The 72089-nt window shown below is 37.4% G+C and overlaps 6 protein-coding genes across 6 annotated transcripts; all 6 read left to right on the top strand.

Annotated features, from left to right (window-relative positions):
* Window positions 1–9959: 9959 nt before the first annotated feature.
* On the top strand, window positions 9960–11150 carry LOC133815500 (zinc finger BED domain-containing protein RICESLEEPER 2-like). Its single transcript, XM_062248336.1, has 2 exons — window positions 9960–10490; window positions 10632–11150. Exons 1-2 carry the CDS (start codon window positions 9960–9962, stop codon window positions 11148–11150), a joined length of 1050 nt encoding a protein of 349 aa, XP_062104320.1.
* A 5315-nt stretch (window positions 11151–16465) lies between these two features.
* LOC133815499 (major allergen Pru av 1-like) lies at window positions 16466–17118 on the top strand. Its single transcript, XM_062248335.1, has 2 exons — window positions 16466–16704; window positions 16817–17118. The coding sequence occupies exons 1-2, from the start codon at window positions 16521–16523 to the stop codon at window positions 17116–17118; spliced, it is 486 nt and encodes a 161-aa protein (XP_062104319.1). The 5' UTR covers window positions 16466–16520.
* A 25228-nt stretch (window positions 17119–42346) lies between these two features.
* On the top strand, window positions 42347–43163 carry LOC133819437 (major allergen Pru av 1-like). Its single transcript, XM_062252698.1, has 2 exons — window positions 42347–42604; window positions 42701–43163. Exons 1-2 carry the CDS (start codon window positions 42421–42423, stop codon window positions 43000–43002), a joined length of 486 nt encoding a protein of 161 aa, XP_062108682.1. The 5' UTR covers window positions 42347–42420; the 3' UTR covers window positions 43003–43163.
* Window positions 43164–44811: 1648 nt separating this feature from the next.
* On the top strand, window positions 44812–45731 carry LOC133819435 (major allergen Pru av 1-like). The gene is made up of 2 exons (XM_062252697.1): window positions 44812–45103; window positions 45232–45731. The coding sequence occupies exons 1-2, from the start codon at window positions 44920–44922 to the stop codon at window positions 45531–45533; spliced, it is 486 nt and encodes a 161-aa protein (XP_062108681.1). The 5' UTR covers window positions 44812–44919; the 3' UTR covers window positions 45534–45731.
* Window positions 45732–49392: 3661 nt separating this feature from the next.
* On the top strand, window positions 49393–50428 carry LOC133819434 (major allergen Pru av 1-like). Its single transcript, XM_062252696.1, has 2 exons — window positions 49393–49706; window positions 49834–50428. The coding sequence occupies exons 1-2, from the start codon at window positions 49424–49426 to the stop codon at window positions 50133–50135; spliced, it is 585 nt and encodes a 194-aa protein (XP_062108680.1). The 5' UTR covers window positions 49393–49423; the 3' UTR covers window positions 50136–50428.
* Window positions 50429–60946: 10518 nt separating this feature from the next.
* LOC133816685 (uncharacterized) lies at window positions 60947–62258 on the top strand. Its single transcript, XM_062249048.1, has 5 exons — window positions 60947–61263; window positions 61348–61518; window positions 61596–61700; window positions 61785–61953; window positions 62041–62258. Exons 1-5 carry the CDS (start codon window positions 60977–60979, stop codon window positions 62131–62133), a joined length of 825 nt encoding a protein of 274 aa, XP_062105032.1. The 5' UTR covers window positions 60947–60976; the 3' UTR covers window positions 62134–62258.
* The last annotated feature ends 9831 nt before the right edge of the window (window positions 62259–72089 follow it).

Here is a 72089-nt window from a genome sequence, read left to right as displayed (position 1 = left end):
GAATAAAGAATACTGAGTTAGGATTTGACTAGAGAAAAACTATAAGAACTAATGAAACAATACAGAAAAGGAACTAAGAATAGGAATACCTTTGAAATTGCTATGACTGAACTACACCTCGAAACCAAAATACACACTATGAACCTTACTTCCCAAGTGTCTAATAAGCTTAGAATAATAAAGCTTATAACCCCAACCCAAGTGTTTAACACTCTAAAGAAACCCTAGCAGCTTGTAAGCTTTAAACTCAGCTTGATGAATGAATAAATGGCTGGGTACTAGGTCCTATTTATAGAGTTCAAGAATGAAAAGATCTTCATTTAGCTTGAATAAAATAATGGATTTTTAATTGAAAAACATTTGAATAATCGTTTAGCAGAGACTGAAGACTCGGTCAAAAAGATTCTGGACTTATCAAGAGGTTAAGGATTAAAATGAGCTTGGTTTCAAAATTGTTCAAAAATCATGCACCATAGCCGATATATCACCCATGCTAGGCAATATATCGCCTGGGATGATATACCCAAGGCTCGTCGAAGTTGTCGTGCGAAGTTGCGTGTTTTCCGTATCCCCGTATGGCGATTTATCGCCCCTAAAGCTGCGATATATCGGCATACACTGAAATATTATACACGTAATTACACTTTTTCAGCCTAATTTGATTTGAGTAAACAATTTTGACTAAGTCTAATAACGATTTCAAAGCTGCTGGCAGACTCTGGGATTTTCAAATATTACTCTTAATAAACTATTCCTCAAAAATACTTAATTATTCATTAAACATACACATGACAAGTGTCATTATCTTATTGGGTCTATATAAACCATATAGTATACTAAATATCATCTTCATAATCAATCATATTAATCAAACCTTGTGTTATAATTAATATTCTTAAACTATAGGTTAAACTTATAAAATCTACAAGTGTTGCTATGAGTTTCCAACTAAGTCCCAGCTTGAACCAAAATCCACAGTCATAAATATACTATAACTATTACTAGCTATTACTATTACTACTACTATCTATCTTGCTAAGTAAAGTTCTTGGGCTCTACACGTCAAGATCGATAAACCTTTATGGCAGGTACTACAGAAACCTGAGGCATCATGACTTCTTTTGAAATGGGCCATTGAGCTCAGCCAATTTGAAATACTAAACGTACCCCAGACTTCAATCAAAAGCCAAGCCCTGGCTGATTTCATGGCTGAATGCACTGGATTCCAAGAGGAACCTGGGGAAGAACCAGTGCAGGCATTGTGGAGAGTCTTTGTGGATGGTTCATCTAACGAGAACGGGTCCAGAGTTGGAATCATTTTGATATCCCCAGAGGAACATCATTTCCACTCTGCGTTACGGTTCGGATTCGAGGCGTCCAACAATGAGGCTGAGTGCGAAGCTCTATTGGCTGGGCTTAGAGTAGCCAAGGAGCTGAAGGCCAGGGCCATCCAGTGCTACAACGATTCCCAGCTTGTGGTAAACCAAGTATTAAGGGAATACTAAGCGCAGGGAACCAAGATGGCGGCCTACCTGGCCAAGGTGAAGAAGGACGAATTTGAATACAGCATAATCGGGCAGATCCCATGTGAACAAAACGCCAATGCTGAAGCTCTAGAAAAACTCGCCACCTCCAGGGAAGGTGAGACCTTGAGCCTGATACCGGTGGAATTCTTGAAAAGACAAAGCATGGTAGAAGATACAAAGGAGATCGAGATGATCAATGCCAGCCCAACCTGGATGACTCCCATAGTCGAGTACCTTACAACAGGGAAGTTACCCAACAAGTGAAATAACGCAAGGAATATAATCTATCAAGCTCCAAGGTATACAGTCATAGACGGAACGTTGTACCTGTGTGGCCTCTCTCTGCCTCTTCTGCGATGTGTTCTGCCAGAGGAGGCTAAAACTATTTTGCAGGAGGTGCATGAAGGATTTTGTGGAGATCACGCTGGTGAGCAAAACCTGTCCTTGAAGATATTGAGGCAAGGATATTATTGGCCCACTATGTCAAAGGACTTAATTTCCTACGTCTGAAAATGTGGCAAGTGCCAATAGTTTGCCATGATCTCCCGAGCTCCACCAGTCGAGTGGAAGATGATCTCGTCCCCATGGCCATTCGTGGTCTAGGGAATCGACTTAATTAGAACCCTGCCCACTAAAAAAGAGGAGTTTGATATGCAGTAGTGGCCATTGACTCTTTCATAAAGTGGGCAGATGCAGAGCCCCTGACAACGATAACGTCAAAGAGAGTCCTCGATTTTGTGGTTAAGAATATCGTCTGCCGGTTTGGACTGCCAAGGAAGATCATGTTAGACATTGGAACCAAGTTCGATAGCGACCTCTTCACCAAATTTTGTGGAAGACATGGCATAATTAAGAGTTTTTCCTCAGTGTCCTACCCCCAGGCTAATAGGTAGGTCAAAGCTGTGAACAAGACGCTCAAGGCAAGCCTTAAGAAGAGACTGGATGAGGCCAAGGGAGTTTGGCCCGAGCAGCTCCCGCAGGTGCTATGGGCGTACCGGACCTCACACCAAACTTCGACGGGGCACACCCCTTTTTCCCTGACTTTCGGAAGTGAGGTCGTCCTTCCTGTCGAAACAAAGATAGCCACGCACAGGATCCAGACCTTCAGCCAGGAACAGAATGACAAATTACACAACGTGTCACTCGACCTGGTTGATGAAAAGCAAGAAGATTCACAGCTACGGCTTGCGCATTATCAATAGAAAATCACTCGTTACTTCAATTAAAAGGTTAAGAAACGTGTCATTGGATTAGGAGACCTGGTACTCTGAAGGGTGTTTCTAGCGGCCAAGGACCCCAAAGATGGTGCCTTAGGCCCAAGCTTGGAAGGGCCCTATCAGATCATCGAAATCGTACAGGAAGGTACTTTAAAATTGGCTCAGATTAATGGAGAAATGGTACCACGGACCTGGAATGCTATACATTTGAGAAAGTATTATCAGTAATCAAACCTCTTGTCTATGTAAGGCTTGCATTTAAAAGCCAATTAATTATAAAAAATGAGGATGTGTATCGTTTCGTTTGTGTCTGTGTACAATTTTGTTTGTATGTTAGTTCAAAGTAACCCAGCAAGTCTACTTAGGGGGCAGATCATCCGACGACCAAGTCTGAAAACTTAGAAGTTGGTTAAATTGATGATTCGGTGTTTTTTCTAAAAAACACGAGGTGTGGATATAACTAACGCAAACTAAGTTTTTAAAAATTAAATATCCTAGACACAACGAGGTTCCAAAACTCAGAAGTTGGTTAAATTGATTATCTAGTGTTTTTTCTAAAAAAAATCACACGCTGTCGATAAAACTAACGCGAACTAAGTTTCTAAAATTAAATATCCTGCTCGCCCGCAGCGTAGGTCTCCCTAGTCTCAGTCGGCGCCTGCAGTTTCTGTTGTAGCTGAACCTTGAACTTCTCGAGCTAGTGCACCCACGCGTCGGCCATAAAGGAGAAGTTGTCGTCCTGATTGAAGGCCCAGCAGTGGTAAAGCATACTCTCCATGGAGGATGTCGATGCCTTTTTCTCCTCGAGAAGGGCTGCCTCGACCTCCTGTTGTTTTGCTTTGGCCCCCTCGATCTTGGCCTGAAGGGCTACCGAGATTGCCTTTGCCGCCTGCTCGCCTTCCTGAGCAGTGGTTAAGGCAGCCTTCGCCGCCTGGTCACTCGCCTGGGTTGCCACCAAGGCAGCCTTGACACTCTGCTCGCTCTGTTGAGAAGCGGCGAGAGAAGCTTGGGCCGCAGTCAGCTCGACCTGAAGTTCAGAAATCCTAGCCCTTGCCCGAGGTATGCTACGATGTTGAGCCAGGATCGCGTGCAAAGAAGCAAAGAAAAAGTTAGGCGCATACCAAGAAGAATAATAAAAGTCTGTTAGGAAAAGTGTTTACCGTGAGGTTCATTCCCAGGGCTGACTCCATGACGTTCTTCGGGCTCCTCTCCTCGATCACCCTCAGGTCGGTGGGCTTGGCCTTGTAAAAATGATCCATTGCGTAGTTCGTTGTCCCATAGACCATCCCCCAAAAAGTGTGTGCGATTAGCTCCAAGTCTTAGGGGTTGACGGCAATGCGAACGGAGGTGGAAGGGATAGTTGGAGCTGGGGGACCAGTTGGTGCTACCTGGTCCAGAGTAGGAGCTGGGGGAAGGTGAGGAAGGGGTGCGGCCGATCCCCTCTTCTCCGCAGGGGCGACAGGTGCAGCTCTCATGCCCATGCCTGTCCCTTTGGCCAGGGATTTGGAAGAGTCGCGGCCGGAGGAGTTTTCTTCGACGTGGGTTGAAGTTTCTTGGCCAAGGGGCCGCCACTGGATCTTCCCTCCTGGAACATCAATCGGATGTCGGGTTCCCCTCGTTGTACCATCTCCTCAACTGAAAAAGAAAGGAAAATTTGTTAGATATACGTTCATACTCATCAATTTGCAAGGAAAGTACATACAAAGTATAAAAAAATCCTACCCTCTGAGCTAGAGGAGTCTATTTCCACGACCTCTAGTCTCGGGGATGCTATGGGGGAAGGAGAGTCTAAGTCAAACACTTCTTGGATTAAGGGAGGTTCTGGGTTAGACTCTACCTCAGGGCTGGACTCCTCTACGTATTGCCTAAGTCCTAGGGCTACAACACCTTGGAGAAGGGATGACCACGACCTAAGATTGGTTCCATACTATTCAAAGAAGGCTGACCTAAAGCACAAGGTATTTTCCACCACTACGGTCCCCCTAGGATGGCCCATATCATACCGAAGAACCAAGTGGTCCACACACTGGAGCAAGGTGATATTACGATCTGGGTCATCAGGGTTACGGTGTACGAGCTGGTTGGGGTTGAACCTAATTACACTAAGGTTGGCCACAACCCTATCTAAATCCCTAAAAGGATATGGGTTACCTTGGCTGGAGGGGCCGGCTGCTACCCCGGACGTGGCTCGCTCAGCAAGGGGATCCCCGGCAGCCTCAAGAGCTCGCCTCTTTCGCATGAGGGGTACCTCTTCCTCCTCCGATTCCTCGTCATCGGCCTCAGCATTCCCTTCTAGAATGGGAGGGAGCTCACGGATTACGAGAGCAGCGGCCCGCGTCCTTCTCAAGGCCAAGGTCTGACCTTCGGCAATCAGTTTGCACGCCAGCATCGTGTCATCAGACATGAGCTGGTAGTAGTCCTTCTCGTTGGACGGAAGCACCGCCAAAGTCTCGTACTAACCCCCAAGGGTCGCTGATCTGGTCGTCCTCATAAAAATGGCTGCGCGAATACATTCCAATCAATATACGCACAAGACTAAGTATGAAAAGAATTTTATGTGATCTGAGAAAAGAAAACTTACGAGGGCTGTTGAAGTATCGGTGTTCACAGTTGTGGAACCCGTTTGACATGAAGAATTGATCTTTGAAGTCATTGGGGTGGCTGGGAAGCTCAATGACGACAGGCGAGTTAGGGAATCGGGTCAAATAATAGAACTCGTCCCCTCTAGTCAGGGCTGGCTTTGAGGCAGAAGAAGTAGAGGACGTCTGCCGGAGTGGGGACCTCCCACTCATGCTTCAGGAACAAGTATTTCAACCCCGCCAGCAACCGGTACGAGTTGGGGGGGGGGGGGGAGCTGGAATGGCGCCAACCTCACATAATTGAGGAAGTCCAAAAAATATTGGTCGAGAGGGAGAAAGGCCCCGGCCTTCAAATGTTCGTCACTCCAGGCCGCGAAGTCGTCCTGGAGTGGTGAACAACTCCGCTCCCCTTGTAGGGAGGTCGAGCGATTAAGGTCCATTTCCTAGCCTCAATGTTGTGGGACAGGAGGATTTTGTTGACCCTTCCTTGGGTCGTTATCTTGGAAATGATCCTCTTAGCCTTGAAGAAGGCGTCAGGAGCAATCGCAACCTCCGCCTCCACCACAGGACCAAACTCAGGAAGGGGGGAGTTAGGGACGACCTCCTTCCCTTTGTGGAGTTGCTGAGACAACGAGCCAGCCGCGTTCTTCTTAGATGCTCCTTTCTTTGGTGCCATCAGATCGCCTATCGAATAAAAACGACGGAGTTTTTAGAAGGCGACGTAGAACTTTTGAACAGAAGAAAAAACAAAGGCGGGGTGTTCTAATACACGAGTTGGCGCCAGTATCAGCTTGTGTGATGCCACGCGTTGCCTGTGCCACGCGCCTAAGTTTTTTGACAGACCCTTAATATTCATGGATCCGTGTGTCAGGTGAGTCAGGCCACTATTTTCCTTGGGAAGAGGGTTTTAAAGAAAAACCGCCCAAGAAACGTGACCCTTAAGCTACCCGATTTTATACCCTAAAAACCTCTCGCCTTCCATGCCCTGAGTGGGCATTTCCTAAATTTACCCAGAATTTTACCCATAAATCTCTCAATCCTATACATGTTTTAGGATCTACTCAATACGCCTAAAATCGAAACCTATGTACCAAGGTTATTAAGAAACAACCTACTGTTTATGACTATGGAGTGTAAATTTGCATGGCAAAGAAAAAGGAAATTGAAACACACGAAAAACAGGAAACTAACAATATATTTTCCAAGCGAAGGTTGCAAGCAGCGTAGAGGTAGAAGTCCTGGAGAAATCCTCAAGACTGGACTTCCGAAGGGTTTTTATGACAAGAATATAGGGATTTATGGGATTTTAAGCAGAAGAAGAAGAAGAAGAGTTTTTGAGACTCCGAAGAGAGGAAATGAAGAAAAATTTCAAATAAAATGCGATGAGTACTGAAAATGGCCAGCCCTATTTAAACGTAAAAGACATTAGGAAATTAGGATCGTCCGATTAAACAAATACGAGATACGAGGGTCATGATTCAGAAGATGAGATGGCGGCTAAAAGGTGGCCAGGCCATTTAATGCAATCCTCGAAGCCCAAGCAGACGCCAATCACGGCATTCCACGTGTCCAGTACTCAAATGGTGGGCAGGGGATGGATAATCGAAAAGGGAGTTTAAAAGCCCCCACCGTGAAAGTCAAAGATGACGTCATAGATCATGAGGAGGGACTTGGGGGGCAAATGTACACCCTGAATATCAGCACGTACTTTGTTGAGGCAGCCCGGGCAAAGCGAACTAATAAAAAGCCATAACCAATGTGCCACGTGTTCACCATTCATCCGGGGAAATTTGGTACGATCCCCTAAATAAATAGCTCGAGCTGATGAATCATTTAGCAACTTATCGCCTGGAGCCATTAATGTATAAGCATGACAGCAAAAGACGCGAGCTAGCTTTAAATTAAGCTTGTGGTACATCAGAGGCCTGACATACCCCAGGATCTTTGTAAAGTTGACCACAGAATATAAACGTGCCTATAACAGACATCACATGTCTATTTAATTCCCAAATTCCCAGATACGCAATTTAAACGTGCGTGATCAGACATCACACGCTTGATTAAGGCCATGCGGCCCATTACCTTTTGTATCTGATTGATTAGACCACTGTAAAATTTAGATGTTAATCATCAATGTCGCAGAAATGATGTGAAGGATCAAGAGATCACGGGATGACCCCAATACCTACCCAGAGATCATTCTCCTACAAATACTAGGATCTTGGGTAGTGCAAAGGGTTGGATTCTTTCTGTAATGCAAATACTCTGTAAAAATAGCAAGAGAGAGAAACAGTATTAATATTAACTCGTGGACTAGGGGGATTTTAACCTCCGAACCACGTAAAAAGGAGTGATCATTTTTCTCTTCATAGTTGGCTTCCAACATCGTTGAATATTATCATTTTCTTATTACGGTTTATCATTAAGCACTAATCCATCCTAGTTATTCAGATAATTCACTGTTGGTGAAAAACCGCGTCAACAGTTAAATTATTAATTATTACAGCTAGTCAGCTACTAATTTGTTTCAAAGGTTTTGATTTTGTAACAAGCTAGGCTAAAATGGTTTATATATACAGAGTATTTTAAGTGTGAAATTGATAGTGAATAGATCTTTTGTGTAGGGGTGCACATTTTGACCCGAAAACTCAAAAACCCGACCACCCGACCTGACCTGCACCCGAGACACCCGAGAGAAAGTTAAAACCCACACATTCGGGTCGGGTTCGAGCTCAACCCGAGCTTCATCGAGTCGGGTTCGGGTTAAACCCGAACTCGCCCGTCCCCATCATTTTCCTTTTTTTAATTTTTTTAATTTAATAGGTTAAATAATAAAACCTAAACTAAAAAGCCCAAACCAAACCCACATACACCCAGCAGCAGCAAGCAATCCCCCCCCCCCCCCCCCCCCTCGACCCCCCTCCTTCTCATCCCCTTCCCTTCAGCGGCGCCTCATCACCAGTAAGCCAGACCAGACACCGACTCCAGTGCCCACCCAGACCAAACACCGGCGCCGCTCCCTCCTCCCCCTCTCATCTCCTCTGTGGGTTCAGTCAGCATGCGGCAGCTAGGAGGATTGACCTCCTTCCTCCTTCGGCAGCTAGGTAAGGTATATTTATATCCTATATATATATATTTAAATTTAATTATATATATTTATATTATATTTTATCTGATATATATATTATATTATATTAGAATCAATTAGATATATATTTAAATTTAATTATATATATATTTATTTTGTTTGTGATATGATTATATAATATAATTATATATATATATTATGTATATGTGATGATTAATTGATTTAGATGAATATAATATAATGTTAATGTTTGTTTGGTTTACATTTGGCGAATTTATATTTTTGATATAGGATTTTGAGTTTTGATTTAATATAAAGTTCTAAACTTAAAATTGTTGTAAGAGAAAATTGAAAATATTATTTTGAATTGGATATTTAGAATTTTCAATTGCTTGATTGTATATGTAAAACTAAAATCATTATAATTATTAGTTTAATGTATATTTGATATTTTGAATGTTGGATTATTTTGCTTGATTGTATTTATTATTTTGTATATGTGGTTTACTTTGGTGTTTGTAATGTTGGATTTTAGTTGTAGTGGATTGGACGGGATTAGTGGATTTTAGGTATGCTTGGCTGTTAATCATTATATTATATATGTCTTTGTGCTCTATAGATTATGGATATTGATCAAGATCAAGTAGATGAAACTCCACCACCACCTACACCTACCAATGATGAAACTCCTACAGATCAAGCACAGGGTATACCTAAAAGAAGGGGTAAAAATATAGAGAAACCTCCTTTGGCTCCAAAAAAAAACAAAAGGGTCAAATATTTGGGAGCATTTTGAAAAATTGCCCCTAGTTGATCCTAACGACAAAGAAGAGATAACCAAATATATTTGTTGTTATTGTGGGAGTGAGTTCTTCTGTGATAATAGAAAGTATGGGACTAGTCATCTGTGGAATCACTTTAGGAATGTTTGTGAGTTTAGTCCATATAAGATTGATGGGAAAATGCAAAAGATTTTAAGTTTTGAGCTAGTGATAGGAGGGAAGGAGAGGGAAACAACTTTAGTTCCGGTGGCTTATAACAAAGAGGCATGCGAGCTTGCATTATCAAAGTACATTGTGTTGGATGAGTTACCTCTTAGACATGTTGAGGGGGAGGGTTTCCGACAATTTGTTAGAACAATACAGCCTAGATTTGATATCCCTTCCAGGATGACTGTTGCTCAGGATGTGTTGAAATTGTATGCTGAAGAGAAAAAGAAATTGAAAAATATTTTAAAGCATGAGAGGGTATCCATCACCACTGATACATGGACTTCTAATCAGAATTTGAACTATATGGTCATCACGGCACATTGGGTTGACTCTGATTTCAACTATCAGAAAAGAATCATAAATTTTTGTCAAGTGGTAGATCACAAGGGGGAGACTATTGGCAAAGAGATTGAGATTTGTTTAGATAATTGGAGCATTACAAAATTGTTTGCCATTACGGTGGACAATTCTTCTTCAAATGGTGTTGCTATTTGGTTTTTGAAGAGACGGTTTAGAGAAAAGGAAAATGGTCTCATTTTAGATGGGAAGTTTTACATATGAGATGTTGTGCTCATATTGTAAACTTGATTGTCACTGACGGATTAAAAGAGAAGCATGATTCGATTGCTAGCATTAGACATGCTGTCAGATATGTTAGGTATTCTCCCGCTAGCCTCAAAAGGTTTAAAGAAGTTGTTGTAGAAGAAAAAATTGCATGCCAAGGACTCCTCTCTTTAGATGTCCAAACGAGGTGGAACTCTACATATCTCATGCTTAATTGTGCATTAAGAATCCAAAAGGCTTTTGAAAGTTTATTATCAGATGAAAATTTTGTGAAGTATTTTGAGGAGGTTGACAAAGATGGAAAGAAAAAGGAGGGGCCGCCTACTGAAACGAACTGGGAGAATGCAACGGTATTTGTGAAGTTTTTGGAGACTTTCTATGAGATTACATTAAGGTTTAGTAGATCAACCTATTTTTCAATAGACAAGTACTTTGTTGAAATATGTAATATGCAGCGCACTTTGTATAGAATGGCAGTTGAGGAGGATGACCCGTTGTTAGCGAGTATGGCACAGAGCTTGAAGGTGAATTATGACAAATATTAGGGAAATATTGAGGAATGTAACGAGGCCCTTATAATTGCCTTGGTTCTTGACCCAAGATACAAGCTCAAGTATCTCAACCATTGCTTCAAAGCTTTTTATGGTCCACTGACATGCGCTCAGATGGTTAATGAGGTAGAACAAACATTACGATCACTGTTTGATTTGTATGGTGGGGGCTCTACATTACTTCAACCATCTATGACCCAGTCTCAGTCACTATCTCACTATCTGCCTCAGCCTAGTGGATCTTCCTCTTCCGCATTCACTACTACTTCTAGTTTGAATAAGTATGCTTCGTTGCATGATGAATTTGGACAACAAAGGAAAGAGGACGATGGTGGTAAGACAAAGAATGAGGTTGATAGGTATCTAACTGAGGATGCTGAAGCTACGATTAAGGATGTCAACTTCGACATTTTGAAATGGTGGGCCGGAAATGCATCCAAGTACAAGATCTTGTCAACCATTGCTCATGATGTGTTAGCTATACCAGTTACAACTATTGCTTCTGATGCTACCTTTTCGACTGATGGTAGAATTTTAGATCCCTTTAGGAGCTCACTAAGTCCTAAAATGGTTGAATGTTTAATATGTCTCAAAACTGGTGGAGCAGTTCACATCAACCAATCATTATTCTAGAGTACATGGATGAAAATGAAGTTCTAGAGACATCAGAGATTCTGGAGTCTGGTAAGTTATTAAACAAACGTGTATTTAGAATTTTATTTATGGAATTAAATATTGTTTGAAATTAAATAATATTTATGGAAATGTATAATATTGTAGAGATCACAGGTGATAGTGATACAACTGCTGGAGCTAGTGGTAGTGAAAATGTTTCTGCTTCGCCTTCTGGTTCTATTAATACTCCATCTACAGCCTCATCAGCTACACAAGGAATTGATTGAATGAAGAGGGAACCTCATCTTTAGACTTTGGTTATTTTGTGGACTTTTTAAGTTTTAGTAGTTTAGTAACTTTTTTTTAAGGACTTTGAAATTTGAATTTGGAATTTTGGATTTGGACTATGGCATTGGTAATTTGGTATGGACATTTAAATTTTAATTCTGGACTTTTGAATTTATGGCTAATTATGGTTAGAACTTGGATGTTTCATATAAGTTACTTATTATTATTTTGGGTGTGAGATTGGAAGTGATTGGAAGTTGGACCTCATATTTGGGGTTGGTTGAAAGGGAGGCTTCAAAGGATAAGAGTTTCTCATATAGTTCATCGGAGGTGATAGAGTCATTGGCTTAGCCTTGAACAACACAGATAAGATCTTTACAGTCATCACCTACTCCATCAAGGATCTTCGCCACCATAAGGTATTCTTTATTCCACCGGGGCACCTAGTATGGCCAATTCATCTACATGAGTTTGATTGAATAAAGAAAATTAATGACAGTCATGATGCCTTTGGTGAGATTTTTTTAGTAGGAATTTAACTTATCTGATGCAACCACTAAATGACTTGGTATATATATATATTTATTAGAACTAGAGTCGATCCTGACATTATTGAAGCCCTAGTAAAAATTAGATTTAAAGGCCTATAATTTACTTCTAATAAAACTATACATATATATATATATATTATTTTATTAAAAAAAAAAAACAAATTGGAGGCCTTTAAGCTAAGAGGTCCTTAGGCGTGGGCTAACAGAGTCGACCCTGGTGAGAACAACCGATAATTCATTATAAGTAATGGCACGAGCGATAAATGAAATAAGTGTGAGTGACAGAGAGCTGATGAGAGCATTGAGGATCAATTGATCTTGATGAACCCAAAGGTTGTGGGTAGGATTTGGTGCGGCTACATTGTTTGTAGTGACAATTTTTGGTAGACATAGTTTGTATCTATTATGAGATCGCTTTATCATATAACCATTATTTTATGCTTAAGGATTTAAAACCCCTTTAGTCCATGATTCTACACAAACCACCAAAAATTCTAAATTTTGGATTCAATGAAACATAATTGAGAAAAAAAGGCATAATAATGTTATTACTACTTGTACTAAGTTTTAAAGTAAGACAATGCAATGCAATTGAATAATAATATTTCATTGCCAATTGCAAAAGTAGTTGCTCTTATTGATATTCTAATTTTGAATAAACTTGTTGAACAACATCAAATCTAAAATATGGGTTTTTAGTATGGTAGTCTCTTGAGTAACCTGAACCCGACCTGAACCCGACCAACTCGATCCCCCTTTCGGGCGGGGTCGGTTGCACTTTTCGCCCACCCGAACCCGACACATCCCCACCCGACCGAATCTGAAACCGACTAACTCGACACCCCTTTCGGGCGGGTTCGGTATTAGTTGCTTCCACCCAAAACTCGACAAACCTGCCCGATATACACCCCCTACTTGTGTGGTCCAACAACAAACATACTTTGATTTGAATATAATCAAAGTTGATCAAAATCTTGATCAATCAATGTTTTCATTTTCCATTGCTTTGCTGTGATATTCTTAATTTGATCAAACTAGGCTTAACAGTTGTGCATTAATATGTTATGTAATTGATTAATAATGTTACACCGATAGCCAAACATTTGACCAGTTTGGCTGGCATTCTTAGAAGTATAAGCCACCCGTGTTCTTTCCCACCTCAACAACCTTTTCCATCATAAAATAACTAAGGAACCATATAGAAATCAAATTTACAAAATTAAAGGATAAAAAAGGAAATGGATCCTTAGCCATATGAACTAATTTTTTATAAATTGATAATTTATTTGGGCATTTATCTGTTTTCAACTAAAGGAACTATCATATCAAAGCTCTTCTGTATTTGATAGTGTGGATCAATTAGTTTATTAATATAACGAGTATTTAAAGCTTGGGTAGTGATTATCTATAATGAAACTTCTTCTAGAAAGGCTGATAGAACATGCAACTTTCTTAGGAAATCTTAGCAAAGAAAAGGTCGTAAAATTCTTCATGACTTCATAACCCTGCTTTTTCCTGAATCAGAGAAAATCCACTTTTGTTATTGCTATATTCTTTAGTCCATAAATTATGAGTACTATCTTTTAAAAAACACTTATGAGTACTAGAAAGAAACTTCAGAATTTTTTATATAATGTTTATATAATAATCAAATATAAATATTTATATATTATATAAAGAGGTAGTGATGGACAATGTTGACCCTGGCATTCTTAGAAGTCTGCTGTTTCAATCAAGTCTTTAGCCACCCTATGACATCCTAATATATATATATATATATATATAGTAGGTAATCAAATTAAAGGTTCCATTGAAATTAAATTTTTTAAAATAGATTATCAAATGGCTTGACATAGGAATTAATTTTTTTTAAGAATATTTTAGCAGGAATACAAATTATAATAAGTCCACAAATTATATGCCTTAAACCGCAACTAAGAAGAAAGAGCTATATGATTTGATTGATCATAAGGTCACAAATTACGTGCACATGGAAAAATTAATTTTTTTTTATTATTATGGACAATGATAATATTCACAGTCGGTTCCTGTTAAAAATTAGATACCAAGCAAGAAGGACTACTTTAACTTTGTTTTCCACAAATAACAGGAATATAAAAAATGAAAAAATTGGCAAATTATTTGTAATGCCCCAAAATTCCTAATGCGGTTTAATAGTTGAATTAGTAGGCCGGGAGGGTCATAATTGATTTATTATGCCATTAAATGACTATTTTCATGTTTATGTGAATTATATTATTATATGATGTTAAATACATGCATGTGGGTCCACATTTCATCATAGAGGCATTTTGGTAATTTGGCCCGTTGAGGGCGTAATTGTATATTTGTGTGCATGTTGATGAATCATTGTAAATGTCACATTATAATGTGGAACTTAAGCCATTGAAGGTTGTGGAACTTAGGCCAAAACAGAGCATAAACATTTCCTCCCGTACATCCTTTTCTTCTCCTTTTTCTTTTGGATTTTTGAGCTTCATTTGAGGATTCAAGCTAGGGAAGTGGATCTTGAGGGCTTAGGATTGTGTTCCACCATTGAAGAGGATCCTAAACTGAGCTTGAGGTAAGTTTCTAGCCATTAAAACTCTAGCTTTGCTCTGTTTTTGGTTTGGAATTCAGCTTGGATTTCTAGGTTGGTTAAAGGGAATTGATGGGAGTTTTTGGCTAGGGTTACTTGGGTTGTGATGCCTAGGACATGTGTAGATGGTTTTTGAGTTCATTTGGGACTTAAAATGAGGTTTGGAAGCTTTTGGTTCAGGTTGGAAATGGTGGAATCGAAGGGGGAAAATTTCAGGGCAATTCTGGCTGAGTGTAGCGCTACAGCGCCCACAAGAGGGCGCTACAGCGCTACTCAGGAGGGTTTCAATCTGTCTTGGGCGCTGGGGCGCTAGGGGGGCAGCACTACAGTGCTACCCTGCTCCTTCATATTCTTGTTTTGGGTGTTTTTAAGGGTTTTTGGCTCGGGGTTTCAATTCCTAAGGCTCGGGATCGAATCTACTCACTGTTTGGGTACAATTCGGGGTCCCGGGAGTGAGGTCTAGGTCGAGACCCTTTTATTGTTGATTTTCATTAATAGAAATTATAATTGGTTATGAATAGGTAACCGCTAAGGAATAAAAAGGTTGATCGTTCTCAAGGGTCTTTCTTTTACTATTTCTCGCTCGAACCGGAGGTATGAAAATTGCACCCCATACGTGAAATGCATGGTTGCTCATGAGGCATGTTGAGTGTCTAAATGTGGACATTGATTGCATATCAAATGCTTAGCGAATCTTGCTTACTTGTGAATGGCACTGACTTATTAGTCAGAATCGGCAATGGATTCAGAACTAGCTGTGAAGCTGTGACTTACTAGTCAAGTTCGACAATAGTATTGAGCACTGGTCGTATGTTATTGACCTATGAGTTAGGAGCGACATAAGCATCACGAATGCAGAGCCGAAAAGATTAGATCTAATCGACATCAGCATTGAATGACTCATCATGAGCATTAGTGTCAGACCGACCCCAAGTTTGATGAAAACTAAAAGCGCTTGCCTAGTTCCATGACTAGTTACTCAAAGCCAGGGCCAGAAGGCTCAAGTGACTCCATCGTCACATGGCTAAGGGTACGGAACCCACACTAGTAACTCCATGGTCACTCATTTGGTTTACATTGGTGACTCGCTCATCAGTAACTTATCATGTTTAAGCTAGTGACTCGATCACTCATTTGTAAAGGGTGTGGAACCCACATTAGTGACTTACACAACTGTCACTGATCTATTTAGGGCTATAAGGCTTGGATGATTATCATGATCATCATTTGATATTATATACATGCAGTATTGAGTTTTCTTGCTGGGCTTTGGCTCATGGGTGCTATGTGGTGCAGGTAAAGGGAAAGAAAAGCTCACCCAGCCTTGAGTGGAAAGCTTAGGTGGTGATGTGTTCATATGCGGTTGCTTGACCACCACGGCCAAGGAATTTCTCAGAGGAACTAGGGGTTAACCCTATATTTTGCCGCTTAGGTCGGCGAGTTGTAAATTTTATACTGTAATGACCATTTTGGATTGTAAATAACTTGGAAACGTTTTTATGGGCCCATGAACAGTTTTATGTTTTAAATAAAATATATCATTTACTTTTGATTGGTTTTTCACCTTAACCTATTAATAACACCTAGATGCACGTTTATAACCAAAGAACTCGATTAGCGAGTTAAGCACGGATCAAAGTTTACAGTAACTGTCTTGGAGTAACCAGGGCGTTACATCATTTGTCTTATTATTTTTTTTTGTGGGCTTTCTTTGACTAAAACACTAATTATTGAAAAAATTAATAATATTCCCACACATTTAGAGATATCTAATACAAAGTAGCAACATGTGTTTTAAAAATTGAATTGTTTATGCAAAGTAGTATGGAGCCTTAGCCTATAAATACCACTCCACATGCCCTAATATCTTCATCTTCAACACAAGAACCACTCCAAGTTCAAAACACATCCTCATTCTCATTTCCTCTTTGATCCCTTTTTGGTCATATCATGGGTGTTTTCACTTATGAAACCAAGTTCACCTCCACCATCCCTCCTGCTAGGCTGTTCAAGGCCTTTGTCCTTGATGGAGACAACCTCATCCCAAAGATCGCTTCTCAAGCCATTAAACAAGTAGAGATCCATGAAGGAGATGGAGGAGCTGGAACCATCAAGAAGATCACTTTTTGTGAAGGTACATTTTATGCTTCTATCTTTTAATCTGCATAGTTAAGTTAGTCAAATTTGATTAGCATGGTATGCAAGCATTAATGAGCTTAATGTATCATACTTGATGAAATTTACAAGGAGTAGCTTTAACTATGTGAAGCACAGAGTCGAATCCGTAGACCAAGACAACTTGTCTCACTCCTACACTTTGATTGAAGGTGATGCGTTGATAGACAAACTTGAGAAAATTTGCTATGAGAACAAGTTGGTGGCATCCCTTGATGGAGGCTGTATCGTTAGGACTATCAGTAAGTACTACACTAATGGTGATGCTGAAATCAAGGAAGATAATGTTAAGGAAGGAAAAGAGAAGGCATCTCAGTTGTTCAAGCTCTTTGAGAAATACCTCAATGACCACCCTGATGCATACAACAACTAATACACATGTTGAAACTATTTATGTGTTGGTCAATTTTCCTTAAAGTAAAAGTCTTCAATATTGTTTTCTGAGTTCTGAATTTCCTCATGAACTTGCCAATAAAAGTTGCTTCTTATTAATGTTTTTAGTTGGAAAGATTACAACTAAAAGATTCTATGTTTTTTCTCTTAATAATAATGAGCCTCTCTATTACTTGCATATGATTGCTGCTTTGAAATATTTTAAGAAATTCTTTGTTGTTCTAATATATTAATTAATAAATTCTCAGAAATGTTGGAATATCCCAACAACAAGGCTTGAGACTAATATAAGACATTCACAAATGCAACACAGATTACCCTTGTTCAGCCCCAATATGGAACCTACATCCAGCTAGAGCTCGTCCACACACAAGTTCTTGAATCCACTATGAACAACAATAATACAAACTCAGTCAAGACAATTTGTTCTTGACAACTCTCACAAATATCTCAAACACTCTATGAACAATCACTCTTAGAAAAGACAATCAAGTACATGGTACAATCTCATACTCTGTTTTCTCTCCAAGAATCAACTCGCTCTATGTTAGATTCTTTTTTTTTCAAAAAAGTATTACAACTCTATATATACTGACCTAAGTGGATACAAGAAATAAAGGAATAAGAAAGTGACATGTGGTTGTCAATGTTGTTACTATGAGAACTAAACACCACAAATTCCACATTCATTCTCATGAGTAACAACTTGTCTTTAAATCTTGTGTGTGGAGTCCTAACTCAAATCCTGTGTTGCCCTTAGCCAACACCAATATGCAGCAAACTTAAACAATGCAGAAGTTTGCTAACAGTTAAAACTTTTGTACCCAAATTAGCTGGGTTATCATCTATAGAAACCTTCTCTAATTGAACGACTTTCTCCTCAATCTTTTCCCTTACCCAATAGAGCCTAACATCAATATGTTTATTCTTTTCATGGTAAACTAGTTTCCTACACAAATGGATTGCGGATTGTCTATCCGAGTAAACTATAGCTTAAGTTTTCAACACCTTTATCTCTTTCAATAACCCTTGTAGCCATATGACTTCTTTGAAAGCTTTAGTGCCTGCTATGAACTCTGCTTCTGTGGTTGATAAAGCAACCACGGACTGAAGTTGATACTTCCAGCTCACACATCCCTTGCACACAGTAAACACATAGGAAGTTAAAGATTTTCTAGTATCTCTATTGCTACATAATTCGAGTCCGCAAACCCATCTAGACTTTTTCCTAAAGATGAGACCATAATCCATTGTCCCCTTCACATATCTCAATAGCCACTTAACTTTTTCCCAATGTGGTACACCTGGATCAGCCATGTAAATACTCAAAACACTTAAAGAGTGAGCTAAATCAGGTCTTCAACTCACCATTAGATACATCAAACATCCTACTGCCATTGCATATGGAATCTTGGCCATTTTATCATTCTCTTCTTGTGTCTTTGGTGAATGCTCATTTGAAAGTATGAAATGACCTGCTATAAGATGTTTGACTGGTTGTGCATCAAACATATTTGTAACGTCCTAAACTCCAGGGACCGTTACGGTGTGCCTTTTAAACGGTGCTAAACTCGCTAATCGAGTCATTTGGCCATAATCGTGTAACTAAGTATGATTAGCGGTTTAGGGTTAAAAAATTTATATAAGATATAACGTTTCACTAAAATGTTTACTGTATACATTGGGATCCCAAAAATATAATTTAATGTTTCATCCCAAGAAAATATTTACAACCATCTGATCTAAGCGGCAAAACAGGGTTTAACCATAGTTCCTCTTTTAACTCTCAGTTGTGGCGGACGAGCAGCCACATATGTACACATCATCACCTAAGCTCTCTAACTCAAGGATGGTCTAGCATTCTTTTGCCTTTACTTGCACCACGTAGCACATGTGAGCCGAAGCCCAGCAAGAAAACTCAATATGCTGATGATCAGTAATATCATGTCATCAAATCATAAAGTGCATGCCTAACAATAACTGTAACAACTCGAAATTACTAATAAGGCTTAAGGGCCTTGATTAGTGTGCCGGGAGGGCATAATTGGAGGTTATGAGAATTAAAGGTAAGAAAGCATGTTTATGGGTACTGGATAAGCATGAGGGCCCTGTTTGGATGGTAAGGGCATAATTGTAATTTTGGCCCGTTAGGGCATAAACGTGACTATTTGTGAGAAATTGTTGAGACCACATTATTATGTGGATATATATGTACATATGTGTGTTTGCAGCTCTCAGCACGAGACGATCCTAGGGAGCAGGTAGCGGGAATGTCACAACGGGACCCGATAATCGACTTAGGGTGAGTCAAGGTGTATTTGGGATATTTGGTGGTCATCTGGGTTATTGGGTTATGAAAATAAATAATTGGAGATATATTTGAGGTTATGAAGCCTAGGTGAGAATACTGGGGAAATTTACCATTTTGCCGTCGGGGACGTTTTCGGTACCCCGAGCCTTGGGATTGATTTAACTAGTTAATGATAGATTAAGTAAAGTGTAGAACTGGGTGGAACAAAAGTTACAACCGACCTTCTTCTTTCTCTCTCTCTTTCTCTCTCAAAGGAACCACAAAAGCAAGAGGAGATTGACTGGGAAATTCAGAGAAATTGAGCTGAGACTTTGGGGATTAGCTCAGGGTTAGCTAAAGAATCTAATCAAGAGCTAAGGTAAGTTATGAGTTTTATTTTCGGTGGTTAAATTCTGTGTATATAGCTGAGTTTTAAGTGTTTATGGGTTTTGGCATTAAAGGTTGAATTTGGGTAGAAAGCTTGGGAGTCAGCTCAGTGAGTGTTTGGAGGATAGACTCTTCAATGAAGGTAAGCTCTAATTTGTGATATAGTGTTTGAGTTCTAGGTTTTTCTGACTGGTTTTGGAGTTCTTGAGTTGTTGGGTTTCAAAGATGGAGATGTTGTTTTGGTGAGTTTCTAGACTAGGTTTCTGTTGGGTTATGTTGTTGAAATCATGTTAGGATGTTGGGGTAATTGGATTATGTTATCGGGATGATTGTGGGTGGTTTTGAGAGAGATTTGGGTGTCAAAATGGTGGTTTTTCTGGGTTTGAAGGGGTTGGGCCGTGGCATGGTTCTTGGTGAGCCGCGGCCCCTCGAAGTTGATGGGTGATGAAGAAGGAGGGCGGGATGTGACATGGGGCCTGTAGGGCCGCGGCCCGTGTCTATTTCTGGGCAAGGTTGGGCTCTATTTGGGGCCATGCCGCGGCATGAGGAGGATTGAGCCGCGACCCTTAAGGAAATTTGTGTCCTTGGGATTTTAAACATGAAAATTTAACCTAGAGTACTCGGGATCGATTCCACTACCGTGTTTGGTGGAATTCGATGTTCCGGAGATTAGAACCTTATATGGAAGCCTTTTACAACTATTGATGGAATCCTTTATTATGGTTGTGACTAGGTTTATGCTTGAGCTCGGGGCAGGATCGTGCTCGGTGGTCGTCTTTCCTAGTTAAAGCGCTTGAAGATTAAAGGTAAGAAAACTGCACCCGGTTGTGGATTTATATTGGGACTAAGGGTTCCCTGTCTTGTATGCCTTTTTGAGAGGATGGTATTATGCCATGTGAATTATATATGGATGGTATCACACCATGTAAATAGTAAACGAGCGGCCTAAGAGCACTGGAGTTTACACTTGTGCACAGGGCGCGGCTCGGCCAATGGTAGCCGAGGACAGCTTATTATGCACTGAGCTCGGTTTAAGCGGGCCGGAGTCAGTGGGATAAATAGAGGGTGCGGCCTAAGTTGTCATCCCTAAATATCATGTGATTTGATTGCAATTATTTGGATGATTATGATATGTGGTTAATTGAATGACAGATGGCTATATGTTGAATGTTATCATTGAATGGGTGAATGTTGTGTACTGTTGACTACCTGGTTATGTTTTGTGAAATAGTTGATTATTATTATTGATTGTGTTTTAAATGTTATGTTTTCTTTCTGGGCCTTGGCTCACGGGTGCTACGTGGTGCAGGTAAATGCAAGGGTAAGACGAGTTGACCATGGGTTGGAGAGCTTTGGGGGCGAGGTGTACATTGTCAGCTGCTCGGCCGCCACGGTCGAGGGATTGTACAGGACCGAGAACCTAAAACATGTATTTTTCCATTAGAGTGGCTTGATAGTTAATAAAGTTTGGAAACTCCGTAATTATGTTATTTAAACCCTGTCTGGGATCCCATGTACCAAACACTTAATTTAATGAAAATTATTCATTTATAACTAAAATCTTTTAAACCTAAGCTGTTTGTGTCATTAGATTCATGTTTTATCTAAAAGGCTTGATTAGCAAGTCTCGCACTATTTCAAACACACAGTGTAACGGTCTTGGTTATCCAGGGCGTTACAATAACAACCTTAATCATGCATACAAATAAGTTCAGATAATGATGGGGTATCCAGGATAAGAAATCCTACCCTCCTGAGTGGGAGACTATCAAGTCAATCCTAATCAGATAAGTGATTTAACACTGGTGGTTCCGGTAACCATGTTAAGCTTATAACCCTAAATAGAAGAGTGACAGTTGTAAAAGTCACTAAGGCGGGTTCCGTTCCCTTTACAAATAAGTGATCACGTCACTAGCTTAAACAGAATAAGTGACTGATAAACAAGTCACTAACATGGGATCTGCCCCCTTAGTCATGTGACTTATAAGCAAGTCGCTATCATGGGATCTGCACCCTTAGTCATGTGACTTATCAGCAAGTCACTATCATGGGATCTGCACCCTTAGCCATGCGACTACACGATCACATGGGCCTTCAGGCCCTGGCTCTGAGTAACTAGTCATAGACTAGACAAGCGCTTTTAGTTTTCATCGAACTTAGGGTCGATCCGGCATTAATGCTCATAATGAGTCATTCAATGCATAAGTCGATTAGATCTAATCTTTCATTGGCTTTGCGTTCATGACACTTATGCCGCTCCTGACTCTTAGGTCAGTAACACATGACCAGTGCTCAGTTCCGTTTATGAACTTGACTAGTAAGTCACAGCTTCACAGACGGATCTGACACCATTGCCGATTCTGACTAGTAAGTAAGTGTCAATCACAAGTAAGATCTTCTAAGCATTTAATATGCAATCGATGTCCACATTTAAACACTCAACATGCCTCAATAATAACCATGCATGTCATATATAGGGCGCAGTTTTCTTACCTCTGGTTTTAGTGAGAAATGACAATTGAACGACCCTTGAGAACGATCGATTCCTTAATCCCTTAGCGGTCACCTAGTCATAACCAAATGCAACCTCCAATTAATGAAATAAACAATAATAGGGTCTTGACCTAAACCTCACTCCCGGGACCCCGAATTGTACCCAAATGGTGAGTAGATTCGATCTCGAGCCTTAGGGATTGAAACCCCGAAACACCCAAAATGGGAATCTGATGGAACAGTGTAGCGCCCCAACGCTACCCCACTAGCACCCCAGCGCTCAAGTCAACTCAAAGCTTCACAAAGTAGCGTTGTAGCACCCCCTTATGGGTGCTATAGTGCTACACCCAGCCAAAAATGGCCCTGAAACTTTCCCCTTCGACTCCTCCATTTCCAACCTGAACCAAAAGCTTCTCAACTTCATTTTAAGTCCCAAATGAACCCAAAAACCATCCCCACATGTCCTGGGCATCACAACCCCAAGAACCCTAGCCAAAAGCCCCATTGAATCCACAACTTTCCAATTCAAGAACCCAACTGAAACTCAAATGAAAATAGAGCAAGAACAAGAGATTCTATGGTTAAAAACTCACCTCAATCTCAACAACACACCCTCTTCAATGGTGGAACACAACCCCAACTTATCACAGCTTGGTTCCCTAGCTTGATTCCTCAAAAGAAGCTTCAAAATCCAAAGTGAAATGTGAGAGGAATGATGTACGGGAGAAGAAAGAGTAGATGCTCTATTTTTTCTTCAGCCTTCCAAGCTTAAATGGCTGGAAAAAAATCCTTTAGGGTGAAAATACCTAAATGCCCTCATGCCTAAATAAAAGCCTTAATAACCACCAAGGGCAAAACCATCCTTTCCCGCCTATCTCATTAATTATAATCAACACCCTCCAATTTCCTCTATTCTCAATATTTCCAAATGCTAATAAATCATATCACATTACCCTTTAATTCCCAGTAATGTTCTAATCTTTAAATCACCCCGAGCCTCGAAACTAATCTCAATATGACCAGATCGAAAACTTGCATACCATGATCGTCTCATGCCGAATAGCTCGAACAAATCCACATATAATGTGGTAATATTCATAATTCAACCACATGCACGAAAATACACCATTACGCCCTCAATGGCCAAATTACCAAAATTCCCTTATAATTAAAAATGAACCCATGTGCATGCATTTATCATCATATTATAATATAATTCACATAACACATGCATATGATCATTTAATAACATAATAAATCAATTATGGCCCTCCTGACCTCCTAATCAAGGTCCTAAACCTTATTAGGGATTTTGGGGCATTACAATATTAAACCTCCTAAGCACTTTCTCTGTATATGACTTTTGAGACAAGACTAGAGATTCATTAGATCTGTCTCTCTTTATATCTATTCCCATAATCTTTGTTGCACTCCCCAAATCTTTCATTTTGAACTCTGAATTCAACAGGCCTTTCAACACCATTATCTTCTTCTTATTCTTACTCATCAATAACATATCATTAACGTAGATGAGTAAGAACACTGGTTCATTCTCTAAATCATTAAAATAGAGACAAGTATCATACTTGGACTTCTCAAAACCAACTTTAGTGTTAAACAAGTCAAACCTCTTGTTCCATTGCCTTGGAGATTGCTTCAAGCCATATAGAGACCTTTTTAACAAACACACCAGTTGTTTTCCTTCTGAGTTCTCCACCTCGAACCCAATTGGTTGCTCCATGTAGATGACTTCATCTAATTCTCCATTTAGAAAAGCGGTAGTAACATCAAGTTGCTCAATCTCCCAATCAAACTGAGTTGCTAACACCAACATCACTCAGATTGTCTTATACTTGATCGCAAGAGAAAAAATATATGTGTAGTCCACACCACCAACTTGAGTAAACCCCTTTCCTACAAACCTTGCCTTATACCTTGGAGGTTCTAAAACATTGACCCCTTCTTTCAACTTATAAACCCATTTGCATTCTATAATCTTGTGCTTTTCTCGTCTAACAACTAACTCCCAAGTAATATTCTCCTGAAGTGATTCCATTTCTAACTTCATGGCTTTGAGCCATTCTTGAGCATCAGGCCTAGACACAGCCTCTTCATAATCTTCAGGTTCATTTTCAAACACCGCCTTGGCTGCTGCTAACGCGTAAGCAACTACATTTGCTTCTGCAAATCGATTTGGTGGCTTTATTAGTCTCTTGGTTCTGTCTCTCACCAGATGATACCCTTCAATTTGTGGTGATCCACCTTGATTCATATATGGACTTTTGCTTGTAGTTGGATCTAGTTGAACTGTAGTCTGATTTGCATGAGTTTTGTTGTTTGAAATAGAAGTGGAATCCACTTTAAAACCAGTGTTGCTGCGATTTTTCTCTTCATTTTATGCATCAAACAACTGACTTCATTTTTCTTTGGTTAGCAATGGAAAATTTAATTCATCAAACTGAACATCTCTACTTATGATGATTATGGGATCGTTTTTATTTAAGGACCACAATTTATAACATTTGGTTCCCTTGGGGTATCCAAGAAAGATACACTTTTGGGACCTTGCATCTAATTTATCATTCTTTTGGTGTGCATAAGTTGTACAACCAAAAGTTCTTAAATCTGTAAGTGAAGGTGGTTCCCCTAACCACTTTTCTCCAGGTTTAACAAGCCCAATAACTCTATTTGGACACCTATTAACCACTTATCTAGATGTAGTAACAGCTTCACCCCAAAAAAATTTACTCAAACCAGATCCTAGAAGCATGCATTGAACTTTATTTAACAATGTTTGTTCATACGCTCAACAAATCCATTTTGCTGAGGTGTTCTAATCATAGTCCTATGCTTAAGTATCCCAGACGCATCACACAAAACATCAAACTCGTCATTAAATAAACTCCAACACATTATCATTTCTCAAAACTTTAATCTTCAAACCAGTTTGATTTTCCATTGTTTGAACTTTTCTAAACATTCATTTTTATGTTACATTAGGAAAGCTGTAAGCTTTCTACTATAATCATCAACAATAAAAGAAAGAATCAATTACCTCCATGAGTTGGTGCTCTACTCGGCCCCCATACATCAGCATGCAAGTACTCTAAAATTCTGGTTGATTTATGATGTGCTATTGAAAATTTCACTAAATGTTACTTGCCAAGAACACATGTTTCACATAATTTTAAGGTTACAGGCTTCATACTACCAAGCAGCCCTTGTTTGCCCAACTCAGCTATACCTTGCTCACTTATATGGCCAAGCCTTCTATGCCATTTCTCTGTTTCTTCATCAGCTTCTTGGACTTCACCAGCCACTCCATTTTCTACTGTTTTTCCATCAAGAACATACAACCCATGCTTCTTCATACCTTTCATTACGGTCAACAACCCCTTTGAGATTTTCAACAACCCATTGATTGATTTGTAACTCAAACCTTCTTCTTCAAGAGTACCAAGTTAGATGAGACTCCTTTTGAGAAGAGGAGTGGGCCTTACTTTCTCTAACAACATAATTTTTCCATCAAAATATTTCACAGCAACACTTCCAATACCTTCAATGTTACAAGACTCATCATTTCCCATTAATACCTTCCATTGATTTACCTTTCCATTATCTTGGAACCATTCTCTCCTTGGGCACATGTGAAATGTGCTACCGGAATCAAGTATCTACTCATTTGGATTTCTATCTATGGAAATTGATAGCATCTCACCATCCGAAGCTTCTTCCTTGTCAACAAACGCAGTTGTACTTGATGAAGGAGTATCTTCTTTAAGCTCCCTTTTATAAGCAAAGCAATTCCTTCTTGTGTGTCCACTTTTACCACAAAAGAAACACTTTCTTGTATCTCTTCCTCTTGAAGCCAATCAAGCAGGAGACTTCTATTTCCCAAATGAATTCTCATTCATTTTGTTAAAACCTCTTCTTGGAGATCTACCTCGAGATATCAAAGATTCATCTTTATTCTTGGCTTTCTCAAGCGCTAATTAGAAGTCTTTAGTTCTTAGAACCCTTAAGACATCCTCCATTGTAATAGCATCTCTGCTGAACTGAATCACCGTTTTGAGATCCTTAACAGCTTCAGAAAGATTGTACAAAAAAGTAATTGCATGGTCTTCTTTACTAATAGTTTCTCCTGCATTTGCTAAATCTTGCTCAAGCTTGTTAAATTCATCCAGATTTTGTTCAAGATTCCTTATAGGATCCATCACAAATCTGTAAGACCTCACCTTCATATAAATTTTATTAGAAATTAATTTTGTCGAATAGCGATTTTTGAGTTTAGACCACATACCATCAGGAGTAGTTTCATTTATTACCTATCCCAACACATTATTTTCCAGATACATCACGACGATATACCTTGATTTCATCATCATGGTCTTTACTTCTTCAGGTTTTGACGTTTTTGCCATATTCTCTTCTCCTTCAAGGGCTTCATCCAGATTTTGATGAATCAAAACTACCATAAGCTTTTCCTTCCATAAATTGAAGTCTCATCTTCCATCGAACTTCTCAAGATCATACCTTGTAGCTCCTGCCATCTTCTTGAAACTCCAAGAAACTCAACTCTGAACTAAGAATCTTCAACCCTTCACCCTATGGATCGAAACCTGGCTCTAATTTGTTGGAATATCACAACAACAAGGCTCGAGACTAATATAAAACATTCACAGATGCAATACGAATTACCCTGGTTCAGCCCCAATGTGGAACCTAAATCCAACTAGAGCTCGTCCATACATGAGTTCTTGAATCCACTATGAACAGTAACAATACAAACCCAATCAAGACAATTTGTTCTTGACAACTCTCACAAATCTCTCAAACGCTGTGTGAACAATCACTCTTAGAAAAGACAAACAAATAAATGGTACACTCTTTTACTCTGTTTTCTCTCCAAGAATCAACTCACTCTATGTTAGTTTTTTTTTTAAAAAAAAAAAGTATTACAACTCTACATATATACTGATCTAAGTGGATACAAGAAATAAAGGAATAAGAAAGTGATATGTGACTGTCAATGTTGTTACTATGAGAATGAAACACCACAAGAAATAATTTACTCTTACAGGTTTTTACAAACAAAGGCTTATAAGTCATATTCCTTGTGGGAGCATTACTAAGAGAATTAATTGAAGTGCAATTCACCGCAGAAATAATGGCAAGATTAATATAGATGATAATTCAAAAAAGTACTCTTAAATCCCTTTTTTGATAGTCACTGATAATTATTCTGCAAAACACCCATTCTTCATTTTATGTTGATGGAATATGTATGCATGACAATGAAGCGAAGATGTTGTAATGTGGTTCACACAAGCCATCTAATACAAACAGGATCTCTTATATTCTATTCTATGAGTTTTTTTTAGAGCAAAGAGAATTAATTGTAACAGAACTTTAAGAGGTGAGGTTCTAGATAGAGTCAGATAAAACTCTTGCTTGTTCATGAAGAAAGAAACTCAAAGAGTTGAATGAGTGAAATCTTCTACTTCAGGGCAGGGTCGGCCCTAGGCAAAGGCGAGTTAGGCCCATGCCTATGGCTCCTTAGCCCAAGGGTCCATTTTATTTTAAATCTTTTGAAAAATATTTATAATTTTTAAAAATTTCCTATAAAAGGGTTCCTAATACCTATTTTTTCTTAAGGCCCAATGCCATTCAGGCTTGGTCCGCTCCAGAGTGTATTGCACTTTGATTTGTACAATTAGTTAATCAAATGGAGGAGTTTATTGAGGAAATTACACCAAAAATTGGATTTACTTTAAACTTTGAAAAATATGGCACTCTTTTTTTCTTAAGTTTTTATGATATATTTTTCTTGTTTTACATTTTTATGGGAGTTTTTCCCCCATATATTTGTAATATTTTATTTCTATACCATATTTTATTATTTATACAGTTTTAGTAGCTAGTTTTAATATTTTTTGAGATTATTTTTATTATTTTTTATCATTCATATTTTATAAAATGTTTGTTGCACCCAAATTTCGAGAATAAATAAACAACCTTGAAATGTAGGCTCGTAAAGTGTAAGCTCGAGATTAACAAGTTTTAGCATTATACTTGTACAAATTGTCACAAAATTCCAGAGCTACATCATCAGTGCTCGAGCATGAGTTGCAGGCTCGAAGGCAACAAGAGTCTCATAAAAAAGATTAGTTCAAAAGACCAATCAAGTAAGGAGGTAGCAACAACTGGAACAATGAGCTCGAGGCTACATGTGATCTCAAATACACATTTAATTAATACATGGAGATGCTATTAGGAAATCCCTATAATCATGGGATTTAGTTCAAATCGTGTAATCAATCCTATTGTTTAGAGATATCTATTTACAATAAATGTGATTGATTGTATTTAATCTACAGGATTTGTTTTCCCAATCAAAAGCTTATACGGGTAACACAATATCCCTAAGATTAAGGGAGGATTCTTGTAACCAGACCTATAAGCAGTCTGGGAATATTCATTTGTAGAGGTTAATGATTTTGTACTAAAATGGCCTCTGTGAAATTGCTATCAAAAGGCTTAAGCACAAACCTCAATAAAAATGGCTCGTGGACGTTGGCAGATTTTAACTGCTGAACCATGTAAAAATCTATGTTCTTCTTTTCTTGCTAAATTATACATTTTCTTAATTGCTCTTGTGTTTAGTTGACGAAAAACGTCGTCAACAGTTTGATGCTTTCGTTGAGAGCATTAAGCATTCTTATTCTATAGACCTTTCGTTGAACAAACGATGGCTGCACCCGCTAGCAATGTCCCTGTGTCTAGAAATGGTCCACCATTACCCAAAATCCCAGAGGAAAACACTCCTCAAATAGAAGCACCTCCTCATCGACCTAGCAAACAACGGGTGAATGAGGAAGATCCTGCTGAAGGAAGTGCGTCTTCGACCCCGTGAGAACCTAGTCAGGGGTCTAGGCTGCCTAATGAGGATTATTACAATCTCTAGAGATATGTGCCAATGGTGGAGGTTGAGAACCGGAGGCTGCGAGAAAGTCTGGCTAAAGCTACGTGGCTGAATGAAGAAATGACGAGAAGGGTTGCAGAGTTGCAGGTGCCCCCACCACGAACTGAGGGACGTACTTGAGGTAGCACTGCGACAAGAGTGGTCGAGCAAAGAGCGACCCAACAAGGTCAAGAAACAAAGGCTGAAGCGAGTCCTTTAATAAACCAGTTTGGGGTGTGATCTCGAAACCCTTTGCGAACCAACAAGCCAAGAGAGGTTCTGGTCTCACAACCAAGTTGCCCCACAAGCAGGTCGAAATCATAATTTAGAACCAGCAAGGTCAACCGCAAACAACAAGAGGCCACCTCCATCTCTAATTAGGCATCCTCCATCGCCCATTTGACATCCATCTCCGGCTCGAAATGTACCCTAAAGAGCTCCTAGTGGAAATTGAGCTGGGAAAAGGGTGCCTTAGAGGCCTGCCCAAAGGTCTAGGAGTAGAAGTACTGACAGAAGCCATCGGGCTCTACCCAAGCAAAGAGGTGACCGTGAGGTCCCACTAGGGGCACATCAAGGACATAGGCAAGCTAGACCACCCCAGCCATCAGGAAGTTATGTGTCGAGGTCGCGTGCTACCAGGGTTAGGGTGCATATGAATAATCTACCTCGAAGACATGCCCTACGACAGCAACAACAGCTGCAGAGGACTGTTTGCTCCCTTGAGGGAAGCCAAGATTATAGCAGGTTGGTGAGTGTCTATAACACCAAGCATGGATATTACGAAAACTATCCAAATGATCATCCTAAACAAGAATTGGGGGTAATACAACTAGCTGAACCTGGACCTGAGGGTGAACTTAATTGCTCAAAAGGAGCCCTTACAGCCTGTGTATGAGAATTACTATAACCCTATACTGCAACAGGGAGTTGGAGTTCCTGTAAACAATAACCAGGTCCTGGTGATACAGGCTCCCCCCCCCCCCCCCTCTCGGTGGAATCAACTGAAGAAAGAATTAACCAACTCGAGGAAGTGTTCAGGCTTCTTTGAGGTGGGAAAACAAGGATAAGGCTTACGACTCAAATGAGGAGCTCGAACCCTTCACTGCACATATCTCGAGCACGCCTTTCTACAATGGATTCAAGATACCTCAAGTTGCACCCTACGATGAGACAACCGACCCAGGTAGCCACCTGAGCACCTTCAACACCATAATGAGGGCTAGCAATGTCGGATACGAGCTCAGATGCATGCTCTTCCTGACTACACTCACTAGACCAACAAAGAGTTGGTTTGACAAATTTCAAAGGCACTCAATCTCTTCATGGAAACAACTCTCTAAGGAATTCAAGAAATAATTCCAGGTTGCGAAAAGCATCAAGCCTAAGGCTTCCTTTTTGACAAATATAAGGAAGCAGCCAAGATAATCGTTAAAGAGTTATTTGGAGAGAGTTAATCTAGAAGAAGCCAGAGCTCGCAACGTTGATGACAATGGTCATCTCATGGTAGTGAGAACTAGAGTATTATTGGGAAGTCCCCTTTTAGACGATATACAATGGAAGCCCGTGAGAATGATAACTGAGTTCACCTCAGACAGGTGAAAGACGAGATCGAGGGGCTGATCTCGAGGGGTTACCTCAGACAATATGTCCAAAACCGGAACCAAGACCAAGTTCTTCCTAATCAAAGGGCAGCTCCGGCTCAACCCGCTCAGCAAGTTGCAGCACCACCTATAAGGGAGGATAATCAACCTCCCCTAATTGATGGAGAAGACGTAGTAACCATCATTGGGGGACCTCACATCGCAGGGGCAAGCAGAAATGCTCAAAAGTGCTTCGTTCAAGAGATAAAGATGGGAGATGGATTTCTATGTGCCTGAACCACGAGCTCTGAAACAACAGAGGGTCAAAACCCAACTGATCATTTTTCCGAAGAGGACACCTCCCACGTCCAATTTCCTCACAATGACCCTTGGTCATAACATTCCAGCACGCAAATAAGAGGGTTTGCCGATCCTCGTCGGTAGTGGGAGCTCGGTGAATATCCTTTATAAGGAAACACTGGAAAAAATGGGGTTGTCTATTCGAGACTGAAAAGCTTGTGCAACGATCCTATGTGGATTCTCAGGGAGGGAATCGTTACTACAGGATCCATCGAGCTCCTAGTAACCTCTGGAGACTATCTAGTCTCAATAAGTAAGATGATGGAATATATAGTAGTAGACACCCCATCAGCCTACAATGCCCTCCTCAGGAGACCAGCCCTGATTGGGCTGGGGGCAGTCACATCTGTTAGGCATTTGTTCGTAAAGTTCCCAATGCCTAGTGGTGCCGGCACGTTGAGAGGAGACCAATTAGTAACCCGAGAATGCTACAGTATCTCCATGAGGGGGAAAGGCCAAATCAGTGCACATACACTGGTAATTATAGAGGAAATTCAAGAAAGAATCTCAAGTTCGAAGAAGAAATTGACCCCAGGATAGAAAAATACAAGTCTGACCTCGGTCCCATTAAAGAGCTTGAAGACATTCAACTCAATGATGAGGAAACCACCAAGGCGATAAAATTTGGGAAGAACCTCACAAAGGAAGCGGGATAGCAGTTAATTTTCTTACTGAAGGAAAACCAGGATGTATTCGCGTGGTCGCAGTCAGACATGATCGGGAGTAGTCCCAATGTTATAAGCCATACACTGAATATCAACAAAAGCTTTCCTCCGAAGTAGCAAAAGCGAAGAATCCTCGATGACAATAGGAAAATGGCCTTGAAAGAGGAGGTCAAAAAATTAAAGGAAAATCAGTTTATTCGAGATGCTTTCTACTCGCAGTGGGTGGCTAACCCAGTACTAGTCCTGAAATTGAATGGCAAGTGGTGAACTTGCGTCGATTATTCAGAATTCAACAAAACATGCCCATAAGATTATTTTCTGTTGCCTTGCAACAACTAGCTCGTTGATGCAACCGTGGGACACAATATCATGTCATTCATGGATGCATATTCTGGATATAACTAGATAACAATGCATGCACCCGATCAGGAGCATACAAGCTTCATGATGGACAACAGGCTATACTGTTACAATGTAATGTCTTTCGAGCTAAAAAATGATGGAGCAACATACAAAAGACTAGTAAATAGAATGTTTGCTGAACAGATTGGAAACAACATGGAAGTGTATGTGGACGACATGCTGGTCAAGTCCAAATACAATAATAACCATGTTGACAACCTCGCAGAATGCTTTGCAATACTTTGAAAGTATAACATCATACTCAATTCACAAAAGTGCTCTTTCGGGGTATCTTCGGGAAAGTTCTTAGGATTTATAGTTAGTGCTTAGGGCGTCGAGGAAAACCTGGATAAGATCAAAGATATAGTTGATATGCCTTGACCTCAAAAGCACAAAGACATTTAGGGCTTGATGAGATGAATGGTGGCTTTAAGTAGGTTCATCTCGAAATCCATAGACAAGTGCCTACAATTCTGTAATATTTTGAGAGGGGGCAAGAAGTTTGAGTGGTCAAATGAGTGCAAGCTTGCTTTCTAGGCTCTCAAAAATCACCTCGCTGAGCCACCAATCTTATCCAAACCAGTCACGAGGGAAATATTGTACTTATACCTCGCTACAACTGAGCATGAAATTAGTTCATCACTTGTTCAAGAGGATAAGAAAGTACAAAGACCAATCTACTACATCATCAAAAGACTGTTGGGAGTTGAATCGAGATATCCACTGATGGAAAAACTAGCACTATGCCTAGTTCATGCATATGGAAAGCTTTAACCTTACTTTCAAGTGCATCCCAATTATGTGCTGACCGATCAACCACTAAGACAAATATTAGTGAAACCTGAAGGATCTGGAAGATTATTAAAGTGGGCGATTGAACTCGGGTAGTTCGAGAACACATACCACCCATGAACAACGATAAAAGTTCAGGCCTTGGCTGACTTTATAGTCAAATGTACAGGAATCACCAACGAAGAAGTCATAACCCTAGCTCACAAGATGTGGAGACTTTATGTCGACGGGTCCTCTAATGAGATTGGATTTGTAGTAGGTATTATCCTAATAACTCCATTAGGAAACATGTTTCACTCAGCCTTAAGGTTTGGCTTCGAGGCTACAAATAACAAGGTTGAATATGCAACCCTGTTAGCATGGCTCCAAGTAGCTTCCGAGCTAAAATCTAAGGCCATACAATGCTATAGTGATTCTCAGCTAGTAGTCAACCAAGTGTTAGGAAAGGACCAGGCTCGGGGGATTAAGATGGCAGCATACCTAGAAATAGTTAAAGAGGCATTCGAACAATTCAAGTTCTATGTGATCGAGCAGGTTCCGTGAGAATAGAACTCGAATGCAAACGCCCTACCTCGACTCCCCACAACAAGGGAGGCTGACACACTCAACGTAGCACCAGTGGAGTTATTGCTGGAACCAAGCATAATCGAGCTTGACAAGGTTGAAATCAACATGATAGACTCAAAACCTACTTGTATGACACCTGTAACGCCCTGGCTACCCCAGAACAGTTATGGTGAACGGTGGACCGGAAATTTGACTCGTTACCCGAGTCCTTTGGTCAAAAACGTGCTCTAAGTGTAATTAACAGGTTAAGGTATAAAACCAATAAAAAGGAAATGGAGATTTTATTACAAACTGCTCTGCAGAGCTAAACAAAACATTTACAAGTGGTTCTCAGTACAAAATGGTCATTACAGTTTTAAATTTACAATCCCGCCGACCTAAGCGGCAAAAGTAGGGTAAACCCCCTAGTTCCTCTGAGAACACCTTGACCGTGGTGGTCAAGTGGCCGCATATGTACACACCACCACATCAACTCTCCACTCAAGGCTAGGTGAGCTTTTCTTTCCCTTTACCTGCACCACATAGCACCCATGAGCCAAAGCCCAGCAAGAAAATATAATACTTCTCATAAACATTATCAAATGATTATCATTATAATCATACTGAACATAAAGCTTTCAACAAGCAAATGAACATCACATGATTTTAGCGGGAGAGTGGCTGTTAAGTAAGCCACTAGCCTCCAAGCTCTCTTTTCTAGCGGGAGAGTGGCCGCTAGGTAAGCCACTAGCCTCCAGGCTCTCTTTGTTCATCGACCCTCAGGGTCGGTCAGACATTAATGCTCCTTGAGTCATTCAATGCTAATAGTCGATTAGATATAATCTCTGTTGGCTTGCGTGAACCACGCTAAGTCCATCCTTGACTAATAAGTCAGCGCTAAGTGACCAGTGTCCAGTATCACCGCCGAACTTGACTAATAAGTCACAGCTTCACAGCTGACACTAACACCTTTGCCAATTCTGACTGACAAGTCAGTGCAACGTGACCAGTGCCCAGTACCACTGCCGAACCTGACTAATCAGTCACGGCTTCACAGTTGATACTAGCACCCTTGCCAAACCTGACTAATTAGTCAGTGCTATGCTGTAATGCCCCGGATTCCCTATTGTGGTTAATGGCTGGATTAGTAGGCCGGGAGGGCCATAACTGCTTAATTATGCCATTTAAATGTGTTTATGCATGTTTATGAGAATTATATTATCATATGATGTTAAATGCATGCATGTGAGTCCACATTTGTTTACAGGGGTATTCTGGTAATTTGGCCCGTTGAGGGTATAATTGAATACTTGTTTGTATGATAATGATATATTATGAGACCACATTATAATGTGGATTGGTTCGAGTATTTCGACATGAGACGATCTTTGAACATGATTTATCGGTTTGGTCATAACAAGTTTGGGCTTGGGGCTCGGGGTGAGTCTCGGGGTGATATTAAAGGTTATAGCGTTACTGGGGATTTTAGGGTAACGGGTTATGAAATATTGGTGTTTGAGGATATTGAGATTAGCGGGAATTGGGAAGCGTTAATTATGATTAACAGGTTAAGCTAGAAGTATCAATTTTGCCCTTGGGTTGATTTAAGAGGCTTTGGATGGTATAAGGGCATTTTGGTCATTTTAGGGGTGGATATATTTTTTTTAAATGGCTGAAGGCTGTAGAATAAAACAGAACAAAACAGAGGCACTCTTATCTTCCTTTCCCGTACATCACCCTCTTCATTTCTCCTTTGAGGTTTTGAGCTTTAGGTGTGGATTCAAGCTAGGGGAAACTTCAAGGCTGAGTTGGTAGACTTGGTTCTGCTTGTGAGGGAGGTTCAAACCGGTTTTAAGGTAAGTTTTGATCATTTAACTTAAGCTATGATCTGTTTTCGTTTTAACTTTTCAGTCATGGGTTTTGTTGTGGAAAGTGTGAATCCAAGGGGGTTTCGGTGTTAGTTTGGTTGGGGTTTGGTGTGAGTGAGATAAGGATGTTGTTTGAGGGTTCAATTATATGTTTGGAAGAGGTTTAGAGAGGGTTTGAAGGTCTGGTTTGAGAGGGGAAATGCAGGGTTGAAAATCTGGTTCGTGCGTGAGGCTTAGGCTGAACTGGGGTGGGTGCCGCGGCACAGCTTTTGCGTGCCGTGGCCCATGCGCGTCTGGCAGATGGGGGCCTCTTTGTTTGGGGGCGTGCCGCGGCACAGCTTTTGGGGGCCGCGGCCCTTAAGGCCAAATTTGCTAAAAAGTGGTTTTTAGCTTAGGGATTCAAACCATAGGCCTCGGGGTTGGACCTAGTACCCGGTTGGGTAGTATTTGAGGTCTCGGGGGCTGGGATTTGGTTTGGGAACCCTCAGTTATCATTTTTATTGATGAATCCTATATTTTGGTTATGACCAGGTGACCGTCGAGGAATTTAAAGGTTGATCGTTCTCAGGGGTCGTTCATATAATTATTCTCACTCGAACCAGAGGTAAGAAAACGGTGTTTAAGTACAGTTGCACCCTGTATAGGTATATGACATGCGTGGTTTGATACTTGAGGCATGTTGGTTGATATATGTGGACGTGGATTGCATATTAAATTTTGTTGAACGTTGTTTACCTGTTTGAGACACTGACTAGTCAGGGACCGACTCTAAAGTCGAGAATCATGCATTGAATGGCTCTATAGCATTAATGCCAGACCGACCCTAGGGTCGAGGAACTTATAAGCGCTTGCCTGGCTTACAACCAGATGAATATAGCCAAGGTATATGACCCCGGTGACTGTTTGTCACATGGCTAAGGGACGTTGTCCATAGTTTCGACTCCAGAGTCGTGAGGAAGGTTATGTTGGTGACTAATCACCATACACCTGTCCTAAACAACTTATGAATGAGTCACTTCTCGGTTAAGCCCTGGTGACCCTATCGTCACATGGCTGGAGGGAGCGAGGCTCATTATTGTGACTTTTGGCTATTGTCACCTATTTGTTGGACTGATAGTCCTGAATGGTTATTATGATCGTTGTTGGTATTATATCATGCTTTATTGTGTTTTCTTGCTGGGCCTTGGCTCATGGGTGCTATGTGGTGCAGGTAAAGGGAAGGAAAAGCTTGGCCAACCCTGAGTGGAGAGCTTGGGAGATGTGATGTACATACAGGGCCGCTTGACCGCCACGGTCAAGGAGTTCTCAGAGGGACTAGGGGTTTACCCTATTTTCGCCGCTTAGGCCGGCGGGGATTGTATATGTGGAACTGTAGCAACTCTTTTGTAACATGAACTACTTGTAAACATTTTAAAAAGGCTCATGAGCAGTTTATTTACTTAATGAAAAGTGCCTTTTCCTTTTTACTGGTTTTACACCTTAACCTGTTAATGACACTTAGATCACGTTTTTAACCAAAGGACTCGGGTAGCGGGTCAAATTTCCGGTTCACCGTTCACCGTAACTGTTCTGGGGTAACCAGGGAGTTACATATGCACAAGCGAACAACATATGCTAAGCATTCCATGTTCAATCCATGTCCATATTACACAATCAACATGCCTTACAAATATCCATGCATGTCACACTTGGGGTGCAGTTTTCTTACCTCAGGTTCGAGCAAGAACAAATAAAAGAGTGACCCTGAGAACGATCGACCTTTTGGTCCCTTAGCGGTTACCTGGTCATAACCAAATTATGGGATTCCATCAATAAAATGAATAATAAAAGGTTCCCAAACCAAAACCTAACCTCCGGGACCTCAAACACTACTCAACCGGGTAGTAGGTTCATTCCCGAGGCCTTAGGCTTGAATCCCCATGCTAAAAAGCTAATTCTGGCCAAAAATGCCTTAAGGGTCGCGGCCCTCCTTGGCCATGCCGCGGCCCGCCCCTCAAACAGAGGCGCCTAAACCCAGCAGCCCCCAAGGGCCGCGGCTCACCCCTGCCATGCCGCGGCGCAACACCCAGTTCAGCCAAAACCCCTGTTTTTCTTCCCTCGGCTCACCCCTGCCATGCCGCGGCGCAACACCCAGTTCAGCCAAAACCCCTGTTTTTCTTCCCTTGCGTTTTCGCTTGGAACCAACCCTTCAAACCCAATTTAAACACCACCCAAACCTCTTCCAAATACCCATTTAAACCTCCAAACATCACCCATAACTCTCCCCCAACATAACCCAAGTAAAACACCTCAAGAACTCCCCTTAATTCCAACTTTCCACACCAAAATCAAGAGCTGAAATCCATGAACGAAAACAGAGCAAAACCAGTAAAACAATGGATAAAACTCACATCAAATTCGAAACCAAACCCTCTTCAATGGCTGAGCTATGTCTACAACCTCAACCTCCAAGTTCCCTAGCTTAATTCCACACCTTGAGCTCAACAAAACTCCAAAGAAGAAACAAGGAAAATGAAGGAAAGAGAAGGTACGGGAAGGAGAAGAAGGAAACTCTGTTTTGGGTTCCGTTTTTACAGCCATCTAAACATCATATATATCCAAATCACAAATGACCATTATACCCCTAGGTCTAATAAAGCTTCTATAACCACTTCAAGGGTAATTTTGACACTTTCCACCTACACCGTTAATCATAATTAACGCTTCCCAATTCCCGCTAATCTCAATATTCTCAAACACCAATATTTCACATCCCGTTACCCTTTATTACCCGGTAACACTCTAATCATTAAAACACCCCGAGACTCACCCCGAGCCCCGAGCTTAAGCCCGTTATGACCAAACCGATATTTAACATTCCTTGATCGTCTCATGCCAAATAGCTCGAGCAAACCCACATTATAATGTGGTCTCAAATTAGATCACCAACATGCGAACAAATAATCAATTTACCCTCAACGGGCCAAATTACCATCACACCCCTGTGGATAGAAATATGGACTCACATGCATGCATTTCACATCATATCATAATATAATCAACATATACATGCATTTATCAATTATTAACATAATTAAGCAAGTATGGCCCTCCCGGCCTACTGTTCACGCCGTTAAACACATCGGAGAATTCGGGGCATTACAACACCCATAATCGACTTCCTCGAAACTGGGAACCTGCCTATAGACCGGAACGTGGCCCAAAAATTAATGTACAAAATACCAAGGTATACTATCTTAGAGGGAAGATTGTACATAAGAGGATATTCCATATTTTTATTGCGGTGTGTAACCCCCACTCGAAGCTAAGAAAATCATAGAAGAAATTCACAAAAGGATTTTGCGGAGATCACGCTGGGGGACACAACCTCTCAAAGAAAGTAATAAGGCATGGGTATTTCTGGCCGATGATAAAGGCAAACTCATTTGAATACGTAAAGAGCTGCGACAAGGGTCAATGGTTCGCCAAAATACCTCGAGCTCCACCTACCAAGCTCACCATGATGAGTTCCCCTTTGCCATTCGCGATATGGGGAATCGATCTCATTGGATCCTTGACAACGAGAAAAGGTGGAGTCAAGTATGCAGTAGTTTCCATGGACTACTTCAAAAAATGGACCACGGCTGAACCTCTGGCCACAATCACCTCAAAGAAGGTGCTGGACTTTGTGGTAGAGAACATCATTTGCAGGTATGGGATGCCAAGGAAGATAGTCTCAGACAATGAAACCCAATTTGACAGTGAGTTTACACAGTTCTGAGAGAAAAAATTTATCGTTAAAAGCTTTTCCTCAATAGCCCATTCCCAGTCGAATGGTCAGGTCGAAGCCGTAAACAAGACTCTCAAGAGTTCTACAAAGAAAACAATTGAAAAATCTAAAGGTAGATGGCCCAAAGAATTACCACAAGTCCTATGAGCCTATAGGACAACAACTCGAACCTCAACTGGACACACGTCCTTCTCCCTAGCCTACAGCTGCAAAGCAATGTTACCAATCGAGGTCGAATTTCCTACTATAAAGCGTGAAACATATAACCAAGACTAAAACCAATCCCAGCTCGAAGAATCCCTAGATCTAATTGAAGAAAATCGAGATGAAGCCCAGCTTAAAAATGATGCATACCAACAAAGGGCTACAAGATATTCAACAAAAGGGTTTGAGATAGTTAATTTTGATTGGGAGACTTGGTGCTGAGGTGCGTATTGTTGGCCACACGAGACCCCTCGGTAGGCGTGCTTGGACCTAATTGGGAGGGACCTTACCAAATTGAATTTGTCATTGGACCTGGAGCCTATAAACTAGCTCGATTGAATGGAGAATTGGTCCCACGATCTTGGAACGTTGAACATCTACAACCATGTTATCAATAGATTATGGAAAGATGTCCATTTATTTGTAACCAAGCTTGTATATTCCCAAAGGCACTCTTTTCTATTCTTGAGATTTTCCCACAGGGTTTGCTCTTGAAGGTTTTAACGAGGTCTTTTATCAATAAAATGTTATTCACGTTCAGTATGTTTATTTATTGTCTTTCACAAGCTCTCAATATTCAATAACCTAAGATTTCTCAACCATAAGAATTTAAAGGGGCATAAGTGGTATACAAATATACCATAGGCTCGAAAAAAATATAACAAAAATAAAAATAAATTTAAAAATGAGTGCATGGATCAATAACGAAGCATGAGCATAACCCCATTGCAAGTCTATATTAACCAACAATATTACAAAATTGACATAGAGATGGGTTTTTTTGCAAAATAGTTTCAACCTCGCAACCTTAAGACCATACTCGAGAATGAGGAAAGTTACTAACACTAAGCAATAAATAAGTAGACTTATGAGACTACATGCCAATAAGTGTTTTTAAATGCAAAAATACATGGTATAAGTAGTATTCGACCTTGAATATAACAAGGTTGAAATTGAGGAATCAGATGAACCATTATGATCATACGGAAGTTCGAACTTAAGCTCGAAAATGTGTTTGTGCGAGTAAACAAGTATGAAACCACGCCCATAGTAATAAGCTCGAAGTATTTCGATATAGATATATGATGCATGATATTAAGGCAAAAAGCTATAAGTAGATAATGTGCAAAACAGTTTTCGTGCTAGAGAATCGAAAGCATAAAAACTACTATTAAGTCAAAATAAAGCATTCACAAGATAATAAAAATAGCTCAAACTCGAGCTATAAATTGTCTTTTCCCCAAGGACATCAAAACCACCTTCTTTCTCATTTCGAGGAAAAGGTGCAGGAGGAAAAGGAAAGAACAGAGGGATCCGAATTGGACCTAAATGGGAATGACATGAAAAGTCTTTTTCAAAACCATGATAATTATAATTATAATTATAAAAAAGGCCATGGGTCACAACTCATGTTTGAATCCTCAAGGATTGGTGGCTCCGGTATCCCCCGATCCAGCTTGTTCCTTGGCCTTCGCAACCTCCTGGGCTTCGAGCTTGGCCTACTCCTCCTCGAGTTGAACCTCCTATCTCTCTAGATACTCCTCCTCTTTGCCGGCAAGAAAGTTGGTGTCAAGGTCGTCATTCATGGCCCAAATTCGGTACATGGCAAGGTCAATGGCACTGTCATTCTTGGCCTTGAATTCTTCCAGGAGACATATTTTATAGAGAAAATGTATTACAAAATACATCACCAAAACATATTTTTTATAATTTACCTCAAACTTTTACATTATACCATACATCAACTTTTTTATTTTTTCTTTACATCATTTAAATATTATATATTTTAAAAAATATTTTATTCGTTTTAAGAAATAAAATAATTAAATATAATAATATCACACTCATATATTCACAAAAGTTTATAAAAAAATAAAAAAATATTTATAGCTTGATGAATAGTGTTCCACTACATATAGAGAAATATTATTCATTTAGGTAAAAAAAATATAAGTTTACATCACCCATTAGAACACTATTTAACAATTTTTTCTCTATATTAAAGAATTAGACATTTTAGCTTCTCTATTGGGAGTGCTCGTAGAAGTATGCTTCAAGTTATAAGCCACCGTGTCCTTTCCCACTTCAACAACCTTTTCCATCATAAAACAACTAAGGAACCATATAGAAATCAAATTTATAAAATTAAAGGAGAAAAAAAAAAGAAATGGATCCTTAGCCATATGAACCAATTTTTTAAAAATTGATAATTTATTTGGGCATTTATCTGTTTTCAACTAAAGGAACTATCATAGCTCTTCTGTATTTGATAGTGTGGATCAATTAGTTTATTAATATAACCAGTATTTAAAGCTTGGGTAGTGATTATCTATAATGAAACTTCTTCTAGAAAGGCTGATATAACATGCAACTTTCTTAGGAAATCTTAGCAAAGACAAGGGCGTAAAATTCTTCATGATTTCATAACCCTGCTTTTTACTGAATCAGAGAAAATCCACTTTTGCTATTGCTGTAATCTTTAGTCCATAAATTATGAGTACTAACTGTTCAATAATAATTATGAGTACTAGAAAGAAACTTCAGAATTTTTCTTTATTAATGTGTATAGATAATTCTAATTTTTAACTGTCTTCCACACATAAGTTTTACATAATAAGAAAAAATGGACAAATACGGCTAATCACTCTTTTTTTTTTTTTTATTATTGTCTGCTGCGAGTACAGAGGTTAGATATTTATTTATATAGGGAAGCCTTTCTTTGACTAAAATACTACTTATTGAAATTTATAATTTTCTCACTGGAAAAACATTATTCTCACCAATTAAATAAAGATATTTAAAACAAGCTAGGTAGCAACTTGTTGAAATAGTAGTATTTTTTTTATACAAAGTAATTGGCAGCCTTAGCCTATAAATACCATCACATGTCTTCAACACAAGAACCACTCCAACTTCAATACATTCAATTCTTCCTCATCAGTCATTTCCTCTTTGATAGGCCATCATGGGTGTTTTCACATACGAAACCGAGTTCACCTCAACCATCTCTCCAGCAAGGTTGTTCAAGGCTTTTATCCTTGATGGAGACAACCTCATCCCAAAGATTGCCCCTCAAGCAATTAAACAAGTAGAGATCCTTGAAGGAGATGGAGGAGCTGGAACCATCAAGAAGGTCACTTTTGGTGAAGGTAAGCTTTACATCATCACTTAAGTTAGTTGATTTTTATTAGCATGGTATGCAAGTTTTGAGCTCAATATTGTGTCATATTTGATCTAATTTGCAGGGAGTAGCTTTAACTATGTGAAGCACAGAGTTGAATCGGTTGACCAAGACAACTTGTCCCACTCCTACACTTTGATTGAAGGAGATGCCTTGACAGACAAGCTTGAAAAAATCTCTTATGAGACCAAGTTGGAGGCATCCCCTGATGGAGGCTCTATCATCAAAACTGTCAGCAAGTACTACACTATTGGTGATGCCGAAATCAAGGAAGAGAATGTTAAGGAAGGCAAGGAAAAGGCATCTCAGCTGTTCAAGCTCTTTGAAAAATACCTCAACGACCACCCTGATGCATACAACAACTAAACATGTTGAATTTTATGTTTTTTTGTGTGTTTCTCAAGCTTCTCTTGTATCATCTGAAGTGTGATTTGTCCAAAATTGTTTGTTTCTTCTTCTAAATTTTCTCAAGAACTTTCTAATAAGAGTGTGAGAGTTGCTACCTATTAATTGTACTCTTTTTGGGGGGAAAATCTAATAATACTAAACCTCTATAGTATTATTCTCAAGTTATTACATGGAAGCTTTGAATCATTTAAGAAGTTTTTAGTTGTTCTAATAGATTAATAACCATAAACAAAGAAATCTTTATTGCTGCAAAATTCTCAAAAGATAGAGGTTATCGCTGCACATTATCATAAACTTTAAAATTGTAAATTCCTTTAGAGCATTCCAAATAAATTGTGAAATTTTTAAGAAATTCTTTGTTGTTCTAATATATTAATTAATTCTCAGAAATAATTTACTCTACATATTTTCATGACTAAGGATTATTATTGATAATTCAGTGATCAAGTTGTAATTGATCCATTAATATAGTGAAGAGACTGAACTTCTCAATCTGTTATTGGCTGATCCTCGAATCAATATGCTGTGTTCTTTACTTGTTCTTTTCTTTCTGGTTTCTCTGTTCGTGTCGTGTTTATGCAGATCAAGTTGCTGTTGGAATAATCTAACACTCTGTGGTCCAACAATAAAAATATTTTGATTTGATTATGATCAGAGTTGCTCTAGATCTTGATCAACCGGTGTTTTCGTTCTCTATTGTGTTGCTGATCTTAATTTGATCAAACTAGGCCTATTGATATAAAAATGATCGTATTTAACAGATTACATAGATAAACAAGCATTATCTTAAAATGTACCTTAGCTAGATGACAAGTTATGTTCTTATTAATAATATTACACCAAAAGAATTTGTAACATGACAAGGCAGCGTTTCAATCGTTAATGTCAAAATATAAAGGAGGCACCGATGGCCAATGTTGACCAATTTGGCTATCATTCTTAGACGTATGCCTCATGTATTGAGCTTTCCCACCACAACAACCATATTCCATCATAAAATAATTAAGGAACTAAAGAAATCAAATTTATGAAATTATAGAATTGATAAGAAAAAAAAAATCCTTAGCCATAACAATTAATTTTTTTTTTTAAATTAATAATTTATTTGGGCATTTTTCTTTTTTCAACGAAAGGAAACTAGCATATAGTATACATCTGTATTTAATTATGATATCATGGATCAATTAGTTTAAAGCTTGGATAGTGATTTTCTAGGATAAAATTCCATCTAGAAAAGCTGATATAACTAGTGATAGAGAAAATCTTAGCAAAGACAGGGACATAAAATTCTTCAAGACTTCATATCCTTCTTTTTACTGAGACAGAAAATTTACAGTTGTTATAAACTTATAGTTATGATCATTAGTCCACAAATTATTTGCACAAGGAAACCCAATAGTTGTTTTTAGTATTATCTTTAACAACAATAATTTTCAATTGCTTCCTGCATGATATTTTTACCATACCAAAAGTGACATATTTTAACTTTATTATCCACACACACATCTGTTTTACACAATATGAAAAAATGGTCTCAAGGAATCATTTGTCATTTTTCTTTATTTCTTTTTTGTCTGGCTGCCAGTACAGCATTTAGATAATGTAGGGAAGCCTTTCTTTGACTGCTAAATTACTAATTATTAATATTTATAAATTTCAAACTGAACAAACAATATTCTGACCAATTTAGAGATATCTAAAACAAAGTATAGCAACTTGTTTATATAATAAAATTGCTTATACACATCAATATGCAGCATTCGCCTATAAATACCACTCCATATCTTCACCACAAGAACCACTCCAACTCCAATACCTCATTCTTCTCATTTCCTCTTTGAACGTCCTTTTCAATCCTTTTATAGGCCAGCCACCATGGGTGTTTTCACATACGAAACCGAGTTCACCTCAACCATCTCTCCAGCAAGGTTGTTCAAGGCTTTTATTCTTGATGGAGACAACCTCATCCCAAAGATTGCTCCTCAGGCAATTAAACAGGTAGAGATCCTTGAAGGAGATGGAGGAGCTGGAACCATCAAGAAGGTCACTTTTGGTGAAGGTACACTTTACGCCAAAACTTTCATCATCTTCTTCTATTTATAAACTATAGTAAAGCTCGTTGAGCTTGATTAGCATGGTATGCAAGTTTTGAGCTCAATATTGTGTCATAATTGATCTAATTTGCAGGGAGTAGCTTTAACTATGTGAAGCACAGAGTTGAATCGGTTGACCAAGACAACTTGTCCCACTCCTACACTTTGATTGAAGGAGATGCTTTGACAGACAAGCTTGAAAAAATCTGTTATGAGACCAAGTTGGTGGCATCCCCTGATGGAGGATCTATCATTAAAACTGTCAGCAAGTACTACACTATTGGTGATGCTGAAATTAAGGAAGAGAATGTTAAGGAAGGCAAAGAGAAGGCATCTCGGCTGTTCAAGCTCTTTGAAAAATACCTCAATGACCACCCTGATACATACAACAATTAAACTTGTTGAATTTTATGTCATATGTGTGTTTGTCAAGCTTCTTTTGTATCATCTAAAGCGTGATCTTTCAATATTGTTTTGTTACTTCTAAATTTTCTCATGAACTTTCTAATAAGATAGTGAGAGTTGCTACCTATTAATTGTACTTTTTTTAGGGGACAAAATCTAATAATATTAAACCTCTATGGTATTATTCTCTGTAAATCCTATAATTGGCATTTTTATAGAAATATCTTTTCTCTTAAAAGAGAAATTGGTTGATTTAATTGTTTCATTTTATTATAATTTTCGGAAATATTTGTTTTCCTTTTATTATAATTTTTGGAAATAGTTGTTTTCCTTTATTATATTTTTCGGATTTGTTTAGAAATATTTGGTTTCCTTTATTCCAATTTTCGGAAACCCTCTTTCCTTTTGTGTGATTTTTGGTCAATAATATGATTCCTTATTTAGCATATATTGTCTCATTTTGTTTATAAAGGAAACAAAGTTTATTGCAAATATTCGGTACTTACCCAAAGTTATTTTTGGATTATTTGCTGATATATTTCCGTGCAGCTCAAGGATTGCAATCAGGAAACTGGTTCTTAATGACATTAATTATTGTTTCCTTTTTGAGCTTGTTTTGATCCGACACAGGTCTGAGCTGTCCCCACCGATATCGCATCTATCGGATCAACATCTTCTAAATAAGGCAACTCTTCGACAATCAAGAATAACTTCTGTGATTCTTGCCTTTATTAGAAGAATTCTTTCTCTGCCTTTGTGAGCACGAAAAAGACTCTATAAATAGGGCTCTAAAGGCAGTGAGAAAAGTGAACTCTTTGGTGTATTATTTGTGAGCATTATTGTAATATTTGTGAGAGTTCCTCCTTGTATTCAAGATCATAAGTATTCACGTGATCTTGTAGAAATATGTGTGTTTAGTGGTGAGTTTATACCATGTTCGTGAGTGAATACACATTGTAATTTGAACACAACGTTTCTAGTCTTCGGGAGAAGATTTTTACAAGCCTTGCGTCGGGAGGATGCAAGCACTCGCTGGCCATTGAAGGGAGTTCAAGTGGTTGAGCGTTTCAATCAAGATCAGATTAGTGAAGAGAAGTACAACAAGTTGCGGCAAATCTCAAGAGGGAGTCTTGTTTTGTTTAAGTCAATGTTTTTGTACTTGTGATTCTTTATTAATTGTTTTTATTCTCTGGGCGTGGCCCCAAGGAGTAGGTTATCCGAAAGGGTTTCTGAACCTTGTAAAAATTCGTTGTGTTCTTTATTGTTTTGCACTGTCTTTTTATTGTGTTCAGTTTCTGTCGTGACAAGTTTGGTTTCTGTCCCGACAGAACTGTAATCTGTGTAAACAGTTAATTATCATTTCGCACTTTAATTAATTTACTTGGTTTAATTAATTTGGTAATTACTAAAAACGGAATTTCATTCTCAAATGATATCTATATACAAAGAAATTCATTGCTTCAAAATTCTCAAAAAATGAAGGTTGTGACATTTATGGCTACACATTATCATAAAGTTCAAAGGTGTAAATTCTATTAAACTATATTCCAAATAAAAAATTTATTCCACAACCAAAATGATGGAATCTATACCTGTTGACGCCGTTTTTCGTCAACTTAAAATATAGAGCACGTAAACAGTAAAAAATATGGCAAAGAAGAATAATACAGTAAAACAATGAGAGTTTTTTACGTGGTTCAGCAGTTAACTCTGTCTAGTCCACGAGTCTTTTTTATTAGGACTTGGGAAATTTCTAGAAACTTTTCAGGGATGAATTCTCCAGAGATTTCCCCAAGATCACAAAATTTTCGTCCTTTACAAAGGTACATGACATCTCTATTTATAGAGGAGTTCTCAGAATCCAATCCCACACGTTTCGGGAAGTTATTCTGTAAATTAATAAATTTAATTACTTTAAAGTTTGTAACTCCTATATACAAGGAAACGTCCCCTGAAGACCAGGGGGCGTATAACCGACTAGTTAATATCCTTTTATTGTAGGGAAGTTAGAACAATAAATATCTCTTGAACGCATGGACTGTGCCTCCTCAGGTGACTCACTAAGCCATTCGAGGTCAGCAATCAGCATCATCCCAGTCTAGGTCTCTGAGTAAATTACGAGCTGTATAACTTTCCCCAGGACTAGCTAGGAGTGGGTAAATACCACAGAGGTCATTACATTCCAAGCTTACACCCTTGCCAAGCTCGGGCTACTTGATCCAAAGACACCCGACAATGGACATACTCTGATACTATGTCTTTCGAGCTTAGAAATAATTTCGAGGTTACATAACTTCGAGATTGCCACCTTGCCTCGAGGTTTGGCGCCTGGACCACGACCCATGCACTTTTGGTATTGCGAGTTCACACTTGATGAATCCAGCTTTCGAGGTCACAACCTCAGGTCTCGAAATCTGGGTGTAACAATACCTGAAATCTATGCCTGGTGGAATGATTTCTCCTGAAAATTGGAGGGACAACTTAAAGAAAATATTCTAATCCCTAACCATTCTAACTGATGATTCAAACAAAAAAAATTCTAAAATCTATTTTTGAAGTCACTTTAGTATACCAAAATCAACCATCAAACTTTGAGCATTAGGTTATAAAGGTTTGCTAGGCAATATCATAAATAGACTTTAATCTTTATTTTATTATCATTTTATGGAATTAATAGATTTGACATAGCAAGGCTGACCTGGAGAGTTTTGGGTCCTATGAAAAATTAGGGATTATGGGCCATTTTTGTAGAAACTTTCTAAAAATTTATGGTATTTTTAAAAGAATTTTTTAAGAAAAAACATTTATTAGTCTGAGGGGGGCCTAAACATGGGCCTAGCCCCTTAACCAAAGGCTGGCATCGTAGGTTTAAGAAAAAGACAGTTTTACAAGCATAATAAAATGTGACAAAGCTACCTAACAAAATAGAAGATTTATCAATGTGATCAAACTACTTTTCTAATTACCTTGGAAAGAAACTATACCCTATGTGCTAACAAAAGTTTATATGTATCAAAAGTGTGGGCCATGTTAGGTATAAGATGAATCTGTATAGGAAAGTTAAAAATACTTTCATTTTAAAAAACAAAACAAAGATAAATAAATAAAAAGGAGAAGGGTGCTGCTGATGAATAATGTTAAGGGCTGGCTGGTCTTTTTAGAATCAAGCTTCAAGCATTGACTCACACCTTGAACCTTCCTATCCCAACCAACATATTACCTCCCCCAAAAAAACAGAGCTTTTACCATAGGAACCAAATTGCTGAAGTTACTACTATATTTTAGCATTTTATCTGTCTATAACACTGACCATTAATTAATCAACATATTAAAAATTATCAATGATCAAAAAGGTTATAAACTTGGATACTGCTTTTATATTACATAAAATTTACTAAAAGTTGCTACAACTTGTTATTTTATAATACATTTTGAAAAACACTAAGACTTAAATTTTCATGACTTTGTGCTCCTGTTCTATATTTTTTACTGTTAAATTGAAGATTTGTTAAAGTTAAAACTTTAATCAGTCAGCACATACTATTGTTATGTATTTGCCTTTTTTTTTAATGTGATATTGGTAATGACATTGGAAAATTATCAAGGGCAGATCATCTAGAATGTCAATTAATTTTTCTTTTTTAGCTGAATATGCTTGCTCACGCCTTATTATAAATATTAATAAATAAATAGGGGCGCCATAATTGTCTAGGAAACTACTTATTGAAACCTATAATTTCCTACGGATCGACCAAAAAAAATATATAGCTTTGCCAACAATTTGAAGTTATTAATATATGGCATTAAAAGAGGGTAACTGTTCTCACTAACACAGTATGATATATGCAGCCTAGCTTAGCTTAATTATAAATACCACCCCAATGTGCCTATTTCTTCAACACACACTAAGAAACCACTCCAAGTTCAAAGCCTTCTCCTTCTCATTTCCTGTTTCACATTTTTCAAAACCTTTGTTCATCATGGGAGTTTTCACTTATGAATCCGAAATCACCTGCTCCATCCCTCCAGCTAGGTTTTTCAAGGCCTTTGTTCTTGATGAAGACAACTTCGTTCCAAAGGTTGCTCCTCAAGCAGTTAAACAAGTTGAAATTCTTGAAGGAGATGGAGGGCCTGGAACCATCAAGAAGATCACTTTCCGCGAAGGTAAACTAGCTACTTGTGATCTTTTAGTACCTTACGTAGCAAGAAACATAATTTTTTGTTGAATTTTGAGTAAGATGGTATGCAAGGATTTTGAGCTCAAAGTTTGATGTTTTGTAATGATTTTAAGGGAGTAAATTCAAGTATGTGAAGCGCAAGGTCGAGTCGATAGACAAGGAGAACTTATCTCACTCCTACAGCATAATTGGAGGAGATGCTTTGGAAGGCAATCGGCTTGAGAAAATCACATACGAATCCAAGTTTGTTGCATCAGCTGATGGAGGCTGCATAATTAAGACTGTTAGCAAGTACTGCACTATTGGTGATGCTCAGATCAAGGAAGATGAAGTTAAGGAAGGTAAAGAACAGGCCACTCAAATGTTCAAGCTCTTTGAGGGTTACCTCAAGGAAAACCCTGACACTTACAACTAAATTATAAGGCTGTTAATAAAGACTTTATTATATGTAGTTACATATATATATTTATATCAAAATGAAGCTTTTCTAGCAGCTATATGAAGGTGTGGCTTTTCATAGCTTTTTCTTCATGTATCCTTTCTAAACTTTCCCAGGCTTGCCAATAAGATTGTGAGAGTTGTGAGATATTCTGGTTTATATATGTAAGGTTTGAAAACACATTACATATTTTCCTATATATATATATAAGAATAATATGAAAATACTATACTTACAAAATGATGGTTTGTTCATCATTTTTGTTAATATTTGTAAGTTTCTTTTTCTTTTAAATTTCTTAAAAATGATGAATATATTACATAGTTCAACGATTTAAAAGAATCCCATATGTTATTTGGATGTATGTCATATTACCTATAATTTCATATATACATGCAGAATTCTAAGATCTACACAAAGATAAAATAATATTAAGAGAATTAGACTAACATATCTAAGTAACAGTTTACTTTGAGGAAACTATAATATTCTATAAATCACTTCCATATATCCGTACAAATCATATGAATACACATTTCAATTTGCATCATACACCATTGATATTGATGAGACTAGTTGGTGAATGTAGTTTTCACAGATTAGTATACCAAAATCAACCACATACTAATCTTAAAAGACGATATCAGAAAGTCTCAAATTCTATTTTATTTAATTTTATTTTTCTGTTCATGGAGTTAAAAGACTTGATAAAGGCCTCGGTTTGCATAAGATAAGTGGTTTGCATAAGTGGAAGCTTTGACTTATTTTTTATAACTATTATAGAAAGTTTTTTTAATGAAAAGTTCTTTTTAAAGTGTTTGGATATTAATTAAAAAATATTTTTTATAAGTTAATTAAGAATAATAAAATTATTCTAATTTACAAAGTTATTTGAAAAAAGTTAAGAATCCTAACTTCTCCGAAAAAATATTTTAAATTAAAAAAAAATACTTTCTATTTTTTAACCAAATACATTCAAAAGTATTTTTTAATCCTAGAAGATAAAATGGGCTTAAAATAAGCTTAGCCAAATAGAGTCATAGTAAACAGAGAAATTATAGTAAATGGCTCAAAATAATCGCATCAAGAAGCAAATGTCCTCTTTTTTTAAATTATAGAGAAATGACTCTTTTATATTATTGATTACCTAAATTGTCATTTTCTATAATATTTTTATTTACTTAGGAGTGTATGACTTTAATATAGTAGTATATGTATATTAGTTTTGTTTAATTAGTTTTTTTTTTAAAGTTATATTGATTTTTTAAGTTTTCAATGAGTTATTGATATTATTTTTCAACTAGTGTATATATTTTTTGTGGTATGGTATATCATTTTTTTATGATATTTAGTTTCTATCTTATTATACATAATGGTAGTATATAATTTTGTATGAGGTATATACATTTTAATGGTAGTATATCATTTTGTTAGAGTATATACGTTTTTTTAGTAATAATTTTATAAATTTTGTTCGCATATTATTTTTCAACTCAGTATATGTCTTTTGTAATATGATATATTATTCAACAACTCATAAAAAATGAAAAAAAAATCAAAATAACTTAAAAAAAATTTATTAAACAAAACTAATATACATATACCATAATATTAAAATATTTAGAATAAAATAGTAATTTGTTGAATGGCATATTTGGTAATATGTAATATTAAAAATGTGGTTAGGCTATTTCACTACAAAATTAAAAACATAGACATTACTTATTTTTACATGGTCATTTTGTGCCAAGTCCCTAGTAAATATTAATTTAAGAAAATACATTATTTTACAAGCATAATAAAATGTGACTAAGCTAGCTAACAAAGTAAAAGATTTATTAACTACTTTTCTAATTACCTTTGGTAAGAAACATTATGTCATGTCATGTCATCTACCAAATAGTTATATTAACAAAGGTTTTGTATGTATCGAAAATGGAGACCATGTTAGGATGAGATGAACAATTGATTTTTTCTTTTGACTCTGTTTAGGAAAGTTAAAAATAATTTTATATCAAAAGAAATAAAAACAAAGATTTTTATGTTAGAGAATATATATATTCAATGGGAATTGAGAATCCAAAATACAACTCTAAGCAAAATGTTACAATAAACAAGATGATAGATAAAAAGTGTTGCAATTCTATTGCAAAAAATTATAATAGGAAAGATAATAGATAACAAGTGTTACAACTATAGTGCAAAAATATAAGTAAACAGAAATAGAGGATGATAGATATATTGATAATAAAACTCAAAGCATTACAATACAAATAAATATATAAGATTGAAGCAAAAAGTAAAAGATGTAGAATAACAAAATAATAAGAAGAATCTTATACTTACAGAACTAAAGTATAGAGTAATGGGGATCACCAACTTGAACAAGGTTCAAGACCTTTGTCCAAATGATTAATTTCTCATATTCTCTAAGCACTAAGGGATCTCTCAAGGAAATAGCTCTCTGGAATTATCAACCCTCTATGGTGTATTTTCTAGCCAAGTGCTTTGTGTATAGAAAAATTGTGTGTCTTACAAGTGAGAATTAGACTCCTATTTATAGAGATTGAGATACCATTTGAACTTCAAATTCCACCAACCCTCATGACTATTACCAATGTTTGATTGGATGTTTATGGAATTAAAATGGAAATTTGGGAGTTACTTAGGATGTTAGAACAGTTCAAATTGGAAAAAACTTGCAAAGTGGTTTTGGCTGCCAGCCTCACTGGCCGCAACAAGGAGTATCAGTGGCCGCGGCCACTGGCCTTTGTCCCCAAGCCGCGGCTAGGAATAATCAGTGGTCGCGGCCACACACAATTTTCAATTTTTCCAAAACGTCTCAAACCATTTCCCACATGATTTTGTAACCTCCATACACCTAATGAGAGTTAAGAACATGTCTCCAACAGCCATATTTCATAATAGTTTTGTGAAATCCAAACTCAAATGTGTAACATACAATCTACACATTATTGGGTTATATTTGGGAGTTACAAGTTTGTAACTCCAAAATATGTCACATTTGGGCACACACATGTGTCCAATTTTGTGACTCTCAATAATATGTTACAAGGTGTGCAAATCACATTTTGTCACATTATTTAATCTAACATTATATTATTTAAAATAATATAACATTCCCCACTTAGATTAAATAATCACATTTTGTAACACTTATTTAATCAATCAAATATTATATTAAAATATAATATTCCCCCACTTGATTAAATAATCACTCTCTATAGAAACATTTGCATTGGTGAATAAAATAAAATGTCTTTCGACTTAAAGTTTACCTTAGTGTAATTATCACAAAGTTTGTTGAAATTTTTGTTGTCGAAGCATTGAACCATTATTTCTTGATAACAAACCAGTGATAACACACACACCTTTGATATGTTCACTTGAGACCGCAATGTCTCTCTTTTGCACCGTTAATGGCCATATGCACATTCCATTCATAGACTTTTCTTAATAATGACTCTCAATTCTCATGAGGGGCGGCACCACCCCTAGGTCTATATAGGTAGAACTCTTACAGTATTTTGTTACCCTAAAATACTTGTCTTTTCAAGACCGAGTTCTATTAAAAAAACCTTTCGGTTTTAACCCTCATTTTGATAACACAATAGTACTCATATCTCAGATGGGACAAAATTTGAGTACTACTACTATTCACTTGATTGACTTGTTATTACCTATTGAACCTAATACTAGTTTGGTTACTAGTATTAAGATAGGTTACCATCAACTGCGAATCTCTTTAGGGAGTCTAAGTCCCACCCCTCGAGATGTAGAAATGATTCCATTTGAGTCATTTTTTTCTTATGTATGCCTACTGAAACACTCTCATTATTTTATTCAAACTTTGTTGCTAGATACAGTTTGATTAAAATAGTTGCACCATTAAAATAGTAAGTTTGACCATAGTCAACACCCCCACTATTTTATATTTCAATATCCAAGATATACATTTTCTTGAATATTAATTCTAGAAACCTCTTTGTTTCTAAAATTCTCCTTTATGTTTTAAATTGATTCCTTCTTGAATGAAAATATTAAAAAACAATAACTTTAGAATTATCCATTCTATACACATATCAAACATGTGTAGAATTATCCATTCTATACACATATACCCAAAGTAATTTAGAATGTGGAATTCCAAATCACCCATTTGATAGGATGACCAAATTAATCAACCATTATGAAAATAAATTGATTAACTTTGGAGCATCACCCCCCACATTTCTCATATAAAGTGAAAATATCACTTTTAAATAGAAATCTCTTCATTTCTATTAAGTCTTTTATCTTCCAAGATAAATATAGACTTATGATTCACAAAGTTCATCATGAGTCATTTAAGCCACATGATAAACTCTCAATAGATCAAGATAAAAAACCTCAATGTTTATCTTTGTTTGTTTACTTGCTTAAGCAAGACACGCTTCTTTGAAAGTAACTTTCACTTAGTTTCTTTCTTTTATATATTTCACAAAATAAAAAATGTGAGCACAAATGTAATGTGAGAATTTCTCAAACAAATAATCACATTATGGAATAATAGGTCTACACTTTTACTTATTATTTTAACAAGTTCATTTTGAAACTTTGATAATATCTCACACAAATGTCTCATAGAAAAATAAAGAATTATCATAGAATAATACTTCAATTTATTGATAGCTTTCAAGATTACAAGCTTTATTATAGATCATTACATGAAAACAACCATTTCCCAACAAGGCACACAAACATGGTAATTATGCTAGGATCTCTTCTTCCTTTTCAGTAGCATTTACCTCATTCTCATGTGGGTCCTTTCGATACCTACATACTCTAGCATAGTGCCAGATTTTCCATAAACAAAACAATGACCTCTCATGTCTTTGAATTGTCCATGATCTTTCTTTGGACCTAAAGGGCTCACACTACCCTTTTTGTTGTTGTTGCCCTTGGGATGCTTGTGTGAAACTGCATTGGCCTTGGAAGTCTCATCTTTAGACTCATTCACACCCTTGTCTCTAATTCTCGATTCCTCTTCAATTCTAATGTGTTTTTGGATCTCTCCCAAAGTGTAATCATCATTCTTATGGAGGATTCTTTTCCTATAGCTCCTCCAAGTTGGGTGTAAGTTTGTCACTATTGCACCAACTTGAAAGGCATCAGGAAGCTCAATCTTGAGAACTTTAAACTTGTTCACAATCACTTGTAACTCATGAATTTGAGGTAAAAGAGTTTTTCCATCAATGAAAGAAAATTCAAAATATTGAGAAATTAAGAACTTTCTTGTACCTTCTTCCTCAACCTTGTACATACTCTCCAAGGCATCCCAAATCTCCTTCGCGGATTTAGTATTGGTATAGAGGTCATATAGCCTATGAGATGGGCATTAAGGATATGACCCCTACAAATAAAGTTGTCCTCTTCTCTCTTCCTTCTTTTCTCCACCACCTCGGGAGTGTCTTTGTCGAATGGCTCGGCTAGAGGTGCCAAGGATGACTCAAGGAAGTAGGCTATCTTGAGTGTTGTCAAAAGGAATTTCACCTTGTCTTGCCACCTAGTGAAATTGGATCCATCAAACCTATCCAACGTCACTAGGTCTTGGTTCATGATTTTTATTGTCTCACCTTTCATTGAAACAAACAAGGGATAAGATTTTGATTGTTAGAGAATATATTATATTCAATGGGAATAGAGAAACCAAAATACAACTATAAGCAAAATGTTACAATAGACAAGATGATAGATAAAAATTGTTACAACTCTATTGCAAAAAGCTACAATAGGCAAGATGATAGATAAAAAGTGTTGCAACTCTACTACAAAAATACAAGTAAATAGAAATAAATGATAATAGATATATTGATAATACAACTCAAAGCATAACAATACAAATAAATATATAAATAGAAGCAAAAAGTAATAGAGGTAGAAGAACAATAGATAAAATCTCACACTCACACAACCAAAATGTAAAGTAGTGGGGATCACCAACTTGAACAATGTTCAAGATCTTTGTCCAAAAGCTTATTTCCCCTATTCTCTAAGCACTAAGGGATCTCTCAAGGAAATAGCTCACTCGAATTATCAAGCCTCTATGGTGTATTTTCCAGCCAAGTTCTTTGTGGATAGAAAAATGGTGTGTCTTACAAGTGAGCATTAGGCTTCTATTTATAGAGTTTCAGATATCCTTTGAATTTCAAATTCCACCAACCCCCATGGCTCTTACCAATGTTTAATTGGATCTTTATAGAATTAAAATGGAGATTTGGGAGTTACTTAGGATGTTAGAACTGTTCAAATTGGAAAAAATTGAAAAGTGGTTTTGGTTGTCAGCCTCACTGGTCGCGGCCAGGAGTATCAGGGGTCGTGGCCACTAGCCTCTGTCTCCCAGGCCGCGACCAAGGATAATCAGTGGTCGCGACCACAAGCAATTTTCAGCATCAAAATTTTTCAGTTTTTCCGAAATGTCCCAAACCCTTTCCCACATGATTTTGTAACCTCCATACACCTAATGAGAGTTAAAAATATGTCTCCAACAACCATATTTCATAATGGCTTTGTGAAATCCAAACTAAAATGTGTAACATACAATCTACACATTATTGGGTAATATTTGGAAGTTACAAATTTGTAACTGATTTTGTAACTCCAAAATATGTCACATTTGGGCACACACGTGTGTCCAATTTTGTGACTCTCAATAATATACAAGGTGTGACAGATCACATTTTTTCACATTATTTAATCTAACAATATATTATTTAAAATAATATAACATTCCCCCACTTATATTAAATAATCACATTTTGTAACACTTATTTAATCAATCAAACATTATATTAAAATATAAGACTTTTTGTTTTAAAAAAAAAAAAGAAGAAGGGTGCTTCTAAATGTTGATGACAAATGTTAAGGGCTGACTGGTCTTTTCAGAAGCCAAGCTAACAATAAAAATAATTATTAAACTTTTAATTTTGTATTATATATTATTATAATAATGATACTTTATAATATTTAATTTTAGGGAATACACTCATTTGGTACCCTATGTTTTTGCAAAGTATCATTTTGGTACCCTCTATTTTCAATAATGCTCATATGGTATCCTGTATTTTAAAATCGTACATATTTGGTACCCTAAACTCAGATTTGATAGATAAAATTTTGTCAATTTAATCAAACTGCTGTCAATTATGTAAGTTACAAATTTAAATTTAATTACATAATTACATATAACTGGTGACAGTTTGATCATATTTTTTTGATATCATGGTTCATTTGGCAGTGCATCTTGTTAGAGAAGTAAAACTATGTGGGCCTGTATGTTTTCGTTGGATGTATCCATTTGAAAGATTGATGAAAGTTTACAAAGGTTATGTTAGAAATCGAAATCGTCCAGAGGGTTGTATAGTTGAGGCTTACATAGCAGAAGAAGCGGTTGAATTTTTTACTGAGTATATTACTGATGCAGAAGTGATTGGTATTCCCAGAAAGACAATGAGTGAAGATGTTATTGGAAGAGGCATCAACAATGGAAGGCTCACCTTAATAAAAAAAGAAGACTGGGATGTTGCTCATCGAAATGTTCTAGAGAATACAATTGAAGTTCAAGCTTACATAGAGTAAGTATTAATATTATGTGAAATGATATCTAAGCAATGATTTATTGTCCTAATAACAATATTCTTAATTTCAGAGAACACTTGGAATATCTTCATCGTGAGAATCGAAATAAATCAAGAAAGTGGATTCAAGATTACCACCATCGGACTTTTCATCAATGGTTTCGTGATAGGGTAGCCTATTCTAATTCCTTCATTATAAGTATACTTAGTTTTTAAAAATAACTATATCAAAATCTATAATTTATTTTACATTATGCAGATTCAATCTGAATTGAGTATGGAGTTTCACAAAGTATCTGAAAACTTAAGATGGATTTCATTAGGTCCGACTAATATGGCAATTAAACATGATGGATTTTTCGTGAATGGATATAGATTTAGTACAAAAGCTCGTGATGATGTTAGAGTGACACAAAATAGTGGTGTATGTATTGTTGCAAAAACTCTTCAATTTGCTTCAGCTCGTGATAAGAAACCATTTTATGGAGATATGAAATTTTATGGAGTCATTGAAGAAATATGGGAGCTTGATTATCGTGATTTTAGGATGGCAATGTTCAAATGCAATTGGGTAGAAGACAAGTATGTTATATCAGATGAGTTAGGATGTACTTTAGTGGATCTCAATAAAATAGGCCATAAAGAAGAATCATTTATATTAGCAAGTCAAGCAAAACAAGTATTCTATATTCAAGATCCATCAGATTCAAGATGGTCAATTGTACTTGCATCACAACCAAAATTCAGAGGTGATGATGATGATGATGATTATGAGATTGGCGAACTTCAAACTTTTGAGAAAGAAATTGGAGATATCAATGAATTTGAGGGAATCGAATCAATAGTTGGACCATATGTTCGAAGAGATTTTGATGGAATTTGGATTGTAAGTTTGTATTTAAAATATATTTTATTTTATTGTTGGCACACTTGGTGCCTAATTGAGACTAAAAGCCTCAATGAGATCCTAGGTTCGAACCTTTGAACCTGGGTCTCACCCCAATTCCCAACCCCCATAACCACTAGACCAAACATAGTGGCTTTGTATTTAAAATATTCTTATCATTTGTTTATTTTGTTTACTGATCTTTATACTTGTTTTTTCTTAATAGGATCATGGACCATCCTGAAGAGCATCCCGAAGAGGTACTTGAAGATAATGCAGACGAAGGTATCGATGTAGAAGAGGCTGGTAATGAAGACCCTACAACAAAGAAGAAGAAAATTAGGCAGACTAAGGGGATAGTGCGATTGGCAAAAATAATTGCTGACAAAATCAAAGGAATAAAGATAAATTTAAGGTTTAACAAGAGAGGGCAATCAATTGGAACTCCGGAGAGAGCGTTACAATGCTATTTGGGGATGCAAGCAAAGTCAATGGTGTCATTTACATATGATAATTGGCATGATGTTCCTGCTGCAACTTTGGAGAATGTTTGGAAAGATGTAAATGTAAGGTTCATAGACTGAAGGTAATCTTTTAAACTTGTATATTATTATTTACACTAACTTGTATTGTTAAACTTTGTAGCTAGTTTTTCATCTTAACGAGGGAATGAGAAAGGAAGTGTTAAGTTCAGTAGGCATCAAGTGGAGGGCATTCAAAACATTTTTGACCAGAAGATTTGTAGCTCCTTACCTTAACAACCAAGATTTATTGGAAGCAAATCCCACTGCATTTGATGTGCCTCCAAAAAGATATAGCATTCCTGAGGAGGAATGGAAAAACTTCGTCACCAAAAGAAAAAGTAAAGAATTTCAAGTAAGTGTACAATACCAAGTTTCAATTTTTTTTATTCATATATTAATTTATTGAAAAGTTAAATTATTCCAATTGAATTAGGAATTTAGTAAAAAAACAAAAAGAGAGGCGTGCTGCTTTGGAGTATCCTCATCGTTCATCACGACGCAGTTATAAAGAAATAGAAATTGACCTTGTAAGTGAGCTTTTAATATTGATTTTAATTTTTGTAATGGTTTAATAAATAACTAATTGAGTTTTATTTTGTTGTAGCAAACTAAATTAGGCACAGATGAGCCAATAGATCGATCTATACTTTGGAAGGAGGCAAGGAAAGATGCATCAGAAAATTATGTAAATGAGTGTGACAAGCTTATAGGAGATGCCATTGTATGTTGTAAACTAACTTGGATTTTTTTTTATCCTTCATTATATTTCATTACTAAATTTATGAAATTAAATATTGCAGGATGACCTTCTAGATAAGAGAAATGAGGGAAAACTTGTAGAAGTTGGGACAAACGATATATTGACACAAGTGTTAGGAAAAAAGGAGCACCCTGGTAGAGTAAGAGGCCAGAGTCGTGGCGTTACACAAAGAGACTACTTTTTGAAGCCAGCAGGAGGTTTTAGTGGACTTCAACAATATCAATTTCAATTTCAACAACACCAAACTCAAAAATACTTAGATGACTTTAAAAAGTTAGAGCAATCCTTTGAGCAAAGACTACGTAGTCAAGCTGAACAATTTGAAGTAGAACGAAGACGAGAAAGAGAAGAACGAGAACGAGAAAGAGAAGAACGAGAACAAGAACGAGAGTTGTTTTTGACAATGTTTACAGAATTAGCAAACCAAATTTCATCATTAAAAGGAAGTGAAGTGAGTTTGCCTACGATAGTTTCACCAACAAGTGTGACCCCTACGCCAATGGAGGTGGTAAATGAGTCTTTGGTTTCTTCAAAGTTATTTTATTCTTCACCTATTCATATTATTATTGAAGAAAATATATATTATAACATAAATATTATTTTGTCCTCATCTTGAACTTGTAGGTTAATCAGAAGTCTAGATTATTGGCAGAAAATGGTGATACTGTTGTTATTGGACGAATAATGGCAACGAGCGGAAAAATTCATTGTGTTGACTTAAGAAAGGGTAACTATCGTGTGTAAGTGGATGAGTGTTGCAATGAAGATGCTAAACTTATGTTTCCTATTGGGGATGAGATTTCTATAGTACATCAAGCTGTTGGCCACTATGTTGAGTGGCCATCTCATATGATCATTCCTTACGATTCAGATTTGGTAAGATATTGAGAAACAACTATATTTAGTGATTAAATTATTTTTCATGACTAACATGTGTTACTTTCATGTTGAAGCTACCTCAGAAGTCAAAGAAGCAAAAAAGGAATAGTTCACCAATACCTAATGCCCCAATGACACAAGACAAGTCTCATCCTTCCCAAAGACTTCCTAGTCAAAATGAAGTAGTGTCAAGCAAAGCTAGTGCCCCAATACTCTTCAAGATTCCTAGTGGGGTTCCTCGATTTATCAAGTGTCTATTAACTACCGTGAAGTATGTGGAGCCAAGTTTCATGGTCAAAGTTCCAATGGATTTTGAGATATTAGGCCATGAAAATGATTTATACATCTCACAAGAAGATATAGTCCACGTTGGCTTAATGGAAGAGATTGGAGCATCATGTGTATCGTTATATATCAGGTATTAAATATTTTTAAATAATCATAAGTTTTTAGATGACGTGTTTTATAAATTTAACAAAGATAAATATTTTTTTTTATGTAGAATTTTATACTTCCAATTAGTGAAAAAAGAGATCAGTCACTTTTTTCGTTTTGTTGAGCCAATTTGGTTATCAAATGTTGGATCCACTGAAGAAGAACGAGTTGAATGGGTATCAAAGCGTATGATTGATTCAAATCCGGGTCAGATGTGGTTGTTGCCATATCATAGGGGGTAAGTTTTTTACTTTCAGTATTTTGTTAGTGAATATATATAATATTAATAATGATTTGTTTTTGTGTTTTTGTTAGAAAGCATTGGATGCTTATAATAATTGATTTTGATCACCAATTGTGCTATTTCCTGGATTCTCTTCACAATTTTCCACCAGATGAAATCAAATCACTCATTTCTCGGTAAAAATCTAACCAATTAACTACATACTCTTAAATTCATTTAAAAATTAACGACATCTAAATGTTTATGTTTTTATTGCTTAGTGTCTTTCAACATTTACGCACAAATAATGCGAAAACTAAGGGTGTCGCGTGGAGAACTGTTAAGTGTCCTCGTCAACCATTACAATCAGTACAATGTGGATTCTATGTTATGAGGATGATGAAAGATTTCGTGACAAATGAGTTTTCAATGCGATGGCTAACTAGTAACGTAAGTGAAAATATTCATTATTAAAGTTCTAGCTTTACCTTAATATTAAGTATATTAATTCAACTCATGCAATGAATGTTGTTTTAGTGTGGCGGGAAAAACTCTTACACAAAGGATGAGATCAATGAAGTACGTGAAGAATGGGCACAATGCGTCATGGATTTGATGAGTACTACATAGGTCCGCTCACTTTTGTTAACTTAGACTTTTAATGAGATATACTTACAATGTCAACCTAGACTTTCTTGAAGATATACACACTTTTGTTGTCTAAGTTTACAATGCTTATATGAGTCATTTTGTAATTAACTTAAGACTTGTTATTTTGGATAATTACTTCAAATTCTAGTATTTTATATCACTGTAATATTTATTTTGTTTTGTTCAGTTTGTTTGTATAAAAAGCATGATTTTTTTGGGCATAATACACTTTTTAATAAAATAACACCATAAATCGGTTCTAGTAAAACTAACAATAGATGTCTACACCATAAGTCGGTTGTGACCCGAATTATCATGTTTTACACCAGAGGTCGGTGTGCAACTGACCTACCATGGTTTACACCAGAGGTCAGTTGGCGCCAAATCGACCTCTGGTGTAAGACATGGTAGGTCGGTTTGCAACCGACCTACCATGTCTTACACCAGAGGTCGGTGTGCAACCGACCTACCATGTCTTACACCAGATGTCAGTTTGCAACTGACCTATCATGTCTTACACCAGAGGTCGGTGTGCAACCGACCTACCATGTCTTACACCAGAGGTCGGTTTGGAACCGACCTACCATGTCTTACACCAGAGGTCGGTTTGGCGCCAACCGACCTACCATGTTTTTACATCATAAGTCACTGCATGGTAGGGGTGAGCATTGGGCGGGTTGGTCGGGTTACAAGGTATTTTTACCCGTCCAATGTCATAATCGGGTTAGCAAAAATGACCCGTAACTTGCCCAATTAAGAATTTTTTTTTTAAACCGTCCAATAATTTGGGCGGGTTGGTCGGGTTAACCCGCCCAAACCGAAATGGGATTTTTTGGGGCGGGTTGGGCGAGGGTCGGGTTGGGCGGGTTGGTCGGGTTAGGCGGGTCAACCCGCCCAAACAAATTTTTTTTTTTTTTTTAATTTTTGTAATTTTTTTCTTTTAAATACTAATACTAATAGTGTGAAGTTTATCTTTTCTAACTTAAAACAATATTTTAAATTTATAGTAAAAAAATAAAACAAAACTTAATTAATTTATATATATAATGCTTAATTGGGCGGGTTAGGTTATATTGGGCGGGTTGGGTTATATTTTCAACCCGCCCAATGAAACAATTGGGCGGTTTAAATTTTGGTCGGTTTATTCGGGTTGCGTTTTTTGGCTGTTTTTTCGGGTTGGTTTGGGCGGATTATTCGGGTTGGGCGGGTTGTAAAAATTTCTGCACAGCCCTACTGCATGGGAAGTCAGTTCCCAACCGACTTATGAACATTCAGAAGTCGGTTTTTACCCGACTTATCATGTAATTTTTGTAGTAATGCTCCTACCTACAAGGGGGAAAGTAAGGGGGTTAGCTAAAAACCTAATAAGGAAGTACAAACAATAATAAAACATAATAGCAAGAACAGTCCCATATAGAATAGCGACATTCATAATAATATCCAATAATATCCATAACATTCATAAAACATTCATCACACCATTTTGGTCAACTTTTGTGACACTCTTTTGGTCACTCTTGTGACATGTCTTCCCTTTATGTTGTAGCATTAGCATCAGTCACACAAACATATACATTATCATAAAACATTAGCAACAATACAACAATCCAAGAGTAAGTACTATCTAACTTCCTCACCTCAAATCCAAGAAAATTCAAAGAGTGTAGGAACTGCACTTCACAAAGAGCATAGAATTGTACCAAAACACTTGCCTTAATATTACATTCAATTTATTAAAAAAAATCACGTAAAGGTACACTTGCATGTACCATGCATACACATAACTACCTAGGCTGAAAACCACCCATTTCAAACAATAAAATATAACCATGTTTCAACACTTGGTACACCTTCAAATCAAGCACTAATAACATGTATACCTTAGCATATGAAAAATAACACCACGGTTGAGACCTCCAAAGAGTACTAGCTTTCTAAATAAATATTATCAATCATTTATTCATGCTTGAAACAAGTAGCATTCTACACCAAAACCCTACATAGCCAAAACATGCACCATAAATCAAATACCAAAAACAAATAAGCCACACACGAACAACCCTAGTTGTAACGACCCGGCATAAACTAATTAATTTACTAAATAATCTATATTTAAGTAAATCAATATATTAAAAAATTTCTTTAAGAAAAAAAAAACATTTATCAAAACTCATTTGAAACAACATGAATTAAATACCTTTTACAAAACATGAAACTCGAGATCTCGTTATTTCAAAATAAACCATCTTTTACATGCATATCATAGGTAAAAATACAAGTTATTAAAACACAACATATATATAACCATGACTTGGAAACTTTAAAACCATGCATAATTAGCAACCCCTTTGACCCCCAGGTCAATTGTTCAAGACATGCACACATTTGACTGAGCCTGCTCCAACTCATCACCCATCAATTACGCTTATGCATTTACCTGCAACTCAGAGTACTCATGAGCTAACGCCCAACAAGAAGAGCTATATAGGACACAATCCCCAAATCCCAACAATAAAACATAAAACATAGACATAAACGAATTCATGTCATCACTACCTAAAACTTATGTTATTCCTAACTTATACCCTTACATACATTATAAAGTTCAACAATAATTCATATTGTATCGTATCATTCTCATAGCATAACTTTACATACCATACCATAGCATAACATAACATACATTAATCATAGCATATCACAAAACAATCATACGTATTACCGGTGTTGTTCTGGCCGTAAACCAGTGATGATCTGATTAGTTGTGCAACCGAGCACGAATTAACGTAAGCATGCATTTTCATAGCATAAGCATGCCACACAGACATACAACATATTCACACATATCTCAGTCACACACAAAATGCATCACTCATAACATAATTCATATCATAGTTCATAGCATAATTCCTAGCAAGTTCACAACATAATTCCTAACATTAAATCATAGCATAGTTCATAGCATAACCTCCTGGCTGGGCCGAATGGAACTTAGGGGCCTGGCTCCTTAATTTGCAACAAAGCTTTTTTTTTATTTCTTCTCTTTGAAAATGCAGTTTGCTATCATTCTTTTCTAAGTTTTACATACACCAAAAATACAACATATTGCATACAAAATAAACATAAATTAAATCATAATAAAATATTTTCAATTATAAAATAAATCATATTAATTCTTCGAAAATATTAATTACAAATTAATTTAATTTAGCATATAAGTTCAATAAAATAATATTTTTGACCTTAAACTAAACAACAACAATTCAAATAATTAAACTACAACATTTCATTATAATATAACTATAAAAACACACAAAAATCTATAAAATTACATTAAAACCAATAAATTCAAAATTACTTAAAAACTTAACAATTCAATTAAAAACTTAAGAACTAAGCAACAATTAGCATATAAAATATGGTAAAATAACTCTATTTTGTAGGGTTATCAATATATATATATATACAAGAGGATTTAATTCAATATAATAATATAAAAATTGTCTATTATCACTAAATAAAGTAGGAGCTTTATTTAATAAAGATTATGAGTACAGTCTGTCTTCTATTTAAGACTGAGCAATTGATCCATACTGTTAAGTGTAGCGATGCAAAGAGATAGAGGTGTCATATACAATATAGATTGTATTGGACTAGGACACAATGAAAGAAATAACTTCTGATAATCTCGGTTAAAATATAGAAAGTAAAAATTCATCAATCGATGGTCGTTTGAGGCTTGACCTCCATCCTGAAGTGAGTATTGAACTCTTATTTGTGCTTTTATGACTTTTGACTTATCGGGTAAGATTCAATATTCCTACAACCAGATTCCTGACATCTTGGAGTCATAGAATTGCAAGTCGCTGAGAACATACTTCATAGATTTGGAATCTGGTCGTTACTTAAATAAAAGCATATTAGTTGTTCCTTTTAGTGTTGATTCAGGGCTTGAACATAAAGCGCTCAATTTCTATTAGAGAATAGAAATTTTATTCTGTAATTAAATTTATAGAATAATATTCATTAGAGGATCAATGAAACTAATTGATAAAGACATAATTAGAGAGGTTATCTGACATTAAGACCTAGCTCTAATTATGAACAACTAGCAAAGGGTCATAAATCATGCAATGACTAAATCAATGGACGAGTTTGTAGTTATAGCTTTTAATAATATAAGACTATAGTTTTAAGAGTTCAACTATGAATTTCTAGTGGAATAATTCATAGTTAATAAATTAATTAATGAAACTAAGAGTTAGTGAAATTAATTAAATTATTGGAGCTTAGAACTACGAGTCCATACCGTCCCCGTACTAGCTCGATAACACAAATGAAGGATTTTGGTATTAAAAATAAATAATAAAAAATAATAAAGTATTACTTTTAATCTCACAAATTTATATTATTTGTGAAATAATATTTAAAACATTATTTATGAAATAATATTTAATGGCAAATAAAATTATATTGATAATTTTGTGAAATTAATTTTTTATTGAAAATTAATTTAATCATATTTAATTTTTTGGTATGATTGTATACTGCATAAAATAATATGATAAACGCCCACAAAATAGCATTTTATAGAGATAAAATACCACAAGGCCCATAGCCATGTAGTTGGTACCAACCATAGTCCAAATGGACTGTGGCCCACACATAGGCCCAATGAGATTAGGGCTAGGTCTTCTTTTTATTGTTATATAAATGAAACATAACATCAAGAGATAAGATAAGACATCATATGCATTTCACGTTATTTATCAGGAGAGAAAAATAGAGAACTTTGTTCTCTATGTATTGTGAGAAGAACATTCTCTCATATGTTGAGATTCAAAGTGTGTACTTGTGTATCCTACCAAATAGCATAGACATCCACATGTCTCCTTCTCTTTGTGTGAGCCATAGTATGGAAGATGGTTGGTTTGGAGGCTAAGACATTATTTGATCTACACGTGTTCTACATCTAGAAAAAGTATTTGTAATTTTATATATGGTTCAGATTCATGTCGCATGAGAAATATCTCATTCTAGTTATGGTTCCTAGAGTTATTTGCTATTATGCTTTAATGATTTTTATTATCGCATTCAAATGTTATCCCTTGCTTCCGCTGCACTGTCAATCACATTATCAAAAACCAACAATTTTTCGGCCTTGATATTCTTGCCACGGAGTCTAATTGATTTCCTAGGAGGCATTATTTCCAAATGCTTATGCAATCAAAGACTCAGACTTATCAGGCAATGATAACAACATCAAAATTGTCTCGCGGTCATAACCTAACAAAATACAAAATTCCACATTAAAAAATAATGCTCATAAGCATATCTTTCATATCAGCATATCAATCAAGGGACCATGCTATATCAATATATGTCATGCTTCCTACTCTAGCATGTAGATAAGGCAATATACTTCAAATAAGAAATTAAACAAATATTCAACCCATTACTGTAACGCCCCAACTCCAGGGACCGCTACAGTGCACATTGCAAACAGTGCTAAACTTGCTAACCGAGTCGTTTGGCCATAAACGTGTAACTAAGTATGATTAGCGGTTTAGGGGCTAAAAACTTTGGTTAAGATATAATGTTTCACTAGAATGTTTACTGTATACATTGGGATCCCAAAGATATAATTTCAGAGTTTATTACAAGAAAGTGTTTACAACAGGCCGTTCTAAGCGGCAAAACAAGGTTCAGCCCTAGTTCCACTTTCAAACCTCGCCCAAGTATTGGTCGAGCAGCTGCATATGTACACGTCATCACCTAAGCTCTCCAACTCAAGGATGGTCCAGCTTGAGCCGAAGCCCTTTACCTGCACCACAAAGCACCTGTGAGCCGAAGCCCAGCAAGAAAACTCATATGCTCATAAACAGTCATATCATGACACCAAAACATATCTGGCATGCCTAGCATTCATAGCTCTATTCAGCATGCAAATGAATTCAAACAGATGCTGGGGTATCCAGGATAAGAAGTCCTGGCCTTCTGATTGGAGGACTATCAAGTCAATCCTAATCAGATGAGTGTCGCAACACTTGAGGTTCCGATAAACCATGCTGAGTGACCGACAAGCAAGTCACTAACTCAAGTGGAAGGGTGGTTGTTGGGTAAGCCTCTAACCTTCAACAGGTTCTGGTAAACCATACTGAGTGACTGACAAGCAAGTCACTAATTCACATGGAAGGTTGGCAGTTGGGTAAGCCTCTAACCTTCAACAGGTTCTGGTAAACCATGCTGAGTGACCAACAAGCAAGTCACTGGGGCCTCAGTGCCCAAAGCCATGCATATGATGATCAAAATGATCATACAGAGCTCATAGCTCTGATCAGATGAGTGAATATCACTTTGAGGTCCTGGTAAACCATACTGAGTGACTGACAACCAAGTCACTAGGGGCCCAGTGCCCATAGCCGTGTAACAACACTGTTACCTAGGCTTTCCTGCAATGACTCTAATGACTAGCCCTTGGCTAGATAAAAGCTTGTTTATATTCATCGAACTTGAGGTCGGTCTTGCATTAATGCTCTTTGAGTCATCCAATGCAGAGGGTCGATTAGGTCCAATCGACATAGCTTGCACTAAACACACTAGGGTTGTCATGACTACTGAGTTAGCACGACGTGACCAGTGCCCAGTACCACTGCCGAACCTGACTAGTGAGTCACGGCTTCACAGTTGATACTAACACCTTTGCCAAATCTGGCTAATGAGTCAGCCCTGTGTGACCAGTGCCCAGTACCACTGCCGAACCTGACTAATAAGTCACAACTTCACAGTTGATACTAGCACCTTTGCCAAACCTGACTAATTAGTCAGTACCATGCACAAGTAAGCAATGCTATCAATGTGTATCATATGCCAATCATCCAAGAACAGGGCATTCAGCATGCTTACTAAACAGTTGCTAGCATAATTATGATCATGAACAAACACAGAGACTCAAGCTCTGACCAATCTCATATTCATCATTCATGGCATGCCCTAATCACATGTTTCTCGTGCATCACATGCATCGCACTTAATCATCCAGCATGCCTCAACAATAATCATATGCAAATGGGCAAGATTGCCAAGCATTCATTATGCTATCCATGTTTACATTTAAACATCCAACATGCATCAATCATAGCCATGCATGTCACATATGGGGTGCAGTTTTCTTACCTTGGGTTCGAGCAAGAATTAACAAAAGAAATGACCTTTGAGAACGATCAGTCCTTTGGTCCTTTAATGGTCACCTAGTCATAACCAATTATGGGATTCCATCAATAAAATGAATAAAAAAAGGTTCCCAAACCAAAACCTAACCTCCGGGACCTCAAACACCACTCAACCGGGTAGTAGGTTCAACCCCGAGGCCTTAGGCTTGAATCCCCAAGCTAAAAACACTATTCTAGCCAAAATTGCCTAAAGGGCTGCGACCCTCCCCTGCTGCGCCGCGGCGCGCCCTCCAGACAAAGAGGGCCTCCCTGCCAGACGCCAAGGGCCGCGGCGCTCCACAGCTGCGCCGCGGCGCTCAGCCCAGACCAGCCATAAGGGCTGCACGCACCAAAGATTCTCCCCTGTATTTTTGCCCTTCAAACCTATCCCAAACTCCAACCTAACACCCAATTCAACCACCAAACATCACCCATAACTCCCCCTCATCAAAACCCAACCAAACATACACAAAAACTCTCCTTGATTCCCACTTTCTACATCAAAACCCATAAGCTGAAAACCAAAAGGAAAACAGAGCACAACCTGAGTTTAGTGACTAGAACTCAACTTAAAACCAGTTTTGAACCTCCCTCAATAGCTAAACCAAGTCCACAACCTCAGCCTTTGAGTTTCCTAGCTTGAAACCTCTCCTAGAGCTCAAGAACACCAAAGGAGAAAATGGAGAGAAGTGATGTACGGGGAAGAGGAAGAGAAACCCTGTTTTTGTTCTGTATTTTCTACAGCCTTCAAGTCATATAAATCCTTAAGGTCAAAAGACCATAATGTCCCTAGGCCAATTTAAAAGCTTCTAAACACTCCTAAGGGTAATTTCGTCATTTCCAACCTATACCGTTAATTATAATTAACGCTCTCCAATTCCCGCTAATCTCAACATTCTCAAATGCCAATAAATCATACCCCATTACCCTTTAGTTCCCGGTACTGTTCTAATCATCAAAATGACCCCGAGACTCACCCCGAGCCTCGAACCTAATCCCGTTATGACTAGACCGAAAACTTGCATCTCATGATCGTCTCATGCCGAATGACTCGAACCAATCCACATATAATGTGGTAAAATTATAATTCACCATATGCATAAAATTACACAATCACGCCCCCAACAGCCAAATTACTAAAATGCCCTTGCATTTAAAATATGAGCCCATATGCATGCATTCACCATCATATAATAATATAATTCACATAAACATGCATATAACCATTAAATACCATAATAAATCAATGATGGCCCTCCCGGCCTCCTAATCAAGGTCTCTTACCTTATTAGGAAATTTGGGGCATTACAATTACCCACTAAACCATGAGTTGAGCTTGTCTTTGGCAACGAGTGTACATGTTCGATCGATCTTCAGGAACCATAAAACTTTGGCAGCTGTGATACAAAGTTGTGACGCCCTACTAGCTTGGGATCGTCACCTTAAAATAGTGTTTATCTTGCTAAGAAAGATGGTTTGGACCCAAAATTGTGGTTTAAAACTTAACAAGAAATTAATACACCAAAATTTGATCAAAAGGTATAAATCATTTCATTACATTCATAAAATTTTACATGGGATCCCATTTAGTTTAAACAAAATAATACTTTTAACTTATGTTCTCAAAATGGGTCGACCTAGGTGACAAAATCAAACTTTTGACTCGAGTCGATCAGATTAATCAAACCTGTAGGTTAAGCAGGTCGAACATGTACGCATCACCGCCAAGCTCTCCAACTCATGGTTGATCTACCTTTCCTTTGCCCTTACCTACACCATAGAGCACCAGTGAGCCAAGGCCCAGCAATAAAAGTCTCACAAGGAACAAAAAATAATCACAGTATGCATGCATATCACAATTCACTTAATTCATAAATCGTAAACACATATATTTTAACATATAAACATTTATCATGACCTATGTCGAATAAGAAACATCACTAAGTATCATGATTACGACATGCCGACTGAGTGTATACTACACTCCACAATTGTCCATGCCATCACGACCTACATTCCACATGATCTTAGTTGAATACAGTCCATACCGATCAATCACAAATAAACTCAATATAATTAAGCATAACAAATAGGTACAATAGGGTCAGTGCTTTCTCTATGTGCAAATGCCAACTTTTCTTACCTGGAGTCCAGTCTCAGAGATAAGATGACCTCAAGTGTGATCTCCTTTCAACCCTTTTAGAAACCCTAATCACAACAAGTATCGTACACCCAATTAGAAACCAAATCTACATACTCAAGAGTCAAACCCAAAATTTTGGGACCTCCAAACCAATTTATCATACCATTGGAATTGTCCCATAAAATGCTGAACGGGTCCTCAAAACAGATTACATAAATCTCGTACAAAATGATAGAAAAATCGAAAAAGGCATTTCGTGGTACCCAACGCGGTCACGCTAGCCGAAAGTTTTGAGAAACTAGGGCATTGGTGTGATCGCGCATGTGCCCCAGAAATGCAATCCGGAACCCATAAATCCAATTCCCCTACATTTTTTTTTTTCAGAATTCAAACTTGCCAAATTCGACCCAATCTGCACACAACCCAGAATTTGTGTTCCAAAACAGGTATACAACAAACATACCTCTAATAACATCAACCCAACCTCCAATTCCAAGTTCCAAATCAAAATTCAAGAATTAGGGCTAAAATCCCTAATTTTTCACCAATTCCAAACTCAACCGAATTTCTGGTTTTTAAAT

The sequence above is a fragment of the Humulus lupulus genome, chromosome 2 (genome assembly GCF_963169125.1).
Source record: "Humulus lupulus chromosome 2, drHumLupu1.1, whole genome shotgun sequence".
NCBI lineage: Eukaryota > Viridiplantae > Streptophyta > Magnoliopsida > Rosales > Cannabaceae > Humulus > Humulus lupulus.
Note: the sequence above shows the minus strand (reverse complement) of the source record. Positions and strands in the feature narration are given on the sequence as shown.

Coding starts and splice junctions, on each gene's coding strand:
- LOC133815499 (XM_062248335.1), top strand. CDS start 16,521: ATGGGTGTTTTCACTTATGAAACCAAGTTCACCTCCACCATCCCTCCT. Junction 16,705..16,816: donor GAAGATCACTTTTTGTGAAG/GTACATTTTATG, acceptor TGAAATTTACAA/GGAGTAGCTTTAACTATGTG.
- LOC133819435 (XM_062252697.1), top strand. CDS start 44,920: ATGGGTGTTTTCACATACGAAACCGAGTTCACCTCAACCATCTCTCCA. Junction 45,104..45,231: donor GAAGGTCACTTTTGGTGAAG/GTACACTTTACG, acceptor TCTAATTTGCAG/GGAGTAGCTTTAACTATGTG.
- LOC133819434 (XM_062252696.1), top strand. CDS start 49,424: ATGTGCCTATTTCTTCAACACACACTAAGAAACCACTCCAAGTTCAAA. Junction 49,707..49,833: donor GAAGATCACTTTCCGCGAAG/GTAAACTAGCTA, acceptor AATGATTTTAAG/GGAGTAAATTCAAGTATGTG.
- LOC133819437 (XM_062252698.1), top strand. CDS start 42,421: ATGGGTGTTTTCACATACGAAACCGAGTTCACCTCAACCATCTCTCCA. Junction 42,605..42,700: donor GAAGGTCACTTTTGGTGAAG/GTAAGCTTTACA, acceptor TCTAATTTGCAG/GGAGTAGCTTTAACTATGTG.
- LOC133815500 (XM_062248336.1), top strand. CDS start 9,960: ATGAGATGTTGTGCTCATATTGTAAACTTGATTGTCACTGACGGATTA. Junction 10,491..10,631: donor GTATGGCACAGAGCTTGAAG/GTGAATTATGAC, acceptor ACATGCGCTCAG/ATGGTTAATGAGGTAGAACA.
- LOC133816685 (XM_062249048.1), top strand. CDS start 60,977: ATGACACAAGACAAGTCTCATCCTTCCCAAAGACTTCCTAGTCAAAAT. Junction 61,264..61,347: donor TGTGTATCGTTATATATCAG/GTATTAAATATT, acceptor TTTTTTATGTAG/AATTTTATACTTCCAATTAG. Junction 61,954..62,040: donor TGCGATGGCTAACTAGTAAC/GTAAGTGAAAAT, acceptor ATGTTGTTTTAG/TGTGGCGGGAAAAACTCTTA.